This window comes from Hypanus sabinus, chromosome 7, assembly GCF_030144855.1.
Source record: "Hypanus sabinus isolate sHypSab1 chromosome 7, sHypSab1.hap1, whole genome shotgun sequence".
Lineage (NCBI taxonomy): Eukaryota > Metazoa > Chordata > Chondrichthyes > Myliobatiformes > Dasyatidae > Hypanus > Hypanus sabinus.
In genome coordinates this window covers 11866649-11938737 of record NC_082712.1, presented here as the reverse complement: position 1 = coordinate 11938737, position 72089 = coordinate 11866649, and the positions used below count along the sequence as shown (strand labels likewise).

The following is a 72089-nucleotide window of genomic DNA, read 5'->3' as shown; positions in this document are numbered from 1 at the left end:
GCTTGACAGCAGACCTTGAAGATGTTGCCCGTCAGAAGGCCGCTCTTGCTCAGAATCACAAATGGAGTGATATTGAAAACCTCCCCAAACCGGACAAACTTGTGTTGGAAACATGGAATGCTATCCCTGACATTTATGTAAACATTAAAATGTATGCGCTTGCAGTCCTGTCGATCTTTGGATCCACATATGTATGTGAGCAGGTGTTCTCCTACATGAACTTCATTAAAAACAAACATCGCGCACGCCTCACAGATGACAGCTTGCGATCCTGTGTAAAGATGAAGGTGACGTCATACAGCCCTGATGTGCAGATGCTGTGCGCTGAGGTCCAGGAGCAGAAATCCCATTAACCAAGAATGATAAGTATTTTAATTGCCTATTATTTTACGTATATTCAATTTTTTTCATTTTTCAGTGAAATAGTACTTTTATTTTCAGGTTGACAGCTGGCTGACATTATTTTTGGTTTGCTGCTGGCGGACAATTTAAGTTCGGCGTTTTTCATAAATACAAGAAGGACTCAAATAGATTGAGTATTTTACTTAAAAGTAACCTGCAACCCAACGTCTTTTTTTCGGAGTTCAAAATGTTTTTGTTGCATGCAGAAATGTAATTTTGTTTTCTCTGCAGGAGTTCATCGATGACATAAATGCAACACATTATAGTTTGTTTATACATAGCATAAAGGCAAAAAAACCGTTGTATGCAGTGTTATTTCATTTTAAATGTCAAACGGGTTTTGTGGCTCCCAGTGTTTTCTTTTCTGTGGGAAACAGGTCCAAATGGCTCTTTCAGTGGTAAGGTTGCCGGCCCCTGCCCTAAGCGCTGGTGAAATATAGATGGGGAATTATGGAACCCCTGTGGTAGGGTAGTCCACGTACACTGCTGTCTCTGAAGGGCAAGTGCAAACTTGACCATGACCAAAACCCATTATTTATGTTTAAAACTGAACCATTGTGCAATTTCATACTGTTTGAACACTATTTCCGGGTTAGTTGCTACAGTTGGGGCTGTTAACCGAGTCACTTTATTTACCTCTCGATAATCAACCTCCAACTACCATCTGGTTCCCTCACGGGCAATATGGGTGAGTTATTTGTGGAGGTTACTGGCCTCAGTACCCCTTGTTGTACCAAACTCTGTATTCCCTTGCCTACATCTTCCTTTGCTTTTTTGGAAACTCATTTTAGTTCGGTGCTTTGGGGTCTGGACCTTGGATGCACACTCTGCCGGCCATCTTTCCACAGTCATGCTTGTGTCTTGCAAATGCCCCTGAGTTCTGTGCAATAATTTACTGCACCATCTGATCATTGCTCATCTCCCCCGGTTTTATCCACATTTCGTCCATTGTGCAGATTCTATCCAATATTCTCCTGCCGGGATCTGTATGTGGTGTATGTTATTCATGACAGTTGGCATCTGCCAAATCATACAATTAACTGGATCAAAACAAAGCCCCACTTTGGCCAAGTAATCAGTCCCCAGTATGTGTTCCCACTCCCTGGGTAATTCCACCAGCACTGTTGAATGTTTCGATGCTATGTCTCCTATCCTTAATTCCAAAGTCACACTCACACGTCCCACTTGTGGATGTCTGAGAATCCAATGAGGATAACTCTACCTTGTATCTCCCAATTTACGTTATTTACATTAGTGGTGTTGACGGTGGTTCGGGATCCTCCAGTGTCCCATAAAAAGGTAACAGGGTGGCCTCCGACCCTACCAATCACTGGAGGTCTTCTGGTTTCATCCCACCTTGCGTCACACCCATGTTGGTGAGGCCTGACACCATCATTCTGGCTCAGGGTACAATTCCCTGGACGGTGGTGTCTCTACCATGTTATTTTGTGGGCTCCATCTTTCTGGCCCCTCCAAGTGCAAACTGCATTGCTCTGCTCTTTCTCATCTCAGGTTTGGACACTCTCTCTCCCACAGTTTCAGAAAGACAGACAGACAGACATACTTTATTGATCCCGAGGAAAATTGGGTTTCGTTACAGTCACACCAACCAAGAACAGTGAAGAAATATAGCAATATAAAACCATAAATAATGAAATAAAAATAAGTTAATTATGCCAAGTGGAAATAGTTCCAGGACCAGCCTGTTGGCTCAGGGTGTCTGACACTCCGAGAGAGGAGGTGTAAAGTTTGATGGCCACAGGCAGGAATGACTTCCTATGACGCTCAGAGTTACATCTCAGTGGAATGAGTCTCTGACTGAACGTACTCCTGTGCCTAACCAGTACATTATGGAGTGGATGGGAGACATTGTCCAAGATGGCATGCAACTTGGACAGCATCTTCTTTTCAGACACCACCGTCAGAGAGTTCAGTTCCACACTCACAACATCACTGGTCTTACGAATGAGTTTGTTGATTCTGTTGGTGTCTTCTACCCACAGCCTGCTCTCTCAGCATACAACAGCAAACATGATAGCACTGGCCACCACAGACTTGTAGAACATCCTCAGCATCGTCCAGCAGATGTTAAAGGACCTCAGTCTCCTCAGGAAATAGAGACGGCTCTGACACTTCTTGTAGACAGTCTTAGTGTTCTTTGACCAGTCCTGTTTATTGTCCATTCGTATCCCCAGGTATTTGTAATCCTCCACTATGTCCACACTGTCCCCTTGAATGGAAGCAGGAGTCATCAGTGCCTTAGCCCTCCTCAGGTCCACCACCAGCTCCCTAGTCTTTTTCACATTAAGCTACAGATGATTCTGCTCACACCACATGACAAAGTTTCCCACTGTAGCCCTGTACTCAGCCTCATCTCCCTTGCTGAATCATCCAACTATGGCAGAGTCATCAGAAAACTTCTGAAGATGGCAAGACTCTGTGTTGTAGTTGAAGTCCAAGGTGTATATGGTGAAGAGAAAGGGAGACAGGACAGTCCCTTGTGGAGCCCCAGTGCTGCTGACCACTCTGTCTGACACACAGTGTTGCAAGTACTGTGGTCTGCCAGTCAGGTAATCAATAATCCATGACACCAGGGAAGCATCCACCTGCATCACTGTCAGCTTCTCACCCAGCAGAGCAGGGCGGATGGTGTTGAACGAACTGGAGAAGTCAAAAAACATGACCCTCACAGTGCTCGCCGGCTTGTCCCCGTGGACGTAGACATGGTTCAGCAGGTAGACGATGGCATCCTCAACTCCTAGTCGGAGCTGAGAGGCGAACTGGAGGGGGTCTAAGTAGGCCGGAGCTGCTCTAGAACAAGTCTCTCCATGATGTGGGAGGTCAATGCCACCCGGTCTGTAGTCATTGGAGCCACTGGGGTGCGGCATCTTCGGTGCAGGAACTAGGCAGGACATCTTCCTCTGGAGACTCAGGCTCAGGTTGAAGACATGGTGAAGTACTCCACATAGCTGGGGGCACAGGCTTTGAGAGCCCTGGGGCTGAAACCATGCGGGCCTGCAGCCTTGCTTGGATGGAGACGTTTCAGCTGTCTTCTCACCTGTTCAGCTGTGAAGCCCACCATGGTGGTTTCAGGTGAGGAGGGGGTGTAGTCATGAGAGCAGGGTGGGGGGCTGTGAGGAGGGGTAGGAGAGGTATAGCATTTGAATATTCCACCAGTTCTCCCTGTTCCATTTCCATTGCCCTTCCTTGCCCCTTGATAGGGTGGCAGGGAAGCCTTCGAGGTGTGTCCCCCACCCTCATTTCTCTAGACAGGTGCCCGACTTTTAACAAGCATCACCTTCCCATTAGGGAGTTCAGATGGTCTCTATATCTCTTTTTCCCTCGCTCTACACATTTTCCTCAGTGACCGTGCCTCAGTATGTGTGGGTTCAGAAGGATCAAACATTTCCAGTGCCTTTTTAGATTCAACGGTATAGTGAGACGCCAGTATCCACAACCGTCTAAATGGCCGCACTCTACTGCTGTTCCTACACTCCTTGGAACACAGTCCATAAATGGGAAACAAATGCAGTGGGATGTTCCCCTCTCCTCCGGTAAAATCTGTCTAGTGCGTTGACTGGGTCCCCTCTGTTAACACCCATAGCAGTCAATATTGCGTTCTTCTGTTCCCCACCATCTCACTGTAGATCCGGCAAAGCCGAGTGAATATTTGGATGGGACACATTATAATCAATCTCCTTTCCTTGAAGTTCTCTCTGATGGTTAATTGCTTGGAAAAGATCTTGAGTATCGTCTCTGAGCACACGTGTCCTGATATCCTCAGCAATATCTTTAAGTTGCTGTACACTGAACAGTGTGGTGTATGTTACAGTCTGAGTTTGATTTGCTGTTCTGCTCCCTCCTCTCTGATAGTAACAAGGGGAGCCAATCGTGCAGACAGTAGCACCGGCTCCCGTTGGGAGGGTGTCGGTGGGAGTTCCTCGGGAAATGTTGTTTTGTAATTATCGTAACTGTACCCAGTAGCTTCTCCAGCTAAATCATGCCAATCACTATGTCCATATTCATGTTCTCCCCGTTGGGAGTGGGTTTGCTCTGAGGTGAGATCAGAGGGAGACTGGCTTTGTTTTCTGGAGTGACTGAGGTGTGATCGGAGAGTTAGGTTGTACTGATGAGAGACTGTGGAGAGATCACAGAGACTGGGTTTGTTCTGAATGAAGATTGGACAGACTGGGTTTGGTCTGAGGAGAGATCAGACAGACTGGGTTTGGTCTGAGGGGATATCGGACAGACTTGGTTTGGTCTGAGGGGAGATCGGACAGACTGGGTTTGGTCTGAGGGGAGATCAGACAGACCGGATTTGGTCTGAGGGAGATCGGACAGACAGGGTTTGGTCTGAGGGGAGATCAGACGGACTGGGATTGGTCTGAGGGGACATCGGACAGACTGGGTTTGGTCTGAGGGGAGATCAGACGGGCTGGGTTTGGTCTGAGGGAGATCAGACAGACTGGGTTTGGTCTGAGGGAAGATAATGATAATGCCCAATTAATTTCACAGCTGAAAAGACTGAACTTGCCTTTTGGGGATGTGGTAAATGAGGAAGTAGCTGGAAATATCTGCTCTTTCATTGTGGTAGGAAGAACAACACAGGACTATCAGTGACTTGGGCAGGATTACGTTACAGATTGTCAGAACTGTCAGATATTCATCAAAAGAACGAGTTCCTTGTGTCACAGACAGAGATGTACCACATCGAGCCGAGATGCACCCAGACAGGGTGCTGTCTATGGCGTTTGATAACTCTGGCCTTGTACTCACTGCAGTTTAGAAGAACGTTGGTGGGGTGCAGGGAATCTCTTTGAAACCTATGCAATACTGAGAGGCTTAGATAGATTTGACATGGATAGGGTGTTTCTGATTGTGGGGAATTCTTGATGATTGAGCTGTGAACAATAACTTTATTAACAGACTGTAAAATAACAAGCCACGGGGGTGGTGGGCACAAAACGAGTGAGACTGAAACTGAACACAACAGGCAACAAGGTTAACTTTACGCAGGTAGAGTGAGGACTGGGAGCAACTATTTGAGGTCAGCTCGTTCGATGAGTGAACAAGGAGTGTGGATGAGAGCTGGGTTGAAATAGGCTGCCGGTGACGATTCTGGAATGATCGGCAGGTGAATCCTATTGGCTGGGTGGAGATGCGAGGTGCCTGAATGTGCAGGCTGGGGTTGTCAATGTGACTGAGCCTGACACTTTGATCTGCCCAAAACTTGTTGGTCACCCAGAGAAACGAGATGTTCAGTACCTCAGTTGGAGGGCTGTCCAGTGGGGAAGCCCCTTGAACAGCCTCGAGGCCACTTAAATGACAGTGGTGGTATAATTGCTAAAGATTGGTGAACACTAATTAATGACCTGAATATAAAGATTTTGTAGCTTCCTTGCTTGTATATATTTTTAATACGTATGAGGGATCTCAAAAGGGTTTTGAAAACCACCTATATGTCTACATGTGTGTGGGGTGTTTCTAATGATTATGTTAACCTGTTGATCTTCTTTGCAATTCAGGGCATTGCAAGAGGGGAGATCAACAGATCGATGTTTCAACCTTACGATTTGAAACGATGCTTATTCAAGCTCACCCAACTCAAGAACCACCAGACCCTCTGCCCACCTCGACAGAGAGAGAGAGAGAGAGAGAGAGAGAGAGAGAGAGAGAGAGAGAGAGAGAGAGAGAGAGAGAGAGAGAGAGAGAGAGAGAGACACGTCTTCCAGGCCACTCCTGGAGACATCAAAAATGGGCAGTCAGCAAGCTCGGGGAGCTGGAAACCACTGCCGTGAAGAACTGCAGTTTGAGTGCAGTCGGAGATCATGGACTCCGACAGGACCCCTGCACCATTGAAAAGGGAAAAAAGAGACTGGAATTTGAGCTCTTTTGCAGACAAGTTCAAAGAAGTCATTCTCTGGCACCATCTAAGTTCCTCTTTCTGGTTGTCACTATTGTAACCAATATTGTAACATGAATGTGTGATCTCTGGTGTGACTAACTTCTGTAATTCACAGGGGAGAGTATGTGGACTGGTCACATCATGACCTGGTATGGAAACCCCAAAGCCCAAGAACCAAAAATCCTACAAAGAGAGCTGGGTACAGCCCCGTCCATCACAGGAGGTGCCCTCCCCACCATTGAACACATCTACAAGGAGCGCTGCCACAAGAAAGCAGCTTCCATCATCAAGGACCCCCAACATCCAGACCATGCTCACCTCTCTCTGCTGCCATCAGGCAAGAGGTACAGAAGCCTCTGGACCCATACCACCAGGTTCAGGGACAGTTATGACCTCTCAACGATCAGGCTCCTGAACCAGAGTGGAATGCTTCACTCACCTCAACTTTGAACTGATTCGACAACTATAGACTCACTTTCAAGGAATCTGTAACTCATGTTCTCAGTATTACTTAACTCATTTTTTTTGCCCAGTTTGTCTTTTTTTGCATATTGTTTGTATGTCTGTCTTTGTTTGTGTGTAGTTTTTCATTGATTCTATTGATTTCTTTGTTCTACTGTGAATGCCTGGAAGAAAATGAATCTCAGGGTAGCGTCTGGCCACATATTCGTACTTCGACAATAAATTCACTTTGAACTTTGAACCTCTAAGGAAGAGATCGATCAGTGAAAGGACCTGTAGACAAAGTTAATGAGCAAATGAGTTGTCTGGCTTGTGACTTGCAAATAACAAAAATACCAATAAAAACCAGGCCGATTACAAATAATCAGAAGGGAACTGAAAATCAGAAGAGAGACAGTAAGAGTTTACAGTATTCTTACTCTTCACAGACATCCATGAAAAAAACAGAAGAAGGAAATTTTGTAAAATGTTAGCCCCCAAAGCCCCCCACCCCCTCTACTCCAAAGCAGCCACAAAGCATCAACCCTTCCCCCTGTCACTTGTTCCAACAGGAAGGAGCAGCCCTCAACAGTGAACAATTAACCTACTAAATGTGTGTCTTTAGACTGTGGGAGGAAACTGGAGGAAACCCCCGCGGTCACGAGGCCAACGCAGAGTGGGAAGCGTTGCTCTGTTGTAAAAAGTGAAACAAAAACATTAGAAAGAGGTGACAGAGGGTCGGAAGGTGTTGAATCATTGTGGATAGAACTAAGGAACTGCAAGGTTCAAAACGGCCTGATGGCAGTTGTATACAGACGCCCAAACAAAGGTAAGGACATGGCCTACAAATTACACTGGGAGTTAGAAAATGAATGCCAAAAGGGCAATGTTACAATAGTTATGAGGGAGTTTAATACGCTAATAGAGTGAGAAAATCAGGTTGGTGCTGGATTCCAGGAGGAGGGATTTCCAGGGTGCCTACGAGATGGCTTTTTACATCAGCTTGTCGCTGAGCCCACCAGAGGATCATCTATTCTGGATTAGGTATTGTGCAATGAACCAGAATTGATTGAGAGCTTAAGGTAGAAGAACCCTAAGGTACAAGTGATCATAATATAATCAAATTCACCCTGAAATTTGAGAAGAGGTGGAAGCCAGATGTATCAGTATTCCAGTGGAGCAAAGGGGATTACAGAGTAAAGAGATGGTCAGATTTGATCGGAAGGAGCTTAAGAAGGAAATTAGGAGAGCCAGAAGGGGCCATCAGAAGGCCTTAGCGGGAAGGATTAAGGAAAACCCCAAGGCATTCTACAAGTATGTGGAGAGCAAGAGGATAAGACGTGAAAGAAAAGGACCTATCAAGTGTGACAGTGGGGAATTGTGTATGGATCCAGAGGAAATAGCAGAAATACTTAATGAATACTTCAGTGTTTACTATGGAAAAGGATCTTAGTGATTGTAGTGGTGACATGCAGCAGACTGAAAAGCTTGAGCATGTAGATATTAAGAAAGAGGATGTGCTGGAGCTTTTGGAAAGCATCAAGTTGGATAAGTCGCTGGGACCAGACAAAATGTACCCCAGGCTACTGTGGGAGGCAAGGGAAGTGATTGCTGAGCCTCTGGCGATGATCTTTCAATCATAAATGAGGATGGGAGAGCTTCTAGAGGATTGGAGGGTTGCAGATGTAGTTCCTTTATTCAAGAAAGCGAGCAGAGATACCACAGGAAATTATAGACCAGTGAGTCTTGGATCAGTGGTTGGTAAGCTGATGGAGAAGATCCTGAGAGGCAGTATTTATGAACATTTTTATAAGTGACCTGGATGAGGAAGTGGAGGGGAGGGTTAGTAAATTTGCTGATGACTCAAAGGTTGGGGGTGTTGTGGATAGTATGGAGGGCTGTCAGATGTTACAGTGGGACATTGATAGGATGCAAAACTGGGCTGAAAATGGCAGATGGAATTCAACCCAGATAAGTGTGAGGTGGTTCATTTTGGTAGGTCAAACATGATTGCAGAATTTAGTATTAATGGTAAGACTCTTGGCAGTGTGGAGGATCAGAGGGATCTTGGGGTCCGAGTCCATAGGAAGCTCAAAGCAGCTGCGCAGGCCGACTCTGTTGTTAAGAAGGCGTATGGTGTATTGGCCTTCATCAGTCATGGAAGTGAATTTAGGAGCCGAGAGGTAATTTTGCAGCTATATAGGACCCTGGTCAGACCCCACTTGGAGTACTGTGCTCAGTTCTGGCCGCCTCACTACAGGAAGGATGTGTGTACCATAGAAATGCTGCAGAGGAGATTTACAAGATTCTAACCTGGATTGGGGAGCATGCCTTATGAGAATAGGTTGAGTGAACTCAGCCTTTTCTCCTTGGAGCAACGGAGGATGAGAGGTGACCTGATAGAGGTGTACAAGATGATGAGAGGCATTGATCATGTGGATAGTCAGAGGCTGTTTCCCAGGGCTGAAATGGTCGCCACAAGAGGACACAGGTTTAAGGTGCTGGGGAGTAGGTACCACGGAGATGTCAGGGGTAAGTTTTTTGCTCAGAGAGTGGTGAGTGTGTGGAATGGGCTGCCAGCAACTGTGGTGGAGGCTGATAGGATAGGGTATTTGAAGAGGCTTTTAGATAGGTACAAGGAGCTTAGTAAAATAGAGGGCTATAGGTAAGCCTAGTCATTTCTAAGGTAGGGATATGTTCGGCACAACTTTGTGGGCTGAAGGGCCTGTATTGTGCTGTAGGTTTTCTATGTTTCTATGTTTCTACAATTAGAAAATAAGACCATAAGACATCGGAACAGAATTAGGCCATTCTGCCCATTGCGTCTGCTCCATCATTCAATCATGGTTGATACTTCTTGTTCCCTCTTCAGCACTTCTACCCAGCCTTCACCCAGTAATCTTTCATGTCAAGGCGAATGAAGAACCCACCAATCACCGCCTTAAATACATCCAACATCCTGGTCAGCACAGCTATCTGTGGTTATAAATAACACAAATTCATGATCCTCTGGCTGAAGAAATTTCTCTGCACATCTGCTTTAGATGGACACACATCTATCCTGAGGCTGTGCCCTCTTGTCCTAGACTCCCCCACCATGGGAAACATCCTTTCCACATCTACTCTGTCTAGGGCTTTCAACATTTTAAAGGTTTCGGTGAGATTCCCCTCATCCTTTTTAAATTCCAGCGAATACAAGCCCAGAGTCATCAAATGTTCCTCATATGATAACCACTTCATTCCAAGAATCATCCTTGTGAACCTCCTCTGATGAGTCTCCAATGCCTGCACATCTTTTCTTAGATAGGGAGCCCAGAACTATTCATAATACTCAAGGAGAGGCCTCACCAGTGCCTTATAAAGCCTCAGCATCACATCCCTGCTCTTGTATTTTAGACCTTTTGAAATGAATGCTAACATTGCATTTGCCTTCCTCACCACTGTCTCTACCTGCAGGTTAACCTTTAGGGTGTTCTGCACAATGACTCCCAAGTCTCTTTGCATCTCAGATTTTTGAATTTTCTCTCTGTTTAGAAAATAGTCTGCACATTTATTTCTTTTACCATGCCCATACATTTACCAACATTGTATTTCATTTGCCAATTTCTTGCCAGTTTTCCTAACCTGTCTAAATCCTTCTGCAGCCTTCCTGTTTCCTCAGCACTATCTGTCCCTACACCAATCTTCATATCATCTGCAAATTTGGCAACACAGCTACTATTCCATCATCTAAATCATTTATATACAGCATAAAAGGAAGCAGTCCCAAATCCGACCCCTGTGGAACACCACTAGTCACTGGTAGCCAACAAATAAAGAATCTTTAATTTCCACTCTCTTCCTCCTACCAATCAGCCAATGCTCTAAACATGTCAATAGCTTCCCTGTAATACCATGGCTCTTAACCTGGTAAGCAGTCTCACGAGTGACACCTTGTCAAAGGCCTTCTGAAAACCCAAATATACAACATCTACTGCATCCACTTTATCTATCCTACATCTAATCTCCTCAAAGAATTCCAAAAGATTTGTCAGGCAAGATTTTCCCTGAAGGAAACCATGCTGACTTTGTCCTATCTTGTCCTGTGTCACCAAGTACTCCATAAACTCATCCATAACAATTGACTCCAACATCTTCCCAACCACTGAGGTGACGATAAATTGTCTATTGTTTCCTTTCTGCTGACTCCCTCCTTTCTTAAAGAGTGGAGTGACATTTGCAATTTTACAGTCTTCCAGAAGCATGCCAGAAATATCATTACAAATGCCTCTGCAATCTTTACCATTACCTTTCAGAACCCTTGAGTGCAGTTCATCTGGTCCACGTGACTTATGTATCTTTAGGTCTCTCAGCTTTTTGAGCATCTTCTCCCTGATAATAGTAATTGCACTCACTTCTCTTCCCTCACACTATCCAACACCTGGCTCAATGCTAGTGTCTTCCAAAATACTCATTTAGTTCACCTGCCATCTCCTTACTATCTCTCTGGCCTCATTTTCTAGTGGTCCTGTATCTACTCTCATCTCTCTTTTATGTTTTGTGTACTTGAAAACAGCTTTTTCTATCCACCTTGATACTGTTTGCTAGCTTGCTTTATATTTCATCTTTAACCCCTGATGACTTTTTTAGGTATTTAAAAGCTTCCCAATCCTCTATCTTCCTGCTCATTTTTGCTTTCTTGTATAAGATAACACTTAATTTATCCCAAAGGAAATTATTGTTGCAAGGTTGCTCAGTCAGAAATATAATCTTAAAATACAAAATGTAAGCATTGGGATATTAAAAAATACAAAATGTGCATTAAAAATTAACAGCGGAAAATACAGATGAACAATGCAACCATATACTAATATAGTTAAGGAGCTGGATTTGTAGAGACTTAGAGCCAGAGGGAGAAAGGATCTCCTGTGGCATTCAGTGATTCACCTCGGTGGAATCACTCTGTTACTAAAGGACCTCCTTTCTTTGTCCCATATGTCATGGAGGGGTGAGAAGGATTGTCCATAATGCTCCGTAGCTTCAGCATAATCATCGTCTCAGACAGCCACCAGGGGATCCAGTTCCACCCCCAGAACAGAACCAGCCTTCCTGGCAAGCTTATCAATCTTCTAAGCATCAGCTGCTCTCACCCTGCTGCCCCAGCGACCACAATGCAGAGTAGAATGCTGGCCACCACTGAGTTCTAGAAGATCTGCAGCAGAGTACTGTAGACGTTGAATGACTGGAGCCTCCTCGGGAAGTATAGTCGGCTCTGTCCCTTCTTGTACTGAGCTACTGTAGTTTTAGTCCAGTCCAGTTTATTGTCCATGTGAGTTCCCAGGAATCTGTAGTCTTGGACGACCTCCACACCTGTTCCCCTGATGGAGATGGGAATGCAGGGTGCTTTCACCTTCCTAAACTCCACCACCAACTCGTTTGTCTTGGTGATGTTGAGCTGCAGGTGATCCAGCCCACACCACTCAACAAAGTTGTCCACCATTCCTCTGTACTCAGCCTCTTGCCCTCTCTTTTGCTTTTACATTCGCTTTGACTTCCCTGGTCAACCACAATTGTATATTTTGCCATTTGAGATTTGCTTTGTTTTTGGAATGCATCTACCCTGCACCTTCCTCACTTTGCACTGAAACTCATGTCATTGTTGCTCTGCTGTCATCCCTGCCAGCTTCTCCTTCCAATTTACTTTGGCTAACTTCTCTCTCATACCACAATAATTTCCTTTACACCACTGAAATACTGCTACATCAGACTTTACTTTCTCCCTCTCAGATTTCAAGATGAACTCTCAATCATATTGTGATCACTGTTTCCTCAGGGTTCTTTTACCTTAAGCTCCCTAATCACCTCCAGTTCATTAAATAACACCCAATCCAGTAGAGCTGATTCTCTAGTCGGCTCAATGACAAACTGCTCTAAAAAGCCATCACTCAGGTATTCAACAAACTCACTCTCTTGAGATCCATTACCAAACAGATTTTCCCGATTGACCTGCATGTTAAAATCTCCCATGACTATCATAAAATGGCCTTTTGACATGCTTTTTCTTTCTTCTTTTGTAATCTGTATTCCAAATTCCAACTACTGTTTGGAGGCCTGTATTTAACTGCCATCAGGGTCCTTTTACCTTTGCAGTTTCATAACTAAAGCCACAAGGACTCAATGTCTTCTGAACCAATGTCACATCTTACAACCATATAACCATATAACAATTACAGCATAGAAACAGGCCATCTCAGCCTGTCTAGTCCTTGCTGAATGTTACTCTCACCTTGTCCCATTGACCTGCACTCAGCCCATAACCCTCCATTCCTTTCCTGTCCATATACCTGTCCCATTGTACTTTAAATGACAATATTGAACCTGCCTCTACCTCTTCTACTGGAAGCTCACACAGCTACCACTCAATGAATAAAGAAGTTCCTCCTCGTGTTACCCCTAAACGTTTGCCCACTAACTCTCAGCTCATGTCCTCTTGTTTGAGTCTCCCCTACTCTCAATGGAAAAAGCCTATCCACGTCAACTCTATCTATCCCTCTCATAATTTTAAATACCTCTGTCAAGACCCCCCTCAATCTTCTATGCTCCAAAGAATAAAGACCTAACTTGTTCAACCTTTCTCTGTATCTTAGGTGCTGAAACCCAGGCAACATTCTAGTAAATCTTCTTTGTACTTTCTCTATTTTGTTGACATCTTTCCTATAATTTGGTGACCAGAACTGTACACAGTACTCCAAATTTGGCCTTACCAATGCCTTGTACAATTTTAACATTACATCCCAACTCCTATACTCAATGCTCTGATTTATAAAGGCCAGCATATCAAAAGCTTTCTTCACCACCCTATCCACATGAGATTCCACCTTCAGGGAACTATGCACCATTATTCCTGGATCACTCTATTCTACTGCATTCTTCAATGCCCTACCATTTACCATGTATGTCCTATTTTGACCTGTCCTACAAAAATGTAGAACCTCACACTTATCAGCATTAAACACCATCTGCCATCTTTCAGCCTTCTCTTCTAATTAGCCTAAATCTATCTGCAAGCTTTGAAAACCTACTTCATTATCCACAACACCACCTATCTTAGTATCATCTGCATACTTACTAATCCAATTTACCACCCCATCATCCAGATCATTAATGTAGATGACAAACAACATTGGACCCTGTACAGATCGCTGAGGCACACCACTAGTCACCGGCCTCCAACCTGACAAACAGTTATCCACCACTACTCTCTGGCATCTCCCATCCAGCCACTGTTGAATCCACTTTACTACTTCAATATTAATACCGACTGATTGAACCTTCCTAACTAACTTTCCGTGTGGAATCTTGTCAAAGGCCTTACTGAAGTCCATATAGACAACATCCACTGCTTTACCCTCGTCAACTTTCTTAGTAACCTCTTCAAAAAATTCAATAAGATTTGTCAAACATGACCTTCCACGCACAAATCCATGTTGACTGTTCCTAATCAGACCCTGTCTATCCAGAAAATTATATATACCATCTCTAAGAATATTTTCCATTAATTTACCCACCACTGACATCAAACTTACAGGCCTATAATTGCTAGGTTTACTCTTAGAATCCTTTTGAAACAATGGAACAACATGAGCAATACACCATTCCTCCAGCGCCAAACCCATTTCTAAAGACATGTGAAATATTTCTGTCAGAGCCACTGCAATTTCTACACGAACCTCCCTGAAGGTCCTAGGGAAACATCCTGTCAGGACCTGGAGATTTATCCAATTTTATATTCCTTAAAAACACCAGTACTTCCTCCTCTTTAATCATCATTGTTTCCATAACTCCCCTACTTGTTTCCCTTACCTTACACAATTCAATATCCTTCTCCTTAGTGAATACCGATGAAAAGAAATTGTTCAATTTCGCACACTAGCTGTCCACTGATTCTCTAAGGGACCAATTTTATCCCTCACTATCCTTTTGCTATTAATATAAGTGTAGAAACTTTTTGGATTTATTTTCACCTTATTGTCAAAGCAACCTCGTACCTTCTTTTAGCTGTTCTGATTTGTTTCTTCAGATTCTTTTTACATTCTTTATATTCCTCAAGCACCTCATTTACTCCATGCTGCCTATATTTATTGTAGATATCTCTCTTTTTCCAAAGTTTTCAATATCCCTTAAAAACCATGGCTCTCTCAAACTTTTAACCTAACAAGAACATAAAGATTCTGTACCCTCAGAATTTCACCTTAAATAACCTCCATTTCTCTATTACATCCTTCCCATAAAAATTGTCCCAATCCACTCTTTCTAAATCCTTTTGCATCTCCTCAAAGTTAGCCTTTCTCCAATCAAAAATCTCAACCCTGGGTCCAGTCCTAACCTTCTCCATAATTATATTGAAACTAATGGCATTTTGATCACTGGACCTGAAGTGCTCCCCTACACATACCTCCATCACCTGACCTATCTCATTCCCGAACAGGAGATCCAACACTGCCCCTTCTCTAGTTGGTACTGCTAGGACTAAACTGTCCTGCACACATTTTACAAACTCCAAACCATCCAGCCCTTTTACAGAATGGGCTTCCCAGTCTATGTGTGGAAAATCAAAAGCTCCCACAATCACAACCTCATGCTTACTATAAATATCTGCTATCTCCATACAAATTTGCTCCTCCAATTCTTGCTCCCCATTAGGTGGTCTATAATACACCCCTATGAGTGTTACTACACCTTTCCCATTCCTCAATTCCACCTAAATAGTCTCCTGAGATGAGCCCTCTAATCCATCCTGCCAGAGCACTGCTGTAATATTTTCTCTGACATGCAATGCAACACCTCCCCCTCTTGTCCCTCCGATTCTATCACACCTGAAGCATGAAATTCAGGAATATTTAGTTGCCAATCACACTCCTACTGCAACCATGTTTCACTAATATGTACAACATCATATTTCCAGGTATCAATCCATGCTCTAAGCTCATCCAACTTTCTTACAATGCTCCTAGCATTAAAATAAATACATTTAAGAAATTGTCCACCTCCTCCTCTCTGTTTATCTCTTAAAGTACAATGAACTTTACTGTCTCCTTTTTCTTGCTCTCCCATACATCTGTTCCTACACTTTGGTTCCCCTCCCGCCTCATATCTAGTTTTAATCCACTGGAGCCTCTCTAACAAACCTACCTGCAAGAATATTTGTTACCCTCCAGTTCAGATGTAAACCATCCTGCTGGATCAGTTTCCACCTTCTCTGGAAGACTTCCCAATATCTATAAATCTGAAGCCCTCCCTCTTGCACCATGTCTTCAGCCACGTGTTGATCTGTGCTATCTTACTATTTCTAAACCCGCCTGCACGTGGCACTGGTAGGAATCCTGAGATTGCTATCCTGGAGGTCCTGTCCTTTAACTTGGTGCCTAACTCCCTTGTCACGTAGCCCGTGATGGGTTAAAGAACCAGCAGAAATAGGAAACACTGTGGAGTCTGGTACTGCTACAAACCAATGCTATTTATTAGTAACTACACAATACAGAGATATAAATGCAGATATATCAAACGGGTTAACAATGATTATATATTTTATATTATATTTATATTATATTATATTTTTATCACAGCTTTTCTGCACTGCGAGAGTCACTGATCAATTTCCCCGAATTGACCCTCCAGAAACCCACCTTCCTGTAGGCACAACAAGCTCATCCAGTGTCCAAAACCGTGTGTGTCCGACACCAGCAGCTGACCTGGTATTTATTTCAGCATGCTGAACACCAGCTGTCCATCAAACTGCTCTGCCCTTCTCTCTCTGTCAGAACGTACAAGCAGCCACTGTCCTTGTGGAAATGAAAACAAACTGCCGAGAAACCATAACATCAATCTTCCGAGCACTCTTCACTTCTCTCTCTCTTAATAACAAGGTCTCTGTGTTGGACACCTCTCTCTATCTCTTTCTTTTTAAGAGCATAGTTCATAGGGTCAATTCAGGACCCAGTCACACCCTAAAGTCACCTTTCAGGACTTCCTCACTCTTCCTATCCACATCATTGGTCCCTACATGGACCACAACATCCAGCTGCTCACCCTCCCTCTTGAGAATACTGAGAACTCATTCCGAGATATCGCGGACCATGGCACTCGGGAGGCAACAGACCATCCAGGATTCTCAATCTCTCCCACAGAACCTCTTATCTGTCCCCCTAATTATCATATCCCCTATCACTGCAGCTCTCCTCTTTTCTCTCCTTGCCTTCTGAGCTGAGGGTCCAGTCTCGGTGCCAGAGATGCAACCACTGCAACTTGTCCCTGGTCGGTCATCTCCACCATTTGTATCCAAAATGGTACACTTATTATTGAGGGGAACAGCCACAGGGGTGCTCTACTCATTCTGTCTAACCTTCCCTCTCCTGACAGTTACCCAGCTTCCTGTCTCCTGACTCGGAGGAGTGACGATCTCCCTGTAACTCCTGTTTACTTCTGCCTCTGCCTCCCAAATGATCCGAAGTTCATTCAGCTCCAGCTCCAGTTCCCTAATCTTTCTACTGATTTGATGCCATTCTTTACCAGTAGAGTCACACCACCCCCTCTGCCTACCTTCATATCCCTCTGACACAACATGTAACTTTGGACATTCAGCTTCCAACTGCAATCATCATTCAGTCATGATTCAGTGATGGACACAACATCATACCTGACAATCTGTAATTGTGCAACAAGATCATCCACCTCATTTCTTATTCTCAGTACATTGTGATATAACACTTTGAGTACTGTATTTGCTTTTCAGACAGGTGGGGCTCATCAGCCTTGGACGGCAGCCTGCCGAGGACAAGGAAAACTCTGATTTTAGGCCTTCATTACTTGTGGCCGTACCCATCTATGGGAAAGGCTTCGGGAGTAAACCCTGAGGAAGAAATCCGTAGCCAGGGTCCTTAAAGCAGTTTGATGTTGTTTACAACTTCACTCTGGCAACCCCAGGGATGACACTGGTGCCAGGCTGTATCGGTGTTTGCCCTTCCCTTGGACTCCATCAGTGACGTGGAGATGGGGAACCCGCTGCATGGGAAACAGCTGATTCTTCAAATCTTCCCACCCAGGCTTACACCCCGGAGAAGACACAGTCCACCAGAGGCACAAACCCATCATCCCCTGGGATTGACGGCTGCCTATTGTATTTGCTACCCTTTTTGATTCTGCACCCCTAATGCACTGACACTCACCCTGATGGCTGCCTGCCCTTCCTGACAGTCTGACTGCATGCAATCTTTGCTTTTTTACCATTGTGGTAAACTATGTTATACCTGTCTGGACACGCCCCTCTGCTGACTGCTCCTGTGGCTCCTCCCACAGACCCTTGTATAAAGGATATTGGAGGCACTGCTCCTCCCTCAGTCTCCGAGATGTCGTGGTCATGTTTTCAGCTAATAAAAGCCTATCTTTTGCCTCCCGTCTCCGAGAGTTATTGATGTTGCATCAACCATCCATCCTATCCTGAGTCCCTGAACTCCAGTTCCTATCCCCCTGCCAAATTAGTTTAAACTCTCCCCTACAGCTCTAACAAACATGCCCGTGAGAATATTGATTTCCCTTGAGTTCAGGTGAAACCCGTCACTTTTGAAGTGTCATACCTCCCCCAGAAGAGATCCCAATAACCCAAAACCAAAGCCCTGCCCCCTGCCCCAGCTTCTCAGCCACACATTGATCTACCAAATCATCCTGTTTCTACCATCACTGCCGCGTGGCACAGGCAGCAATCCAGAGATTACTACCCTGGAGGTCCCGCTTCTCAGCTTTCTACCGAGCTGTCTAAATTTTCTCTTTGCTTTTCTTTCCGATGTCATTGGTACCAATATGTATCAAAATGTCTGGCTGCTCTCCCTCCCTCTACATAAAGCTGTGGACGCAATCCGTGATGCCCCTGACTCTGGCATCTGGGAGGCAACATAGCATCTGGGTGTCCTGTTCACATCCACAGAATCTTCTGTTTGTTCCTCTGAATATCGGAAGCAGTTTTGGGCCCCTGATCTAAGAAAGGATGTGCTGAAACTGGAGAGGGTTCAAAGGAGGTTCATGAAAATGATTCCAGGATTAAATGGCTTGTCACATTCAGAGTGTTTAATGTCTCTGGGCCTGTATTCACCAGATTTCATTAGAATGAGGAGTGACCTCATTGAAACCTATCGAATGGTGAAAGGCCTCGGTAGAGTAGATGTGGAGAGGATGTTTCCTATGGTGGAGAGTCTAAGACCAGAGGACACAGCCTCAGAATAGAGGGGCATCCTTTTAGAACAGAGATGAGGAGGAAATTCTTTAGCCAGAGAGTGGTGAATCTGTAGAGTTTGTTGCCGTAGGCAGCTATGGAGGCTGAGTCATTATGTATATTTAAGAGGGGTGTTGTTCCCCCTCTCCAAGCATCTGATGAACCCAAAGGAATGGCAGAGACTGGTACAGTTTGGCACCAGTTGCATCGAGGAGTTGCCAGTCAGTGTTGAACTTAATGTAGATCTGCCTGATGGACTCCAGCTCCAGAATTTCATCTTGGGGGTTTACTCCCGAAGCCTTCCTCATGAGTGAGTACAGTCACAAAGGGTGTGATGCACCATCAATAACTCACACTGAGATGAAAGGCGAGATATCGGCTTTTATTGACTGGAAGAAGGAACCAGGAGTGAGTGTCCATCATACCATGTCCTGGAGACTGAGGCCGAGTGTCAGGCTGCAGATCGCCTTTATACAGGGGCCTGTGGGAGGAGCCACAGGAGCAGTCAGCAGGGGGCGTGTCCAGACAGGCACATAGTTCACCACAGGGTGGAGATTTGAGATCAGAGTTTTCCCTCTCCTAGATGAGCTGCCAACCACGGCTGACAAGCCCCATCTGCCCAAAGCAACTGGTTTTAAAGTGTCTGTAACCCACATATGCCCCTTCACCTGTCATTAGAAACGGTTCCTCTGGGTTTAGTAGCTGAGCCACACGTGAAGGGCAGGAGCTGGAGTTCGTTGTCAGAGGCCATTTGAGGCAGACGCCATTGGGAGCATTTAATAGGTAGTGGGAGCTTGTCCGTATTACCACTCTCAGCTATAACAACAGTAACCCTTTACAACGGGTAGTCAAAACTGCCTTACGCATTGCTGGCAGCAGCCTACCCAGCATCAAACTCATATATACACAGAAATGTGCCAATAAAGACCAGGTAACACCATGAATGATCTCACACCCACCCACCCCTCGCTCATGGACTGTTTGTCCCACTCCCATCAGCACCACACTGGGAAAACCAGACTCTAAAACAGTTACTTTCCCCAAGCAGCAAGTCTGATCAACCCCTCCCCTCTCCACACCCCCACCACCACCTCTTCATTATTTCCTGACATCTCCTTATGTACACACACTCCTATGCCTCGTGTCACTTTATGGACACACAACCGATCTGTGTATAGAAACTATCTTATGCGTTTATACTTATTTTGTGTATTTTTTGTATTATTGTGTTCTTTATCTCAGTGTTTTTTCGTGTTGCTTTGAACCCAGTGTGACAGTTATTTCATTCTCCTTTACACTTGTCTACTGGAAATGATATGAAACAATTTGAATGTTGAATGTTGAATCCGGGGTTCCTGCGGTGCATTTTGTTTCCAGCATCTGCAGTCTCCTGTGCCCCCGTGATGATGGTCACACTGCCTTCGGTGAAACCCTGGACACTAACTCCGCCTGTGTCCAGTTATCTGCAGGACCTCTTCCTCCTGGTCAGTTCTCCCCCTCCAGTCCTTTGCTTTATGGTTTCTTTCCCATTGACCTCACCCACTAATTTCAATTGCCAGATCCATGTATCTTATCCCTGTTCACTCTAGGAATTGGACTGTAAGGTCAGAAGATATAGGAGCAGAATTAGGTCATTCGGTCCATTGAGTCTGTTCCCCCATTCCATTATGTCTGATTTAGTTTCCCCCTCAACCCCATGTTCCTGCCCTCTCTCTGTAACCTTTGATACACTTCCTAATGAAGAAACTATCAGACTCCGTTTCAAATATACGCAGTGACTTGGCTTCCCACAGTCGTCTGTGGCAATGAATTTCACAGAATCACGACTGTCTGGCTGAAGAATGTCTGATACCAGAGGGTGTGTGATTCAGCTGGGAGGGGGTAAGTTCAAAGGGGGTGTGGGGACAAATGTATCTTTACAGAGAGAGTGGTGGGTGTGCAGAACGCACTGCCGGGGTTGGGGGGGCGGGGGGGAGACAGATTCTGTAGAGGCGTTTAAGAGACTCTTGGACTGATGCATGAATTGTGGTTTGGGATATAGACTTGGTGTAGCAGAAGCAGTTAGTTTAGTTAAGCATTCAATTACGAGTTTAAGTAGTTTGTGGACCAAAATGTCTTTTCCCGTGCTATCCTGTTCTATGACTTTCTATCCAGCCTCCTGCAGAATTCTCTGGAAATTCTACAGTTCCGTGCAAAAGTCTTAGACACCTATATATAGCTGGGGTGCCAAAGACTTCTGCAGTTCTGTATTTGTCAACGTGGAGCGGAGAGAGAGTTTGTAAATCTGGTGGAAGCAAAAGCTGTTGGGAATGGTGAGGATGAAGTGTGGGACGGGGGCAGAGAAGGAGTGCTGGGGCAGGGGATGGTGTGGGTGCAGACACCCCCAGACCTGAGACGCCAAGATCATCTGATTCCAAACAACTGTTTTACCGATCACTACACGATGTCTCTCTGGTGTTTCCCGCTCCCTTCCCCTTTTCCCAGCCATGATTGCCCCCTCCCTGTCCCCTTTCCCACTCTCAGTCCACAATCGAGACCCCTATCAGCATCAGGTTTATCATCACTCACAAATGCCACAGAACAGAGAACATTGAAGACTACAGTGAAGGAACAGGCCATTCGGCCCATAATGTTCACTGAACCAACTAAAAAGTAAATCAACCCCCCCCCCCCACCACCATCTCTCCACCTTCCTCACACCCATGCACCTACCCAAACGTCTCTTAAAAGCCTCCAATGTATTTGCCTTCACCACCCTACCAGGGAGGGCATTCCAGGCACCCATCACCCTCTGAGTAAAAAACTTACCCCTCACGGCCCCCTTGAGCCTACCCCCCTTTCACCTTCAATGCCCTCTGGTATTGGACACTTCAACCCTCATCTTAACCCTAATGTCGGCAGATCAAGCAGCATCTAGTGACAAGAGCCCAGAGTCAACGTTTCGAGCCGAGTCCCTTCTTCAGGATCGAAATGAAAGGGTCTCAGCCTGAAACATCGACTGTTCACTCCCCTCCTGCCCGACCTGCTGAGTGCCTCCAGCATTTTGTGTGTGTTGCTCTGGACTTGCAGAATCTGGTGTTTGCAAATTACTGCAGGACTGTGCAAAAGTCTTTGGCACCAAGCTATATATATGTAAGTGCCTAAGACTTTCCCACAGCATCGTACTCGCATAAAATTTGCTTCCAGTAAATGCGAAGAGTTTGTAACTACCGTCATGAGAAAGTGCACTGTGTTTGAAATGACTTCCTGCCAGCTACTAACTTCGACAGTGGCTGAGAATGTTTTTTTGAGGAAGTGAAGCAGCAAATCGAGCAGCTTCTGTATTTCAGCGAGAGAATGAAGAAAGAACTGAAGTGTGAGAGGACTCCACACTGAAGCGCTGGAAATGCTCTCTCTCCGGGTTTGTCTCTGCACCGTCCTGTTGTCCGTCTCAGTCCGGGGATACAGTAGGTGTTTTCCATTGTCCCCTGTCTCCCCGTTGTCTCTCTCCTAAAGGCTCGTTTTACTTTGTGGCGCAGCGCGATCTATTTGGACGTTGGTTCTGCCCGTGGAGGGTTGGCGTTCGGACCCTGTCCTTCCCTGAGTGCTAGGCTGGACTGCCTTCTGGTGACGATGAACCCCAGTACTATTGGGAAGAGACGTCCAAGTTTGATCCCAGTTAAAGGCCGGGCACAATTCCAAGCCTGGGTGGTGATGAATTTGGAGCGAAGCTGTAGTGTGGTGGTTAGCGTGATGCTTTACATTCCCTGTGACCCAGGTTCAATTCTCGCCGCTGTCTGTACGTTCTTCAGTTCTCAATGCTATTTGCTTATTTTTATTGTTTTCACGATCTTTCCCCTTTGCACATTGGCTGTTCGACGGCCTTCAGAATCAGAATCAAGCTTAATATCACCGACATATGTTGTGAAACTTGTTGACTTTGTGGCGGCAGTACGATGCAATTCCTAATAACAGAGAAAAACTGAATCACAGTAAGTGTATATATGTGTATAAAGTAGTTAAATAATAGCACCAAAACAGAAATAAAAAAGTAATGAGGTAGTATTCAGGGTTCATTGTTCATTCAGAAATCGGATGGCAGAGGGAAGAAGCTGTTCCTGAATCACTGAATGTGTGTCTTCAGGCTCCTGTACCTCCTGCCTGGTGGTAGCAACGAGAACAGGGCATGTCCTGGGTGATGGGGGTCCTTAATGATGGATGCTGCCTTTCTGAGGCACCACTCCTCGAAGATGTGTTGGAAACTACGGAGGCTCGAGCCCATGATGGCGCCCAGTTACTTTACAACTCTCTGCAGATTCCTTCCATCTTATGCTGTAGCCCCCCACCCCCCATCCCAGGCGGCGATGCAGCCAGTCAGAATGCTCCCCACCGTACATCTGTAGAGACTATTACATGACATACCAAATCTCCTCAAACTCCTGGTGAAATATAACCGCTGTCGTACCTTCTTTGTAATCACATCGACATGTTGGGACCAGGTTCGGTCCTCCGATGTTTTGAAACACACTGGAATTTGAAACTGCTCACTCTCTCCACTTCTGATCCCTTGATGAGGATTGGTTTGTGTTCCCTCGTCTTACCCTTCTGAAGTCCACGGTCAGCTCTTTGGTCTTACTGACGTTGAGTGCAAGTTCGTTGCTGCGACACCACTCCACTAATCGGCATATCTCACTCCTGTACGCCCTCTCATCACTACCCGAGATTCTACCAACAATGATTGTATTGTCAGCAAATTTATAGATGGTGATTGAGCCACACAGACATGGGTGTAGAGAGACTTGAGCAGTGGCGAAGCACAAATCCTTGAGGCGCACCAGTTGATTGTCAGTGAGATGGAGATGTTATTAGCAATCTGCACAGATTGTGACATTCCGGTTAGGAATTCGAGGATCCAGTTGAAGAGGGAAGTACTGAGGCCCAGGTTCTGTAACTTATCTATCAGGACTGTAGCAATGACGGGTTCTTTTGGGTTTCTTTGTTCTGTGGCTGCCTGTCAGGAGACAAATCTCAAAGTTATATAATCTATATATGCATTGAACGCTGAACTCCCTGTGACCTCATGGGTTTCCTCCAGGTGCTCTGGTTTTCTCCCACAATCTACTGGTTGGTGGGTTAACTGGTCTTTGTGAATTGTCCCGTGATTAGGCTCGGGTTGTTAGGCATCACGGCTCAAAAGGCCGGAGGGGGCCTATTCTGCATTGAGTCTCAGTAAATGAATATACTTGGGAGGGGAGCCAGCGGGTGGTGGTGTTCACATCCACCCGATACCCTGATGTGGAGAGGTGGAGGCTGCTGGAATAGCAGGGCGAGTAACTGCGTTGCGTGTTGTAGACGGCGCACACCGCGGCCACTGTGCGCTGGCGGTGGAAGGAGGGAGTACTGACTGGGTGCTCATGTGGTTACTGTTGTCCTGGGTTGTGTGATGTTGTAGTTGTACAAGATGTTGGTGAAGACATATTGAGTACAGAGTTGGGATGTTATATTGACGTTGAAGAAGAATAACATAATAATTTATAATACTAAAGAACACAGTAAGTATTAGTACATTAGACAGCTTATATACGTGGATTGATTGTATATACATAAAGTTCCATATGAATGACAACTTTATCATTTCCTGTCAGTCACCTGAAGTACAGACACTCCTGAGGCTGGAGTCACTTTATGGACATAAAGTCTATCTGTCAATCTATATATCAACCTATGTATAGAAACTATCATATGTACAGTGTTTATATTTATTGTGTTATTATTATTGTGCTCTTTACTTTATTATATTTTTGTGCTGCATTGGATCCAGAGTAACAATGGTTTTGTTCTGCTTCACACTTGTGGCCATCTATTGAATACCAAAAGGATGCAGAGAACACTGGACAGTCCAGCACAGTACAGACCCTTCAGCTCTCAATGTTGCTCCAATCTTTTATCCTGCTCCAAGATCAATCTAACCCTTCCCTCCCACGTAACCCTCCATTTCTCTTTTATCAATGTGTCTATCTAAGTGTCCATAATGTCTCAGCCTCTACTACCACCTGGATGTTCCACACACCCACCACACTCTGTCAAAAACTTATTCCCTATACTTTCTGCCAGTCAACTTAATATTAGACCCTCTCATATTAGTCAGTTCTGCTCTGGGAATGTAAGTAACTCTGTCTTGGTCGACATGGTCATAGTTGGATCCCCATCTCAACCTCCCAATGAAGCCTTGTTGTTTATAGAGTCATAGAGAAGTACAGCACTGAAACAGGCCCTTTGGCCCATTTGGGCCATGCTGAAACCATTTAATCTGCCAACTCCCATAGACCTGCACCGGGACCATAACCCTCCATATTCTTTCAGTGTACCTGTCCAAACTTCTCTTAAATGTTGAAATTGAGCTCTATGCACCACTTATACTGTCAGCTCATTCCAGTCTCACCACCCTCTGAGTTCCTCTTAAAATTTTCACCTTTCACCCTCTACCCGTGACCTCTGTTTGTAGTCCCACCCATCCTCAGTGGAAAAAGCCTGCTTGCATTTACCCTGTCTGTAAAGGATGCAAGATCTCCAGGCGTGCGGTTAGATCTGGGGAAGCTAAACATTGATGTTTGCAAAACTGTCACAGATTCCACTGAAATGCATTGAAACGAGAGGTTTTACTGCTTGATGGCATTGAGCGCTGGTTGTAGCCCTTTTAAAAGGCCATTCTGCCCATTGACCTCAGGCTGGCTCCATGCAAAAGCACAAACAGAAAAGATTTGGCAGATGCTGGAAATCCAGAGCCACATAAAATGCTGGAGAAACAGCAGGTCAGGCAGAATCTATGGAGGGGAATAAACTGTTGAGGTTTGGGCCAAGACCTTTCATCAAGTTCCATCCAAGTCGCTGGCTCTGTAACAGCGTAACACTATCCACTATTACTGTAGCAACTCGAAATTTTAGAAGGATTTATTATCCCTCTTCACTCCATTCTCCTGCCTTCTGCATGTAACCTTTGATGCCTTTAGAAGTCAAAAACCTATTAACCTCTGCATTAAATACACCCAATGACAGCCTCCACAAACTTCTGTGGCAATAAATTCCACAGATTCAACCCCTTCTGGCTAAAGACATCCCTCCTCATCTCCATTCTAAAGGTACGTCCCTCTAAGCTGAAGCTGTGCCCTGTGGAGTAACACACAGGAAATGCTGGAGGAATTCAGCAGATCAGGCATCAACTACTGAGAGGAATATACAGTCATCGATTTGGGCTGGAAAGGACGGGGGCAGTCCACAATATCCTGAAATGGGAGGGTGAGCAGCCAGAGGTCGTGGTACATATTGGTACCAACGACAAAGACAGAAAAAGGGTGGAGGTCCTAAAGACAGAATACAGGGAGATCGGAAGGGAGCTGGGAAGCAGGACCTCAAAGATAGTAATCTCGGGATTGCTGCCTGTGCCACACGACAGTGAGTTTAGGAATAGAATGAGATGGAGGATCGATGTGTGGCTGAAGGATTTTTGGATCTTTGGGACCTGTTCTGGGGCAGGCATGACGTGTACAAAGAGCACGGGTTGCACTTGAATCTGAGGGGGACCAATATCCTGGTGGGGAAGTTTCTTAAAGCTTTTGGGGAGGGTTTCAACTAGAATTGCAGGGGGTTGGGAACCGAAGTGAAGCGGCAGAGGATGGGGAGGTTGGAGCACAAGTAGAGACAGTAGTGAGTTTGTGAGGAGGGATGGGCAGATGTTAGAGCAAAGATGCACTCAGTCTTTTGGTTTGAGATGTGTCTATTTTCATGCAATGAGTATCATAAACAATGCCGATTAACTTAGAGTTTGGATCAATATATTGACGTTGTGGCCCTTACAGAGACTTGGATGCCTCAGGAATAGGAATGGCTGCTGAGTATGCCAGGCTTTGGATGTTTCCAAAAGAACAGAGAGGGAGGCAAAAGAGGTGGGGGCATGACATTGCTAATTAGGGATAGTGTCATGGCTGCAGAAAAGGAGGAAGTCATGGAGGGATGGTCTACGGAGTTAGTGTGGGTGGAGGTCACAAACAGAAAGGGGCAATAACTCTACTGGGTGTTTTTTTCCTTGATTTGTGGATCCAGAAATGGCTTGACCACAGGAGGCAAAGGGTGACGTAGATGGTCCATGTTCTGCATGGAGGTCGGTGGACTGTGGAGTTCCGCCAGGATCTGTACTGGCTCCCGTCCTCGTTGTAATTTTTAAGTGACCTGTATGAAGAAGTAGAAGGATGGGTTAGAAAGTTTGCTGATGACACAAAGGTTGGAGGTGTTGTGGATAGTGTGAAGTGCTTTCAGAGGCTACAGTGGGAAATTGATAGGATGCAGAACTGGGCTGAGAAGAGGCATAAAGACTTCAACCTGGATAAGTGGGAAGTGGTTCATTTTGGTAGGTCAAATATGATGGCAGAATATACTATTAATGGTAATTCTTGGCAGTGTGGAGGATCAAAGAGATCATTGGGTCCGAGTTCATTGGACACTCAAAGCTGCTGTGCAGGTTGATAGTGTTGTTAAGAAGGTATATGGTGTGTTGGCATTTATCAGATGTGGGATTGAGTTCAAGAGCCATGAGGTAATGTTACAGCGTTATAAGACCCTGGTCAGACCCTACTTGGAGTACTGTGCTTAGTTCTGGTCACTTCACTACAGGAAGAATGTGGATAGTATAGAGAGTGGGCAGAGGAGATTTACCAGGATGGTGCCTGGATTGGAGGGTGTACCTTATGAGAATACGTTGAGTGAACTTGGCCTTTTCTCCTTGGAGTGACCGAGGATGAGAAGTGACCTGATAGAGGTGTATAAGATGACGAGGGGCTTTGAACTTGTAGATACCCAGAGGCTTTTGCCCAGGGCTGAAATGGCTAAAACAAGGGGATATAGTTTGAAGGTGCTTGGAAATAGGTACCGAGGTGATGTCAGGAGTAAGTTTTTCACACAGAGAGTGGTGAGTGCGAGGAATGCACTGTTGGTGGCGGTGATGAAAGTGTACAACAGGGTCTTTTAAGAGCCTCTTAGGTAGGTACATGGAGCTTAGAATAATAGAGGACTATGCACTAGGGAAATTCCAGGCATTGTCTAGAGTAGGTTTCAATGGTCGGTACAACATTGTGGTATGAAGAGCCTGTAATGCTCTGTAAATTTCTATGTTCTGTGTTCTAAGACAATATACAAAGGTGAGGGGAGTGGGAGGAGTACAAGATGGTGGTGAGAGGTGAGACCAGGTGAGATAGAAGGAGGGGAACGGAGGTGATAGGCAGGTGAGGAGAAGAGGAGTGACAAGAGAGTAACCAGAATGGGAATGATATCAGAGAGAAGAGAGAAGGGAGGAGTAATTACTGGAACTTGGAGAAATCGATGCTGATGCTGTCAGGATGGAGGCCCCCCCCCCCCCGCCGATGGAATCTCAGATGTTCTTCCACCAAATGACTATAGGAAAGATGCTCTTCACATCCACTCTAACTCGGTCTATCAATATTCGAACCGGCTATAAGAACAATCTCCTCCACATCCACTCTCTCTTGGCCTATCAATATTCAAACCGACTACAGGAACAATCCTCTCCATATCCACTCCATCTTGGCCTATCAATATTCAATAGGTTGCAATGAGATCCCCCTCAATGACCATAACCTCTTGATTCTTATTCTCGGTGTCCTTTCCCCTCCTCCACCCAGGCAAAAGTCAATAAGTTATGTTACAACTTTATAAAACTCTAGCTAGGCCACATCTGGAGTATTGTGTACAGTTCTGGTCACCCACTGTAGGAGGCATGTTGAGGCTTTGGAGAGGGTACAGATGAGGTTCACCAGGATGATGCCTGGTTTAGAGGGCGTTTACTGTAATGAGAAGTTCGATAAACTTGGGTTGTTTTCTCTGGAGCGACAGAGTCTGAGGGGAGATTTGATAGAGTTTGTAAGATTATGAGAGGCACAGAGAGAGCAGACAGAGAGTATCTTCCTCCCAGGGTTGAAATGTCTAATACCAAAGGCCTGCGTTGAAGGTGAAAGGGGTTTAGAGGGGATCTGAGGGGTAAATGTTTCACACAGACAGTGCCGGGTGACTGGAATGCTCTGCCTGGGGAGGTGTTACAGGCAGATACATGAGGCGCTTTTAAGAGACATTTAGATCAGCACATGAACAGACTTTGGATATTGAAACGGATGTTGTGCAGGCAGAGGGTTTAGTTTAGTTGGTCACTAATTTAATTGGTTTAGCACAACATTGTGGGCCGTAGGGCCTGTGACTGTGCTCTACTGCTCTGTGTTCTATGTTCTCGTGTTAAATACAGTAAATCTATGATCATCTGCTACTGAGAAATCCCGGTTGTTCCCTCCCTGGCTCACCAGGTGCCTGAGGTTCACGGAGCCATTCTGTTTCCCATTATCAGGTAATAAAAATGAACTTCTGACATCACGATCTACCACAACGTGAGTAACACACAAAATGCTGGAGGATCTCAGCAGCTCAGGCAGCTTCTATGGAGGGGAATAACAGTCAATATTTTGGCCTGGGGCCCTTCACCAGGACTGGAAAGGAAGGTGAAAGATGCCAGAATCTGATGGTGAGGGGAGAGGGACTGGCTGGGTTGTTATTACACAGGGCCAGTATGAACTCAATGGGCTGAATGTCCTCCTGAATGCTGCAACTGTTCCGTCACTCCGAGTTAATTCCAAGAGCTCTCCTCTCCGTAACTGGTGCCCCCGATTCTCCAATCACTTCCCCACCTGAAAATGAAGTGGCAGGATTGTAAAAGCCATCGGCCCCAGGGAACAGACGACAATGACAAACCCCCGAAACCCTGACTCGACCCCAGCCTGTAACGCTCTATATTTCAATAAGAATCTGAGGTGAACTGGTTTGTCACCAGGGACACTGGCAAATTTCTACAGAGATACCTGGGGAGCGTTCTAACTGGCTGCATCACCGTCTGGTCTGGTGGGGCCACTGCTCAGGATCAGAAAGACCAGCAGAAACTTACAAACTCAGTCAGCTCCATCGTGAGCACTGGTGTCCCCAGCACCCAGGACACCTTCAAAATGCAACGCCTCAAAAAGGCGGCATCCATCATTACGGACCCAGCACCCAGGACATGCCCTCTTCTCATTGCCACCATCAGGGAGGAGGAACAGGAGCTTGAAGACACACACTCACCGATTCAGGATCAGTTTCTTCCCCTCCGCCAGTTAGAACACTCAGCAGGTATATCTGTAGAAATTTGCCAGAGTACAGGAGCCTGAAGACACACACTCACCGACTCAGGAACAGCTTCTTCCCCTCCACCATCAGATTTCTGAATGGTCAATGAATCCATGAGCTCTTCCTCAGTATTTTTTTCACTCTTTTTGCCCAACTTGTTTATTTCTTTTCCTTATTTTATATGCAATTTATAGATTTTATTATTATACATTGCCTTGAACTGCTGCTCAAAACAACAAATTTCATGACATATGCCAGTGATGCAATCTCGTTGTCTATTCTATTGTTTCTATATTAAATCTGATTCTGATTCTGACGTAACCCCCACTCCGGTCTCTACAGCACCAACCGCAGCGTGTAGCCCACTCCTGAGTATCCATTATTGCACATATAAACCCCCCAGTCTGGACCCTCCTATGGATCACAGCCTGTTCCCAGTCCTGACTATCCATTACTGATCATTTAGTTGTCAGGCCCTGCTGGTGTATCTGGAAGATCGCTGAAAGCCTGTGTCGATCAACTGTTGGGAAAGATGAAGGATATCTTCAATCCCTCACTGCTGCAGTCAGAGGCCCCCACCTGCTTCAAAAGGGTGACATCAGACCGGTCGGTGCCCAGGCAGAGCAGGGTGAGCTGCCTTAACAACCATCACCCAGTGGCACTCACATCTACTGCCATGAAATGTCTCGAGAGGTTGGTCTTGGCTGGAATCCACTCCTGCCTCAGGAAGAGCCTGGGCCCATGGCAATTTGCCCGTCACCACAACAGGTCCACAGTGGATGCAATCTCACTGGCTTCTCACGTGGCCTTGGCTCACCCGGACAACAGCAAAACCTTTGCACTGCTTATCGAATTGAACTTTTATATATATTTATTGTAAATAATAGTTTTCATTTTATGCTTTGCACTGTACAGCTGTGGCAAAACAACAAATTTCACGACAGATGCCGGTGATATTAAAGCTGATTCTGATTCCCCTCCCCCATGTCAGGGCCCAGTCTGTAACCCACTCCCCTGGTTTGATGGTCGTCAGGCCCACTGACATCTGAAGATCCACTCGTGACTGTAGTGAAACTCCAGGTCTGTTTCTCAGATTTTCACCCACATTCCCCACCTTCCCCACTCTTGACCTGATTCCACCTGCCAGACGCATCTCCCCCAGTGGGTCCCATTCTCATCTCAGAGTATCAGGCTGGAGAGTGAGTCCTTGGTGGCCCTCCCTCAAACAACTGATTACAATCACCTCTCTCCATCTGAATCTCCTTTCCTTCCCTCTTCTCCATCTTTCACCACCTACCACATCTCCCATCCCCCTTCCCCTCCCTACCCAGCACAACCTGCCCTTAACCTTGTACCCCACCTCAATCCTCAATCACCTCAGACTCTTATCTCACCCTCCTCAGTCCATCTCTCACAGTATTCTGTCTCACCCCTTCGCAATCCTCAATCGCCTCAGACTCCTGTCTCACCCCTCTCAACTCCTCTATCAGTCCCGATGCAAACCAACATCTTTAACATCCTTTCACACCCACAGATGCAGCTACACCAGCTGAATTCCTTCAGCAGATTGTTTGTTGTTCAAATCTCTCTATCTCCCTCACTTACATGCACACACTCTCTCTCCCTCTCTCACTCACTCCCTCTCTCTTTCATCCACTGTCTCTCAATTACTCCCTCTCTCTCTCATCCACTGTCTCTCAATTACTCCCTCTCTCTCTCACACACACTCTCTCTCTCTCTCTCTCTCATTCACTCACTCACTCACTCACTCACTCACTCACATACACTCTCACTATCTCTCTCTCTGCAGACGATTCGATATATGGTTGGTCAATGTCCGGCGCTGATGTGGTCTCTGCGGAGGAAGGGGCTCCCGCTGTGTTACCGTGTACTTTCACCCACCCACCTCCTGGTGTCGCACTGAACGGCTCCGTGATCTGGTACAGAGGGGAACCAGGTGCTAAAAAACTGGTGTTTAACTGCACATATCCCGGTTCTGGCCGCTCCTGGTGCGATACAACGACACAGGAGGCTGGAGGAGGGCGGTTCGGATTCGTGGGGAACCTCAGTCGGAGAGATGCCTCGATAATGGTGGAGCGACTGAACCGGAGTGACGGTGGTCGGTATTGGTGCCGGGTGGAGCTCAATGTTGGCAAGTTTCGAACGGTGCTTCTAACAAATCTGTCTGTGGGAGGTGAGGATCGATGTTTAAGCATTGAGTTGTAAATCTACACTAATCATTTCACATTTTATCTCCCTGAAAACTTATTTTATTCATAATTTGCAAGTACATTTTGCAGGATAATCATGTCAAATAGATGTGATTGTCATGTGCACTAGCACATAGAACAACAGCACCATACAGACCCTTTAGCCCACAATGTTGTGCTGACCCTTAAACCTGCTCCAAGATCAATCTAACCCTTGCCTCCCACATAGCCCTCCACTTCTATAACATCCATGTACCTGTCTGAGAGTCTCCGTGTCTCTCTACCTCCCTCTCTCTCACGCACACACACTTACTCTTTTTGTCTCCCTCTCTCCCTCCCCCTCTCTCCCCGGTCCGTGACGCTGCTGCCATTTCAGTCAGCAATGAAGGGCCTCCATCTCTGACAGCATTCAGGGCTTCCTTCATCGTGTCAGTAGCTTCCTCTCGGTTTTCACTGCTGTCAGTCATACAATTCCCGAGTGGGACTCAGGAATACCGTCACACTCAGATGTCGAAGGATTCTCCATTGCTGTTTCCATAACAATATTGTTTTACCCGTATTACGTACCCCGTAACAGGTTAAAAAGAACCAGCAGAAACAGATACACCTGGAGTCTGAGACTTTCATTATAAACTCTATTTTATTAGTAATTACGGGAATAAAGTAATACAAAACAAAATAAGGTAAACAGGTTAGCAGAGCGATGCACCATTAATAACTCTCGGAGACAGGAGGCGAACGATAGGCTTTTATTAGCTGCAAGAGACCACGATTAGCAGCAAGAGACAACCACACAACATCCTGGAGACTGAGGGAGGAGCAGTGCCTCCAATCGCCTTTATACAGGGGTCTGTGGGAGGAGCCAGAGGAGCAGTCAGCAGAGGGGTGTGTCCAGACAGGTATATGTAGTTCACCACACAGAGTATATGTGTGTATATATATAAGTAAATAAGGATCCCAAGCTTCCCAGCTCAGGAGATTATATGATACAGTCTTATGGTGGTATGGTAAGTAATCAGTTCAGTTCTGGAATTTGATTTGAGTGGAGTTGGAGAGAGAGATGGAGAGTGGGTTTGTCTTCCAAATGCCGTTGCAGATGCCGATCCTCCACGTCGTCCTCCTGCTCCCGAAACTTACAGTCACCAACTTGTGACCACAGAAAAGGGGAATGTTTCCATGGAAACGCTATCAACCCAGTCGAGGGTTAAACACACCGATAGCGTTCCTTTGTCCACACTGTGAGCAGAAACCCCACCCTCGTCATGAGCACACAAAGCTCACCAGTGTCCTCCTTGCCTCTGGCATCGTGTGTCTCCTGTGTGTCTTGTGTGTCTCATTAAAAAGTCAACTCTGACCTCTGACATCCCCCCAATACTTTCCAGGAAAAGTCTCTGGCTGTCTGCTCGATTATGCCTCTTATCATCTTGTTCACCTCTATCAAGTCGCCTCTCATCTTTCTTCACTCCCAAGAGAAAGTCTCCAGCTCGCTCAACCTTTCCTCATTAAACATCCTCTCTGGTCCAGGCAGCATCCTGGTAGATCTCCTTTACATCCTCTCGAAAGCTTCCTCATCCTTCCTGTAATGAGCGGAGTGGAACTGAACTTACTTGCTGCTGCAGGGACGATTTTCATTGCACGTCTGCCTACGTGTCTGCACAGGTGCAGTGAAAATCCAGTTGCCGTAGCAACACAGGCACAGAGCGTTGCATCAGAAAAGCGGCAATCAAGGTCAAGTTTATTGCCATCTGACTGTATACAGATACAGAACGTCAAGGGTGGTAATCTCGGGACTGCTGCCTGTGCCACGAGACAGAGAGGGTAGGAACAGGAAGTTATGGCAGATGAATGCGTGGCTGAAGAGTTGGTGCAGGGGGCAGGGGTTCTGATTTCTGGATCATTGGGATCTCTTCTGGGGAAGGTCTGACCTGTACAAAAAGGATGGGCTGCACCTGAACTGGAAAGGGACCAATATCCTGGCGGGCAGGTTTGCTGGAGCTATTGGGGAGGGTTTAAACTAGTTTGGCAGGGAGTGGGAATCAGAATGTGAGTGCAGAGATTAGGGTAGAAGTACAAGGGCATGATGCTATGTGTTCTGAGTTGGTGAGGAAGGACAGGCAGGGGACAAAACATAAATGTAGCCAGTTAGAGGGGTTGAGATGTGTCTATTTCAATACTAGGAGTATTAGGAATAAAGGGGATGAACTTCGAGCATGGATCAGTACATGGAACTACGATGTTGTGGCCGTTACTGAAACTTGGCTGGAGGAAGGGCAGGATTGGCTGATGCAGGTACCAGGGTTTAGGTGTTTTAAAAGGAACAGGACGGCAGGTAGAAAGTGGGGGGGGGGGGGGTGGGTCGCATTACTGGTCAGGGACAGTATCACGGCTATAGAGGGGAGGACGCTGCAGAGGGAGTGTCCATTGAGTCGGTGTGGGTGGAAATCAGAAATAGGAAGGGATCAATCACTGTGCTGGGAGTAGTCTATAGGCCCCCAAATGGCCTTTGGGACAATGAGGAGCAGATAAGCAGGCAGATTTCAGAATGGTGCAGGAAATACAGGGTTGTAGTTATGGGTGATTTCAACTTCCCTCATATTGTGGGAATATGTGCGTTGTGCGTCGAGCGCGCACTTTAAAAGGCAGGACATCTTTTCAGAGCGGGCAGCGGAGTCTGTGGAAGCAGAGTCTTGGGCTTTGGCTAAGTGGGCTTCGGCGTAAGGGGACTTCGGTAAGCCTGTGTGATTGTTCGCTGAGGGGAAGAAGGTAAGGTCGCTAGGTGCTTTTTAGACTTATTCTATTAATCCAGTTCAGGTATGGGGGAGTGGTGTGCTCCGAATGCAGTATGTGGGAAGTCAGGGTCAACACAGTTGTCCCTGATGACCACACCTGCAAGAGGTGCGTCCAGCTGCAGCTCCTATCAGCCCGAGTTAGGGAGTTGGAGCGGGAGCTGGATGAACTACGGATCATTCGGGAGGCAGAGGCAGAGATAGATAGGAGTTATCAGGAGGTAGTCACACCAAAAAACCAAGAAGTAGGCAGATGGGTGACGGTCCAGAGAGGCAGGGGGAGCAGGCAGAGAGAGCAGAGCACCCATGCGGCCATTCCCACTAACAATAAGTATACCGTACTGGATACTGTTGATGGGGATGACCTACCAGGAATGAGTTGTAGTGGTCCTGCCTCTGGCACAGAGGTTGAACCCTCAACTAGAAAGGGGAGGAGGGAAGAGAAGAGAGCGATAGTTTTAGGGGATTCTATAGTTAGGGGGACAGATAGGAGATTTTGTGGGGCAGATCTGGAGTCTCGGATGGTATGTTGCCTCCCTGGTGCCAGGGTCCGGGACATCTCAGATCGGGTGCAGGCTATTCTTGAGAACGAGGGCATGAACCCAGATGTAGTGGTCCATGTAGGGACCAACGATATAGGTAAGGTGAGTGAGGGGGTCCTGCTTAGAGAGTTCAGGGAGTTAGGAGTGAAGCTGAAAGGCAGGACCTCCAGGGTGACAATCTCGGGATTGCTACCTGTGCCACGTGCGAGTGAGGCGAAGAATAGAATGATTATGCACATTAATACGAGGCTGAGAGCATGGTGCAGGAAGGAAGGGTTCAGGTTTTTGGATAATTGGTCTTTGTTCCAGGGACATTGGGATCTGTTTCGAAGGGACGGTCTACATCTGAACCGGAGGGGTACTAACATTCTTGCAGGAGTGTTTGCCAGTGCTGCTGGGGGGGGGGGAGGTTTAAACTAGATGTGCAGGGGGCAGGGATCCAGATCAAGAGGGTTGGTCAGAAGGAGCATGGGGTTAAATGTGTAGAAGGTTTGGGTGATCTTGAGAAGGTCATCAAAATTCAGGGTGCAATTAGCCCGATGGAAGTTCAAGGAGCTGGGTTAGGTACAGTAGACAGTGTTTTAAACAAAGAGAGGAGGAATGGGCTAAGAATTCTATACTTGAATGCGCGTAGTGTCAGAAATAAGACAGATGAGCTTGAAGCTCGGATGAAAATGGGGAACTACGATATTGTTGGGATAACGGAGACATGGCTGCAAGGGGATCAGGCCTGGGAATTGAGTGTACCAGGGTATACGTGCTAACGTAGAAACAGAAATATGGGAAGAGAGGGTGGGGTGGCCCTGTTGGTGAGGAATGAGATTCAATCCTTAGCAAGAGGTGACTTGGGAACAGGGGAAGTAGAGTCTGTGTGGATTGAGCTGAGGAACAGTAAGGGTAAAAAGACCCTAATGGGTGTTGTGTACAGGCCCCCAAACAGTAGCATGGATATTGGGTACAAGTTGATTAGGGAGTTAACATTGGCATGTGCTAAAGGTAATGCAGTCGTTATGGGAGATTTCAACATGCAGGTGAACTGGGAGAATCAGGTAGGTGCTGGACCCCAGGATAGGGAGTTTGTGGAGTGTCTAAGGGATGTATTTTTGGAACAGCTTGTGCTTGAGCCAACCAGGAACGAGGCTATTTTGGACTTGGTGATGTGTAATGAACAGGAATTGATAAGTGATCTTGAAGTAAAGGAGCCATTAGGATGTAGTGATCATAACATGATAAGTTTTCATCTACAATTTGAGAGGGATAAGGGCAGATCAGAGGTGTCAGTGTTGCAATTAAATAAAGGAGACTACGGAGCCATGAGGGAAGAGCTGGCCAAAGTTAAATGGGCGGATGCCCTGGCAGGAAAGACAGTGGATCAGCAGTGGCAGATATTCTTGGGCATAATACAAAAGATGCAAAAGCAGTTCATTCCAATGAGAAGGAAGGATTCAAAGAGGGGGAAGGGGCCACAGTGGTTGACAAAGGAAGTCAGAGATTGTATTGCATTAAAGAAAAAGAAGTATGACAGGGCTAAGATGAGTGGGAATACAGATGATTGGGAAAGTTTTAAGGAACAGCAGATCTTAACTAAAAAAGCAATACAGAGAGAAAAAATCAGGTATGAGCTCAGTCTAGCCAGGAATATAAAAGGGGATAGCAAAAGCTTTTTTTAGCTATGTGAAGAGAAAGAAGATAGTTAAGAACAATGTTGGCTCCTTGAAGAATGAATTGGGAGAAATTGTTATGGGAAACAGGGAAATGGCAACAGAATTTAATGCGTACTTTAGATCTGTCTTCACCAGGGAGGACACAAGCAATCTCCCAGATGTATGGATGGGCCAGGGTCATAAGATATCAGAGGAATTGAGACAGATTGACATTCGGAAAGAATCTGTGATGAGTAGACTGGTAGGAATGAAGGCTAATAAATCCCCGGGTCCGTTTGGTCTGCATCCAAGGGTTCTAAAAGAGGTGGCTCAGGAAATTGCGGATGCATTGGTAATCATTTTCCAATGTTCCTTAGATTCAGGATCAGTTCCTGAAGGTTGGAGAGTGGCTAGTGTTATCCCACTTTTCAAGAAGGGAGGGAAGGAGAAAATGGAGATCTATCGCCCTGTTAGCATAACGTCAGTCATGGGGAAGATGCTTGAGTCCATTATTAAGGACGAAACAGTGGCACATCTAGATGGCAGAAATAGGATTAGGCTGAGCCAGCATGGATTTACCAAGGGCAAATCATGCTTGACTAATCTGTTGGAGTTTTTTGAGGTTGTAACAAGGATGTTAGATGAGGGTAAGCCAGTGGATGTTGTATACCTAGATTTCAGAAGGCATTCGATAAGGTGCCACATAGGAGATTGGTGAGTAAAATCAGAGCTCATGGCATTGGGGGCAGGGTTTCAACATGGATAGAAAACTGGTTGGCAGATAGAAAGCAAAGGGTATCAGTGAATGGGTGTTTCTCGGACTGACTGGAGGTGACTAGTGGGGTACCACAGGGCTCTGTATTGGGACCACAGCTCTTTACGATTTATGTCAATGATTTAGATGAGGGCATTGAAAACTATATCAGCAAGTTTGCTGACGATACTAAACTGGGTGGCAGTGTGACATGCGAAGAGGACGTTAGGAGAATACAGGGAGACTTGGATAGGCTGGGTGAGTGGGCAGATACTTGGCAGATGTCATTCAATGTGAATAAATGTGAAGTTATCCACTTTGGAATCAGGAACAAGAGGGCAGAGTATTGTCTGAACGGTGTAGAGTTAGGTAAGGGAGAAATGCAAAGAGACCTAGGAGTCTTAGTTCACCAGTCAATGAAGGTGAATGAGCAAGTGCAACAGGCAGTGAAGAGGGCAAATGGAATGTTGGCCTTTGTTACAAGGGGAATTGAATACAAGAGCAAGGATGTCCTTTTGCATTTGTACAGGGCCCTGGTGAGACCACACCTGGAATATTGTGTACAGTTTTGGTCTCCAGGTTTAAGGAAGGACATTCTGGCAGTTGAGGAAGTGCAGCGTAGATTCACTAGGTTGATTCCTGGGATGGCAGGGCTGTCTTACGCAGAAAGATTGGAGAGATTGGGCTTGTACACGCTGGAATTGAGGAGATTGAGAGGGGATCGGATTGAAACGTTTAAGATAATTAAAGGATTTGATAGGATTGAGGCAGGAAATATGTTCCAGATGTTGGGAGAGACCAGTACCAGAGGGCATGGATTGAGAATAAGAGGTCAGTTATTTAAAACAGAGTTGAGGAAGAGCTTCTTCTCCCAGAGAGTTGTGGAGGTGTGGAATGCACTGCCTCGGAAGACGGTGGAGGCCAATTCTCTGGATGCTTTCAAGAAGGAGCTAGATAGATATCTGATGGATAGGGGAATCAAGGGATATGGGGACAAGGCAGGGACTGGGTATTGATAGTGAATGATCAGCCATGATCTCAGAATGGCGGTGCAGACTCGAGGGGCCGAATGATCTGCTTCTGCACCTATTGTCTATTGTCTATTGTCTATTGACTGGCACCTCCTGACTGCAAGATGGATAGATGGGGCTAAATTTGTCAGGTGTGTTCAAGAAGGATTCCTGACAGAGTATGTGGACCGGCCGATGAGAGGAGAGGCTTAACTGGATCTGGTTCTGGGTAATGAACCTGGTCAGGTGACAGACCTCTTGGTGGGGGAGCATTTTGGTGAGAGTGACCACAACTCCCTTAGCTTCAGCAGAGCTATGGAAAAGGATAAAAACAGACAAAATGGGAAAGTGCTTAACTGGGTAAGGGCTAATAATGAAGGGATGGTGTAGGAACTAGCGAGAGTAAATTGGAAACAGATGTTCAAGGGTGAAAGCACAGAAGTAATGTGGGAGAAGTTTAGGGACCAGTTGTGCTGGGTTCAGGATAGGTTTGTCCCACTGAGACAAGGAAAAAATGGTAGGAAAAGGGAACCGTGGCTGACAAAACACGTGAGGCAACTCGTCTAGAGGAAGAAGGAAGCATATGTTAGATATAAGAAGCAGGAAGCAGGAGGGACTCATGAGAAATATAGGGTAGCCTGGAAGGAGCTTAGGAAAGGACATGGGAGAGCTCGAAGGGGGCATGAGAGGACCTAGGCATGTAGGATTAAGGAGAACCCCAAAGTGTTCTATGCATATGTGAAGAACAGAAGGGTGACAAGAATGAAGGTGGGACCCCTAAAGGATAAAGCAGGCAACATGTGCCTGGACGCGGAGGAGGTTGGGGAGGTCCTAAATGAATACTTTGCTTCAGTATTCACAAGTGAAAAGGACCTTGATCAGGATGAGATCGAAGTAGAGTGGGCCTGTGTGCTGGACAATGTGGAGATTAAGGAAGAAGAAGTATTGGATCTTCTTAAAAACATCAAGATTGATTAGTCCCCAGGGCTGGATGTGATATACCCCAGGTTGCTGAAGGAAGTGAGAGAAGAGATCACAGGAGCATTAGCTATGATCTTTGAATGCTCTTGGCTGCAGGGGAGGTGACGGAGGATTGGAGAATGGCAAATGTAATTCCCTTGTTTAAGAAAGGTAATAGGGATCCACCTAGGGCAACCAACATACTCTTTACCTAAATTAGTGCAATCCTTTGAACAATATAGTCAATTATCAGGATACAAGATCAACATAGATAAAACCCAATTACTTTCATATAACTATAGCCCACTAAGAGAAATTGAAAGTCGATATCCCTGGACATGGCACACAGAGTCTTTCAAATATTTGTACATCATTATGCCAAAAGATTTGGCAAAATTATCAGAATGTAATCATCAGCCTTTAAATAAAAAAAAGTAAGGAAGATGTGGCAAGATGGAACCAGATTCCTTTTTTCAGTTGAAGTTCAAGGATTGAGTCTATTAAAATTAATATACTGCCCAGACTGTTATATCTCTTTAAGACCCTACCAATAGAGATGAATCAAAATCAATTCAATGAACAAGATGTTATCAAGGTATATTTGGCAGAGTAAAAGGCCTAGAGTTAGTCTCAAAACTTTGCAATTAGCAAAGGAAAAGAGGGGATGGGGCCCACCTTCTCTTAAAGATTATTATTTTGCAGCACTGTTGACAGCTGTGATATGTTGGTATAACCCATCGTATGACACTCAATGGAAAAACCATTGAGGAGCGGGCACTTCTGATCCCCATACAAGCAATTTTGGCTGATAACACCCTGCAAAGGTACATAAATACTATTGATAACCCATGGGTGAAATTGATTCTTCAAATATGGAATATAATCTAGAGGATGATATTGCAATTCTTAAATGGTGTGCATATGACTCGGATTTTACACCAAATAAATTGGATGCTAGATTTAAGGGCTGGACAGCTAAAGGAATAACAGTTCTTTGCAACATAATAAAAGAAGGAACACTGTTCAGTTTTGAAATGCTTAAAGAGAAACAGAAAAAACAAGATTTTTATCAGTATTTACAGATGTGACAATATGTTAATAAGATGCTTAAAAATATAACCAAGGCAAGTACATGCTTGATAGAGCTATTTAGAAAAACATATAATTCAGATAATAGTAGTCGAATCATTTCAAGCATGCATAAGGGGTTGTCAAATCTTAAAATACATTCGACTTCATACATTAAAACAAAATGGGAGAAGGAAGGAGGGATAATTATATCTGAGGAAGAATGGACAATATGGAGATATCAATGGAAGTGTTCCAGTTCACAGAAATGGAGGGAGTTTGGATGGAAAAACTTGATAAGATATTTTATTACACCCTCTCAGAAATCCCATTATGATAGTAACCTCCCTGTTTGCTGGAGAAATTGTGGAAATCAAAATGCAAATCATATTTTTTGGGACTGCCCTGTTATCAAAGACTATTGGAGGGGGATACACAATGCCCTTCAAGACACCTTTAAATGTGAAATATCCTTAGAGAGTAAAGATCATATATTTTGGATATATACCTCAAGAATGGTTGAAAAGAGATAAACGTTTAATGAATATACCGTTGGTGGCTGGTAAAAAGACTCTTCCTAGGAAATGGTTATCACAGGAGAGCCCAACTTTAAATGCATGGATGGAAATTACAATGGACATTTACAAAATGGAGAAGATAACAGCATCTGTTAATCATAAGCTGGAACAATTTGATTCATACTGGGAAAAATGGTTTAACTACATAATGCCTCATAGGCCTGATTTTATTCTCACAAATCAATCCGTGTACATACATCTACTGATGCTTCTGGACACATCATCAGTGATGTTCCTGGAATCATCGGGTGTTTCAGGTTTTTCAACATCATACACCCTCCTCCAGGTGACCCAGCCGGGGCTGATCAGACCCCAGCTTGTGTCCAGATGGCTAGCTACACATGACTCCATGGCTCCACTCTCTTGAGCCACAGCCACCTTGAGGTCCTCTCTGCCGCATCGGTGGTACTGTGGATGGCTGTCCACTTCCTCTCTCCCTCGATGCCCAAATTGCCATCGGCTCTGGCTAAGGAATGGGCTGCAAATCCCCTACAACCAACTTCCACTGGGAGACACCTTGCTCTCCATCCAGCCTGCTGGCAGTTGCTGACCAGTCCTGCATACTTAGATAGCTTCCTTTCAAAGGCCTCTTCCAAGTGATCTTCCCATGGGACTGTCAGCTCCAGCATCACCACCAGCTTCGTAGGCTCAGACACAAGGACAATGTCAGGTCACAGGGTGGTGGCAGCAATATGGTTGGGGAAATTCAGCTGCCTTTCGAGGTCCACCAACAGCTGCCAGTCTCTTGCAGAGGTCAGGATACCTGCAGATGTTCTTTTGGCGGCTATTGGCTGCTCTCCAGCTCTTACAAAGGCAATGGTCTGCTTGGAGGGTCAGGACCGCTTTGCCCACTCCACTCCTGTGCTGATGGCTTCAGTGATGGTCTTCATGCCTCCATCGGTACCGTCCCTCACCTAGTGCTCTTGTGCAGCTGCTGAGGATGTGCTCCAGGGTTCCTCGCTTGGAACACAGTGAGCACACTGATGGCTCTGCTTTGCCCCATGTGTGCAGGTTTGATGGGCTTGGAAGCACATCGTACACCGCCTGGATGAAAAATTGGATGCAGTGTGGCTCGGCTTTCCAAAGCTCATGAATATGTTGTAAAAAAAGATCACTCCCTAGTTATACATGGTTTTTTTCCTTTTGCTTGTTTTTTCTTTCCTCTCTTTTCTATAAGGGTATACCTCAGATAAATACTATGTGATTTGTGATATATATGATTATATGATATATATGCACAATGTCTGAAATACATCTTATGGAAATGTTTGTTTGATGATGAACTTCAATAAAAAAATTACAAAAAAATGGTAATAGGGAGAATCCTGGGAACTATAGACTGGTGAGTCTTATGTCAGTGGTCTGAAAACTATTGGAAAGGATTCTTAAGGATAGGATCTACGAGTATTTGGAGAAGTACAGTCTACTCAAGGATAGTGAACATGGCTTTGTGAAGGGAAGGTTGTGCCTCACAAGCCTGATTGAGTTTTTTGAAGAGGTAACAAAAGGAATTGATCAGGGTAGGGCAGTAGATGTGGTCTACATGGATTTTAACAAGGCATTTGACAAGGTCCCCCATGAGAGACTCATCAAGAAAGTCATGAGGCATGGGATCAGTGGAACCTTGGCTGTTTGGATAAAAAATTGGCTTACAAGAAGAAAGCAGAGGGTAGTAGTGGAAGGAAAGTATTCTGCCTGGAGGTCGGTGATAGAGTTCGATCCGGATAAGTGTGAGTTGATGCATTTTGGAAGGACAAACCAGAAGACTGAGTACAGGATTAATGGTCAGTTAATTAAGAATGCGGATGAACAAAGGGACCTTGGGGTTCAAATCCATACATCCCTCAAGGTCGCTGCGCAGGTTGATAGGGTAGTTAAGAAGGCCTATGGGATGCTAGGCTTCATTAATAGGAGGACTGAGTTCAAGAGTAGAGAGGTCATGTTGCAACTCTACAAATCTCTGGTGAGACCACACTTAGAGTATTGTGTTCAGTTCTGGTTACCTCATTATAGGAAGGATGTGGAAGCTATGGAGAGGGTGCAGAGGAGATTTACCAGGATGTTGCCTGGATTGGAACACAAGTCTTATGAGGCAATGTTAGCAGAGCTGGGACTTTTCTCTTTGGAGCTTAGAAGGATGAGAGGGGACTTGATAGAGGTCTAAAGATCATGAGAGGCATAGATAGAGTGGATAGTCAGTACCTGTTTCCCAGGGCACCAATAGCAAACACCAGAGGGCATATGTACAAAGTTAATGGAGGGAAGTTTAGGGGAGACATTGGGGTAAGTTTTTTTTTATTAGAGGGTAGTGGGTGCCTGGAATGACTTGCCAGGGATGGTGGAGGAGGCTAAAACATTTGGGGTATTTAAGAGCCTCTTGGACATGCACATTGATAAAAGAAAAATAGAAGGTTACGGGGTAGTGTGGGTTTAGTACTTTTTTAAAGGAATATATGGGTCGGCACAACATCCAGGGCTGAAGGGCCTGTACTGTGTTGTAGTATTCTAGTGTTCTAGTGAAACCACCTTCTTCCGGATCAAGGTGCACTCACAAAACATAAGAAAGTTGAACATTTTCAGTACATTAAGTATTACACTGGAGAGGATTCACTGTAGAATTCTCTGTCAAACACACCAGCTCAGGTTGTTGAACACTTTCAGTAAGGTAAGTATCACACTGGAGTGGATTCAGTGTAGAAGAGATTCAAGTACAGATGAAGATCATGTTCATTGTCATCTGACTGTACATCTCCACAACAAAATGTAACAGCGTTCCTCTGGAGCACAATGCACCCAGAAAACATCTACGGTATCACATCACACACAGCTCATAATGCAAAATATTCCCACAGCTAAGTTAATAAGTTAATGACTAATGCCATTACACTGGACTGACTGGTGTTGTTATACTGTATTGATCAGTATTATTACTCTGTATTGATTAGGCTGTAACAGTATAGTGACTAGTGTTGTTATACAATACTGACTGGTGTTGTTTCATTGTGGTGATTGTGTTGTCACACTGTACTAATTAGTGTTGTTATACTGCAGTGACTAGTGTTTTTACACTGTACTGAGTAGTGTTATAATTCTGTAGTGACTAGTGCTATGACACTGTTATGCCTAGTGTTATGCTGTTGTGACTAGAGATGTTACTCTGCAGTGAGTAGTGTTATTACACTTTAGTGAATAGAGTGGTCACACTACAGTGACTAGTGTTGTTACAATGTAGTGACTGATGTTCTTACACAGTACTGGTTAATGTTGTTATACTTCAGTCATTAGCATTATTGCACAGTAGTGACTAGTGTTGTTACACTGCACTGATTAGTGTATTCACACTATAGTGATTAGTATTGTTGCACTGTACTGACTAGAGTTGTTACACTGTACTGATTAGTGTTATCACACTGTACTGATTAGTGTTGTTACACTGAAGTGACGTCGTACAGTGACTGTACCTACTGGTGGTGTTACACTGTAATGGCTAGTGTTGTTACACTGTACTGATTGGTGTTATACTGTACTGATCAGTGTTGTTACACTGTACTGATTGGTGTTGTTACAGCGTATTGATCTGTGCTGTTTCACTGTAATGGCCAGTGTTTCACTGTACTGATTGGTGTTGTTAGACTGTACTGATTGGTGTTGTTAGACTGTACTGATTGGTCTTGTTACACTCCACTGATTAGTGATGGTGTCAATTGGTTCAACAACTGAATGTCTGAAGGGAATTAGCTGTTCCTGAACGTGGTGGTGTGAGATTTAGGCTTCTCTGCCTCCAGTCCGATGGGGCTGTTTTATATTCGAAAGAGTTTCCCTAGTTTGAACAGTTTGCAATGAGTGAGACACATGTGGGGGTCTTTTCCTTTGGGTGGTCACGGAGGGGAGTATTTATTGCTTTGTTGGCTGGAAATTTTGTCAGTGGTTAAACATGTTTGGTGGGGGTTAACTGATATATTCAGGCACCTGTCCTTCCCTCAGCTCCCGGCGAGAGTGTTCCAGTGCTGAACGGGACTGAAGGAGCTTCGGCCACGTTACCCTGTGTGTTCACACGGCCCCCGCAGAACCTCACCGCACACACGGTGACGTGGATGAGGAAGGATCCCTACCGACACATCGTCACCTTCAGGCATTATGAAAACGGATCGTGGGCAGTGGAAAACGGAGTGACGCGGTACAAGCTCGTCGGGGACCCAGAGCTGGGAAACGCCTCGACCAGGATAAAGCAGCTGAGAGTGGAGGACAGTCACAGCTACCTGTGTCTGGCTGAGTTCAGGAAAAGCCAGCATGATTATTATCATTGGCCTCGCGGAGACCGCGTCAAACCCCCATATATGCATGTGATCCAGAGTGAGATCCAGCTGCAGGTCACCCCAGGTAAGAAACCACTGACACATTCTGCAGGGTATGGGGAGGGTGGGGGGAAGCCTGCTACCATTATCCTTTCTCTAATCAATCCCCACCCCCGAGTTTATCTGTCTGTCCCCGAGTGAGATCTGACTGTAGATCAGACCCGGAAAAGAACCCGTCGCCACATTCAAGTTCAAGTTTAATTGTCAATCAGCCACACGTGCATACAGCAAAACAAAACAGTGTTCCTCCAGGACAAAGTGTAAAGCAGAGTAGCAACAGCACACAGTACACATCGTTACGAGGCAGAAAAGCATACAGTCACAAAAAGACATAATATTGCCCAAGTTCCTGAGTGGTCTGGCTTGGAGCTGGATGGTAGATTGGATATTGTCCTGGTCCAGCTTGTCTCTCACTAAGTGAACACTGGGGGCAGCACTGAGCAAAAGAGGAAGGCAGCACCGATGGGAGGGGCCTGTCCCCAACCCACGACGGACTCCAGCACGTCCACAGAGGCCTCTGCTCTCTCCCACACCATCTCGGCATCTTCTGCAGTGTTCAGGGATGGGTCGGAACCTCCAGCATCCATTGTATTCTGTGTCCAGACTCCAGGGATGAATGTTATATCGGCCACTCCCAGCCTCAGCTGGTGATGAGTTCCATTTCCCCACCACAACTCCATCTCAGACGGTCCTTCACACAGGGCGGCCCCCAGAACTTCAATGGACCCCCTGGCGGGGCCTTGCCTGAGCTTGGGAGGAATGAGTGGAGTTCTAACGGAGGATCAGGAAGCTTCCCAGAGAAGATGCACACTCAACGTTTCAGGAAGAGCTTCTTCCTTTCTGCCGTCGGATTTCTGAATGGACAATCAGAAAAGTGAGGACCAGCTCACTTTCTTCCCTATTTTTCCCTCTTTTGTGTTACTTATTTAATTTAAAATTATACATGTAGGTATATATTTCTTATTGAAATTTACAGTTTTTAATTAATATGTATTGCAATGTATAACAGGGTGTCAGGGTGAAGATACGTCTTTACCAAGGGAGGTGTAAGTCACTCCTTCCCTCCACTCATCTTCACTTTACCCTTGGGAGAGGTGTAGCCCCTGCTTCGCCCCCGATCAGGGTCACGTGAACCCATGGGATCAGGTGGTGGATGGTCATACAAGCAGCTGGTGCAGATCACAAATTCTGGTTATGTGACCACTGACACCAGGCAGACAATCTCTGAAGAGTATTGATAATGGCTGGGCTCACCCATCCCGGACAGACACTGCTCAGAAGAAGGTGATGGAAACCACCTCTGCAGAAAAATTGCCAAGAACAATCATGGTCATAAACAGGAAAAAATCTGCCGTTGCTGGAACTCCAGAGCAACACACACAAAATACTGGAGGAACTCAGCAGGCCGGGCAGCGTCTATGGGGAAAGGATCAAAGGTTCATTTTATTGTCAAAGTTTGCATGTAGAATACAACTCTGATATTCACCTTCTCCAGATAACCATGATATCCAGACAAACCATGGGATTTGTTACATGAAAAGACATCAACCCCACCAGACGAAAGAGAAAAGAAAAATCTCTCAAACCTCAAACCCTCCCCGCCTCCCTCCCTCGCAGAAAAGCCAAACAGATCACCCACCTGGAAGACAATCGTCAGAAGATCAAAAGCCCCAAGACCCCAACCCCCTCCCTCTCAAAAAATATAGGGCCGACAACACCAAACCCAACACCCTCTCCCCACACAGATCACCCACACAGAGAAGCCAACAAGAACATCAGACACCAATCCGTAAATGCTCCCTCACACAAAAAACAATACATAATCCCTCTAGAATCCCAACCCACCAATCAGCAACAGGAACATCAATCCCTAACCCCTCCCTCACACAAAGAACAATCCATCAACCCTCTAGAACCCCAACCCACCAATCAGCAACAAGAAAGAAAACAGAAACTGAAGGAGAGCAAAATAAACTACAGCCCAACAGCCACATCAATCTCAGAATTTCAAACATTCCTCCCACCAGAATTGAGTAAACAGTCGATGTTTTGTGCTGAGACTCTGCATCGGAACTCATGAAAGGGCCTGTTCTGCACGGTGTGAGTCCTGATGAAGGGGTCAGCCTGAAACTTCAGCTGTTTACTCTTCTCCAGAGATGCTGCCTGGCCTGTTGAGTTCCTCCACCATTTTGTGTGTGTTCATCATGGTTAAGAGACTGTGATTGCCCACATCACACAACACAGCACATACCGATGATGATGATCGCAATGTACTGCTGCACAAAACACAAGCCGGTGAAATTATCCTAATCCCGATTGCGATTCTGCAGAATGTCAGGGGGAGGAGGCAGACAGGACACGATCACAGGGCTCAACCTGTCACATTGATCCATAAGAAGATAAGAAATAAGAGCAGAATTTGGCCATCCGGCCCATCGATCTTGCCCCGCCATTCAATAAGATCATGGCTGATCTGTCTGTAAACTCAGCTCCATCTCCCTACCTTTCCCCCCAAACCCTTAATTCCCTTATTATGTAAAAACCTATCTAAGTGTTTCTTAAATATATTTAGTGAAGAAGCCTCAAATACTTCACTGGGCAGAGAATTCCACAGATTCACCACTCTCTGGGAAAAACAGTTTCTCCTCATCCCCATCCTAAATCTTCTCTCCGAATGTTGAGGCAATGCCCCCTAGTTCTAGTCTCACCTACCAATGGAAACAACTTTCCTGCTTCTATCATATCTATCCCTTTCAAAATTTTGTATGTTTCTCAATTCGCCTCTCATTCTTCTGAACTCCAGAGAGTATAGTCTCGGGCGACTGAATCTCTCCTCACAGGTTAACCCCTTCATCAAGGCAGAAGCCAGCACCCCACCGTGGATTCTGTCTGCACTTCTCACCATCTCTGTGAAACAGAATGCAAAATCAGAGACCCTCCCATCCACCCTGGACATTCTCTCTTCGGCCCTCTCCCACTGGGCAGAAGATACAACAGCCTGGATGCACGGACCACCAGGCTGAAGGACAGCTTTTATCCTACAGTTATAACTACGGAGTGGTCCCCCAGTACGATAAGATGGACTCTCCACCTCATTATTTATTTGTTTATTCATTTAGAGATACAGCACGGAACAGGCCCTTCCGACCCAACGAGCCACACCACCCAGAAACCCACCTATTGAACCCACGACGATTTACAATGACCAATTAACCGATGAGCCGGTCTGTCCTTAGACTGTGGGAGGAAACCGGAGCACCCGGAGGACACAGCTTCAGGATAGAACAATGTCCCTTTAGAACAGAGTTGGGGGGAAATTATTCAGCCAGACGGTGGTGAATCTGAGGAACTTGTTGCCACAAATGACAGTGAAGGTCAAATCGTGGTCTTTAAGTGGAGGTTGAGAACTTCTTGATTAGAAAGGACATCAAATTTTATGGGAGATGGCAGTAGAATGGAGTTGAGAAGAATAACAGACAGACAGACATACTTTGTTGATCCCGAGGGAAATTGGGTTTTGTTACAGCCGCACCAACCAAGAATAGTGTAGAAATATAGCAATATAAAATCATATATAATTAAATAATAATAAGTTAATCATGCCAAGTGGAAATAATTCCAGGACCAGCCTATTGGCTCAGGGTGTCTGACACTCCAAGGGAGGAGTTGTAAAATTTGATGGCCACCGGTAGGAATGACTTCCTATGACGCTCAGTGTTGCATCTCGGTGGAATGAGTCTCTGGCTGAATGTACTCCTGTGCCTAACCAGTACATTATGGAGTGGATGGGAGTCATTGTCCAAGATGGCATACAACTTGGACAGCATCCTCTTTTCAGACACCACCGTCAGAGAGTCCAGTTCCACCCCCACAACATCACTGGCCTTACGAATGAGTTTGTTGATTCTGTTGGTGTTTGCTACCCTCAGCCTGCTGCCCCAGCACACAACAGCAAACATGATAACAAACTGGACATGATGGAATGGCGGATAAATCTCGATGGACCGAATGGCCCAGACCTGCTCCTGTACCTTATGATCTATGGGCTCACTACAGGTTAAAACTTTTTGTACAAATGTTTAATTCTTGTCACTCTGATCTCTACATTCTTATTAATACCCTTTTTTTATTCCTTCACACACAAGTTATCATCTTTAGTAAAAATCTGCTGAATGATAAATTCATCTGCACAGCGACAGATTTTAATCAGTCCACATTATTGGTCTCTCCCCCATTGCCCGAGTCTGGATTGACCTCTCTCACTTTCTCTTCAGGGACAGGCGCTTCTGAAACCATGCTGATGTTGTGTAGCCCACTCGGACTGAAAACTCTCGCCCTTTTAGTGATGGGTGCCGTTCTCTACTGTGACAAACTCAGGTACCGTATGTACTAATGCTGAAGGCTCTTGCCGTGACGTGACTGAAATCCGATTCTCTCAGACAGTCGGTGGACGTTGGGAACTGGCTCAAATACTTGAGTCGACCCAGTCAATACTTGTCGTTTGCTGTTTGTGGGAGCACCGTAGAAAATACTCGTTGCATCATAAGAGAGACTCCTTCAGAAGAGTTTGTAGACTATTTAGCATTCTGAGATTCCTTTCGGATTAAACGTACCCGCTAAACAGCCACCAAATGATAGACAAATTTATGGATATGTAGGAGCAAATGAGAGAAAACCTGCAGATGCTGTAAATTAAAGCAATACACACAAAATGCTGGAGGAACTCAGCAGGCCAGGCAGCATCTATGGAAAAAGTACAATTGACGTTTCGGGCAGAGACCCTTTGGCAGAACTAGAGGAAAGGGTTAGGGCAACTGGCGCCCTTTGTTAGAAAGAATGTGAGCTCTTCCCATGTGCACGTCGGTTTCCCCGGGTGCTCTGGCTTCCTCCCATGGTCCAAAGATGTTCCAGTTATCAGATTAGTTGTTCATTGAGAACCGTCCTGTGATTAGGCTGAGATTACATCCCTGAGTTTCTGGGTGTCGCAACTTGGTGGGCCGTTGTATCTGTAAATAACAAAATGATAAAAAATAGATTGAGCTAAGAGAAGGCTGACAGGTTGGCATAACACCGAGGGCCGAAGGGCCTGTACTGTGCTGGAATGTTCTACATTCTAATTACAAATCTAATGTTGATGTGCACAAAAGGACACTCTGGAACCCAGAAGAAACAACAATACGGGAAAGTTTCGACTCTAGCCATCCCAAGTGCACTTGGGATCAGGTAGTGTAGTCAACCCAGGGTGAATTTGGTCTCTTGGTCTACACAAGACTAGTCCATGAGGCGAAATCCCTCAGAGATTTTGCACTCGACTGAATTTCTGTAGCCATCTCCCTCCACAATAATCCAGTTTAAACTGTTAGTGTATCAACTTCAAACATATTAACACTGAAAAGTATTCAAATGATTTCCATGTCTCTAATATCATTGATAATCAGTTTCCTCCTTAAATTACAGCCTCGATCTGTTACTGTCCCCAACACGTTTCATTTACTTAGTTCCTATGATTTTTGTATCCACTTCCCTCTCTTCCAGGTTCATCCCAAGAAATCTGATATTCAAATACCTGTATCCTAGAAATTGAGTCACAGACAGGATTAAATTCACTCTGCCATTCATAGAGGATTTTACTTTAGAATGGATATTCTGAGGGATTTCCAGAGCCAGAGGATGCTGAATCTGTGGAATTTACAGCCATAAATGCCTGTGGGAATACTTAAAACAGAGATTGATGGGTTCCTGAATAGTAAGGGTGTCAAAGATGATGGGATGAGGACAGGAGAATGGGGTTGTTAGGGATAATAAATCAACCACGATGGGATAGCAGAGCAGAATAGAAGGGCTGGATTTGAAAAGTCTGACGCTATTTCATATGCTCTTACGGTCTGAATCTAAGTACTACACTATTTTATCAATATTATCCTATAGCCGAAGACCATCTTCCTGTCAACAACATGACCTATGTTGTTATGTCACCGTAAAGTTTCCAACTGAATAAATGTTTGGGCTCATCTCCAGTTTTGTTATCAAACACTGATACTGACGACAAAATTTATTCTGTGAGAATACCCATTCACGTCTCGAGCCAAATCCTTTCCAAGGTTATAAGTGAATTGGGGGAGGGAGTTGGATGTGGTGTCATTGTATGATCTAGATTCGTGTTAACCGTTTCGTTCTGTCCACAGAAAGCGACGAGACTGATCCACCGCAGGAGACTGAGAAGACCGGTTTTCCAACCACAAGGTGCAGACGCAACGAGATCCAACGAGAACACCATGTTCCACGTGAAGAAATGTTATTTGTCTTTAATTGGCCTCTTCCTAGATTCACTCTACAACCTGTTTCAGAATTCTGGACTGAACATGCCAAATATGTAGAACCGGAGAACGATCGTAGATAGAGGCCGAATTAAGGCGGTGGTAAATGCTGCACAGACAGCAATCACTATTGGGCTTAAGACAGTGAGAGGGGCGTGTGGCCAATTGGTTAAGGCTTTGGGCTCGCGATCTGAAGGTCATCAGTTCGAGCCCCAGCCATGGCAGCATGCAACGCACTTAGCCCCACACTGCTCCTGCACGTTTATAGCCCAGTGGCAGTGGTTGGTGTAGTATGGACAGGAGAAGACAGTGAGTAGGTGTGAGGTAGACCTGCACTGGTCATCTTTTCTGAGTCTCAGTCTGGAAATTATCCTTGAGGGAATCTTAAACAAGGTCTCCCAAGTCATTTTGCTCCGCTGTATTTTTTTGTATTTTCTCTATTTTCACCCCATTTAAAAAAATAGTTAGCCTTTCATTTATTCTGCCAATGTGTATGACCATACACTTACCGACAATGCATTCCATCTCCACTTGTTTCCCCATTCTCCTAATCTGTCTGGGTCCTTCTGTAGTTGCTCCACTTCCTCAAACCCACCTTGCCTTCCACATATCTTCGTATCATCAGCAAAGTCTGCATCAAAGCCAACAATACTATCATCCAAGTCATTAACATATAATGTAATGGGCTCTGTGCAATATCACGAGTTACCGTCAGCCAACCAGAAAAGGCTCCCTTCATGCCTGAGGATCTCAGTGGGCTAGGCAGCATCTATGGAACAGAGTACGCAGTCGATGTTTCGGGACCCTTCATACCCTGATCTCTTTTATCCATGTTAGGATATTCGATGTAATACCATGGGCGAGTAGTTTGTTACACAGCTCCATGTGTGGCATCTTGTCAAAGGACTTCCAAAAATCCAAGTACACAAGATGAATTAATTTTCCGTTGTCTATCCTGCTCATACTTTCTCCAAAAAAATTCAAATATACTTGTCAGGCAAGATTTTACCTTGAGGAAACTGCTGACTACATGCTATGCTATCATGTGGCCTATAAATTCCTTTCTTCTGCTCTTCTCCTTTTTGAAGAGTGGAGTGATATTTGCAATTTTCCAGTCTTCCGGAATCATTCCAGAACCTGGTGTTTCTTGTGGGATCATTACTAATGACTCAAAGATCTCTTCGGCCACCCCTTTCAAAACTCTGGTGTGTACACCATGTGGTTCAGATGACTTTTCTACCTTCAGACCTTTCGGTTCCCAAGAACCTTCTCATTAACAATGGTAACTTCACATTCTTCATGACCCCTGAAACCTGGTCCACTCTCCTGTCCTATCATATTCCTTCTTCTTCGGCTCTTGACCTTCCCCAGCCATCTGGCTTCACCTCTCAGCTTCCTGCTGGCCCTCCCCTACCCCCACCTTTACACTCTAGCACCTTCCCCCCTTCCTTCTCAGTCCTGAAGAATGCTCATGACATTTTGCCATACTAGTTGGCTTCCTTTCTGATTGGATTTGTACTTGTGGTTTCATTGGAATTGTTCTTCTGGAGTGTAAATTTGCCTCAAACCACTATTGCTTCATCGCTGATAATAAATTTTGTCCTGTAAAATGTTTTCCAGTATTTCCCGTTCCACTAATGAACGATTCACAAACACAGCGGCTGAGCTTAGAATGTGGATCAGTGCTGAGATGTTGTGCCCATTAAAGATACTTCGATGGCTCGGGGCAGGAATGGCTACTTCGAATGCCAGGCTTTAGATGTTTCCGAAAGGACAGGGAAGGAGGAAAAAGAGATGAAGCCATGACACTGCTGATCGGAGATAGTGGCACGGCTGCAGAGAAGGAGGAAGTCATGGAGGGTGTCACAATGTGGGGGCAAGGGTGCTGGGGAAGGACCCAAATGCAGGACAAACACATTTTGTCGGGTTAACTAAATAGAGTTTATTACTACTTACAAGGAGAGCCGTGACGCAAGGATAGAACAGAGAGAAATCAAGGAGAGCAAAGTGGAACTGGGAATAGGTGTAATGAACAAAGACTCTGGCCCTGGACTAGGCTGGGACTCAGGGTCTGGGCTAGGACTTGGAGCTGGGACATCGCAGCCAGATCTCGGATCGCGGACCTTGGAGCCAGGACGTGATACTTAAACACAGGACATAGAACACTGAGCGGGGTCTGCTCCTTAGACACAAGACATGGAGCCGGAACTCTTGTTCAGGAGGATTTAAACTAATGTGGCAGGGGGATGGGAACAAGTGCAGAGAGACAGAGAGGAGTAAAGTGAGGGTTGAAGCAAAAAGTAGTAAGGTGAAAAGTAAACGTGGCAGACAGGCAAATCCAGGGCAAAAATTAAAAAGGGCCACTTTTCAACATAATTGTATAAGGGCTAAGAATGTGGTAAAAACAAGCCTGAAGGCTTTGTGTGTCAATGCGAGGAGCATTCGTAACAAAGTGGATGAATTGAATGTGCAGATAGTTATTCATGAATATGATATAGTTGGGATCACAGAGACATAGCTCCAGGGTGAACAAGGGATGCGGGATGGTTTTCTGAACCAACATGTTGAGGAACCAACTAGAGACTAGGCCATTCTAGACTGGGCATTGAGCAATGAGGAAGGGTTAGTTAGCAATCTTGTCGTGCGAGACTCCTTGGGTAAGAGAAAAAGCAGCACGTCTGAGCACTGGGAGAAACTCAGAGTCCAGCAGAGGAGGACAAAGGGCTTAATTAGGAAAAGGGAAAAAAGATTATGAGTGAAAGCTGGCAGGGAACATAAAAACTGACTATAAAATCTTTTATTGATATGCGAAAAGAAAAAGATTGGTTAAGACAAATATAGGTCCCTTACAGTCAGAAACAGTCATGGGGAACAAGGACATGGCAGACCAATTGAATAACTACTTTGGTTCTGTCTTCAATAAGGAGGACATAAATAATCTTCCGGAAATAGTAGGGGGCCGAGGGTCTAGTGAGATGGAGGAACTGAGGGAAATACATGTTAGTAGGGAAGTGGTGTTAGGTAAATTGAAGGGATTAAAGGCAGATAAGTCTCTCGGGCCAGATGGTCTTTATCCCAGAGTACTTAAGGAAGTAGCCCAAGAAATAACAGATGCATTACTGATAATTTTTCAAAACCCTTTAGATTCTGGATTAGTTCCAGAGGATTGGAGGGTGGCTAATGTAACCCCACTTTTTAAAAAAGGAGGGAGAGAGAAACTGGGGAATTATAGACCGGTTAGCCTGACATCGGTGTGGGGGGAAAATGCTAGAGTTGGTTATGAAAGATGTGATAACAGCACATTTGGAAAGCAGTGAAATCATCAGACAAAGTCAGCACAGATTTGTGAAAGGTAAATCTTATAGAACCTTTTGAGGATGTAACTAGTAGAGTGGATGGGGAGAACCAGTGGATGTGGTATATTTGGATTTTCAAAAGGCTTTTGACAAGGTCCCACACAGGAGATTAGTGTGCAAACTTAAAGCACACAGTATTGGCGGTATGGCATTGATGTGGATAGAGTATTGGTTGGCAGACAGGAAGCAAACTGTGAGAATAAACAGGACCTTTTCAGAATGGCAGGCAGTGACTAGTGGGGTACCACAAGGCTCAGTGCTGGGACCCCAGTTGTTTACAATATATATTAATGATTTAGACAAGGGAATTAAATGCAGCATCTCCAAGTTTGCAGATGACATGAAGTTGGGTGGCAGTGTTACTTGTGAGCAGGATGCAGGGTGACTTGGATAGGTTAGGTGAGTGGGCAAATTCATGGCAGATGCAATTTAATGTGGATAAATGTGCAGTTATCCACTTTGGTGGCAAGAACAGGAAAACAGATTATTATCTGAATGGTGGCCGATTAGGAAAAGGGGAGGTGCAACGAGACCTGGGTGTCATTGTACACCAGTCATTGAAGGTGGGCATGCAGGTACAGCAGGTGGTGAAAAAGGCAAATGGTATGTTGGCATTCATAGCAAGAGGATTCTACTACAGGAGCAGTGGGGTTCTACTGTAGTTGTACAAGGCCTTGGTGAGACCACACCTGGAGTATTGTGAGCAGTTTTGGTCCCCTAATCTGAGGAAAGACATTCTTGCCATAGAGGGAGTACAGAGGAGGTTCACCAGATTGATTCCTGGGATGGCAGGACTTTCATATGAAGAAAGACTGGATCGACTAGGCTTATACTCACTGGAATTTAGAAGATTGAGAGGGGATCTTATTGAAACATATAATATTCTAAAGGGATTGGACAGGCTAGATGCAGGAAGATTGTTCCTGATGTTGGGGAAGTCCAGAACGAGGGGTCACAGCTTGTGGATAAAGGGGAAGCATTTTAGGACCAAGATGAGGAAAAACTTCTTCATACAGAGAGTGGTGAATCTGCAGAATTCTCTGCCACAGGAAACCGCTGAGGCCAGTTCATTGGCTATATTTAAGAGGGAGTTAGATACGCCCTTGTGGCTAAAGGGATCCAGGGGTATTGAGAGAAAGCAGGTACAGGGTTCTGAGTTGGATGATCAGCCATGATCATACTGAATGGCGGTGCAGGCTCGAAGGGCCGAATGGCCTACTCCTGCACCTATTTTCTCTGTTTCTTATTCACGGGACAGACTCAGACACAGGATAGAAAGCATTGAGCATGGAATCCTCCTTAGGCACTGGACAGAGTCGGGACTCTTCTTGACACAGGGCCAGGACCCCTTTGAAACACAGGACATGGATACGGAGACAACACAGCGATAGACGGTACTAAAACTGGGCACGTTTGCCCCAAGCAGCGGTGAGCTCTTGACTCACCCTGGCGGGTTAACCTTGCCGGACCTGCTCGGGATTGCTGGTACTTCCTTCAGGAGGAGACGTGGCTTGCTCCGGCTGGATGACTTTGACTCACACCAGCTTCGTTAACACTCACTCGCTGAACGGCTGAAGCCGGAAACTTATAAACTGCCGGTTCGGTCGCGAGTAAATTGCCTTTAATCACCAAGCCCAAGGGACACGGGAAAACCAGGAATTAAAGGAAAACAAGGATCCAACGGTCGGATCGTAACACAAACAAGGTAAATTTAAAGTGAACCCAATCCGGACCCTGACAGTATCCACCCCCCCCCCCCCCCCAATGGGAGCCTCCAGGCGACCAACAGGTTTGCCCGGATTATCAATGACCCGGGTGGTGAAGAGGGTTTTGGTCGGCGGGCAAAACAGAACAACACCTTGCCCTTATATAACTGACGTATTTACCCCGTGGCTAAAGTGATAACTGGGACTTTGAGTCACTGTCTTGAATTGCACTCTGTGCGGGATTCTGGCTGACGAGAGTTTGAAAAAACAGTGTTTGTGTCTGCTGGGTCCATGTTCGGCGAGAGCGCTCTGTCACAATGTAGGAGCAAGGCTGCTGGGGAAGGACCCTGATGCACCATCAATAACTCTCGGAGACTGGAAGTGAACGATAGGCTTCTATTAGCAGCAAGAGGGAGCACGACATCTCGGAGACTGAGGGAGGAGCAGTGCCCCAATCGCCTTTATACAGGGGTCTGAGGGAGGAGCCACAGGAGCAGTCAGCAGAGGGGCGTGTCCAGATAGGTATGCATAGTTTATCACATTCACTCCCAACCTTTGTTTTAAAAGAGAGTCCCCACGGGGCGAAGTTTCTTACAAGTATATTTACAGGTCAAGTCTATCAGGCGGTCGAGTCTGTCGCTGCGATCTACGGAGCACCGGTGGTGATTGCACCGGAGATGGTGGTTTTGCTGGCTCTGGCCTGACTTGAGGTGCCAGCCCGTTAGGCATCAGTAATCCCTCATGCGTGTGCGTTGCAGCCGGTATGGGAGTGTCGTGAGGAGTCTGTGTAGGGCTTGGGGTGCACGGTCTCTCGTGGGTACGGGGTTCATAGTCACCGTGGAGTGTTCGGGGTAGGGGTCTGGTGCTCCTGTGGGCGCCAGGTCGCGGACAGAGACCATGTCCTCCCGCCCATCAGGTAAGACCATGTAGGCATACTGGGGGTTCGCATGAAGTAGGTGAACCCTCTCGACCATCGGGGAGTACTTATTGCTCCTCACATGTTTCCAGAGCAGCACTGGCCCTGGGGACATCGGCCAAGCCGGTAGGGTGGTCCCAGTGGCAGACTTCCTGGGAAAAGAAAAGAGTCGCTCATGAGGGGTGGCATTGGTGGACGTGCATAACAGGGAGCGGATGGAGTGGAGCGCCTCGGGGAGGACCTCCTGCCATTGAGAGACCGGCAATCCCTTTGACCTAAGGGCTAAGAGTGTGGCCTTCCACACCGTGGCATTTTCCCTCTCCACCTGTCCATTCCCCAGGGGATTATAGCTTGTGGTCCTACCAGTAGCAATACCCCTAGCCAGCAGGTAATGGTGCAGCTCGTCACTTATAAACGAGGACCCTCTATCACTGTGGATATAACAGGGATATCCGAACAGAGTGAAGAACCGGTGCAGGGCTTTTATGACGGACGTGGCAGAGGTATCAGGGCAGGGGATGGCAAAGGGGAACCCCGAGTACTCGTCGATAATATTAAGAAAGTAGACATTGCAGTCGGTGGAGGGAAGGGGGCCCTTAAAGTCAACACTCAGTCGCTCAAAGGGGCGGGTGGCCTTGATAAATTGTGCCTTTTCAGGATGGTAGAAGTGCGGTTTGCACTCAGCGCAGACTTGGCCGTCCCTGGTCATCATCTTGATTTCCTCAAGGGAGTAAGGGAGGTTCCCGGACTACACGAAATGCTAATGTTGGGTTACCTTCGGGTGGCAAAGATCTGCATGGAGGGCGTATAGCCGGTCGAGCTGCGCGCTGGCACATGTGCACTGACCTGATCCCTGTAACGAAGGCGTCTCTTACCAGCAGCTCCGCATGCTGTTCCACCATCAATCCCCTGCAGTCGCAGGCCCGCAAGAGTGTCTGTAGGGCCTGGACAAACTCAGCGCTCGACTCACGGGCCTGCTACCGCCGCATCGCTGAGCAATGTCTTGCATAGACGGTGTTCACCGGCTGCCGGTATTGCCTTTTGAGGGCATCCACCGCACCCCGGTAGTCCGTTTTGTCTCTGATCATGGAGTAGACCCTCATCGTGGCAGGATCGGTCACGTGAATCTCCTCCAGGTACGATTGGAAGCTTGATAGCCAGAGTTCAAAAGTGTCGCCACCTTCCTGGGATGAGGGTCGAGATCCCAATCTGTCTGGTCATAAAATGCTCTCCATGTTTTAAAATTGCTGCTAATAAAATTGATGCACCATCAATAACTCTCGGAGACTGGAAGTGAACGATAGGCTTTTATTAGCAGTAAAAGGGAGCACGACATCTCGGAGTCTGAGGAAGGAGCAGTGCCCCAATCGCCTCTATACAGGGGTCTGTGGGAGAAGCCACAGGAGCAGTCAGCAGAGGGGCGTGTCCAGACAGGTATACATAGCTTACCACAGACCCAAATGCAGCGCACAAACAAAGAATGTTTGCGCGCTCGCGATGTAGATTACAAGTTTTATCGATGCACAATAGAAAGCATTGGATATATAATGCCTTGCTGTGGCAATTACTCTGCACGAAACCATAGGAATCCGTAGACACAGCTCAGCACATCTCAGGAACCAGCTTCCCCTCTGCGGACTTCGGCTCGGTAAAGGGCCAGCAGAACCAAACAGCCCGAATACCCCGGAGGTCCTCTCATCTGTCCTCTCCAGATGCCAGAGCCTGAAATCACCGACCACCAGGCTCAAGGTCAGCTTCGATGGGACATCTCAATGGACCTATTGTGAAATAAGCCTCTTGCCCTGACAACAGTTGAACAGTACAGCACATAAGCGGGCCAATCGGTCCATCTAGTCTATGCTGAACAATTGTGCTGCCTAGTCCCATGGAAATTCAGTGGTACCACAGCCCTTCACACCCCTCACATCCGCATAAGGGGGTGAAATTGACCCCGCATCCGCTACTTACGCTGGCAGTCCATCCACGTTCTCACCACATACTGAGTAAAAAACATTCCCACAAATTCACTCTGAACATTTCACCCTTCACCCGGTATCCTGACGTCTAGTTCTGATCGCGCTCGTCCTCCGGGGGAAAGGCCTCCTTGCATTTACCCTGTCCATAACACTTGGAATTTCACAGATCCTGCAAATCAAAAGCAGCATGCACAAAATGCAGGAGGAACACAGCAGGACAGGCATCGTCCGTGACAATGAACAAACCGTCGGCATTTCGGGACGGGAATGGAAGGCGGAAGGCTCCAGAATGAACATGTGGATTGAGGGGAAGAAGGATAGCTGGAAAGTAATAGGTGAAGCGAGGTGGGTGGGAAAGACAAAGGGCAGGAGAGGAAGATACCTGACAGGAGAGGAGAGTGAACCATAAGAGACAGGGAAGGAGAAAGGGCACCAGGGGTAGGTGATAGATAAGTTGAGAAGAAGTAAGAGTTCCGACTGGGGAATAGAACAGGGGTGGGGGGAATTTTTGTACCAGAAGGAGAAATCAATATTCATGCCTTTAGGTTGGAGACTTCCCAGATGGAATATAATGTGTTGCTCCTCATCTTGAGGGTGGCTTCATTGTGACAGAAAAAGAGGCCATAGACTGAGATGTCAGAACAGGTTGGAAATCAGATTTCAAATGTTGTGTCACTTGGAGGTTCTGCTTTTGGCGGATGGATGGACCTGTTCTATTCCTCTCATAGCTTTGTATCGCTCTATCAAATGTCCTCTTATTCTCCTGCACTTCAGAGAATAAGGTCCTAACGTACTTAACTTTTCCCTGTCGCTCGGGTCCCCAAGACCAACACATTTTTGGGCAATCTTTCAAACTTATTGATATCTTGGCTGCAGGATGGTGACCAGAAATGCACAAATACACTTACATCTGATACAACTTGAACATAACATGCGAATTCTTGTACTCAATACTTTGATTTATGAGGACCAACGTGCCAAAATCTCTTTGGTCTTCAGGGTATATCAATGTGACCTGTTACGCCTGTAGCCCCCTCCTTTGTGAGAATCACAAGATCACTGTTGGGTTGGGTAAAGGGACCCAGGAAAGGGGAAAAGAGACGTGCAGGCTGGCTCGTTTCCCCGGCGATGTAAAGCTACGGGACATGGTCATTGTCTCTTGGTGACCAATTTGTGGATTGAGCTACTATACGATGTGAACGCCCTCAGGCATAGTGGGCTGGTTGAGGGAGGGAGTGCACACCCCCAACCTGATTGACATCGGAGACCCCGTGAGGAAGTATAAAAGAGGGTCTGGGGAACAACCCCTTCAGACGCACCAGAAGAAACGTTAAGCGACCACGTAACAGCAGGAAGTCATCTGAAGGAAGCCACGTGCGTTCGATTCCGTGGCTGGAACCACGGAAAACAGCTTTCAGCTAACAACGGGGAAGCCCGCTCCCCTGACTCAACGGATTGGCATCTTAAAAGACCTGGGGCAAGTTTAAACCGCATCACTTTTAAACCCAATAACGCTGCAGCTTGAACGAACTGATAGTGACTGTTACCTTTCCATCGGACAATACATTAACCCCTAGACAACAATAGAGCTATTACTTATTGGCTATTATTATACCCGCGCTTAGATTTAGTATTGACGATGTATATTATCTGTATGTTTGCATTAATCTTATTTTTGTGCCCTTTATCAATAAGTACTTTTAAAAATAGTACCAGCAGACTTCAACGGACCTCTCTATCTTTGCTGATAAGTGAACCAGTTACGGGAATTCGTAACAAAAGTTGGGGTTCTCGTCTCGAGATTTGACACCAAATTGGGAGGCCAGTGAATCGGGATTGTAAGTCCAAAACTTGGATCTGGTTACGCGGGTAGCCAGACGGGAAACCAGCAAAGATGGACGTGGGTGAACTTATAGAAAACCCGACTCTGGAGGCGCTGGAGGTGGCCTCCAAATCGGACTTGATAAAATTGGCGAAGGAGTTAAACCTCGTAGGGATGAGGTTGTCCATGAAAAAGCGGGAGGTGCGAAGGGCAGTAACTCAGTGTTATATTGGGAAGAATGTGTTTGTAGCTGAGGTATTGGAAAATATCCCTGAAGAGGCACCCGCTAGTGGGACGGCTCAGTTAGAGTTGGAGAAATTAAAGTTGGAACATGCAATTAAGTTAAAGCAGCTGGAGGCAGCTGAGAGAGTGAAAGAGGGAGAGCAAGAGAGGGAAAGGGCCGAGAGAGAGAGAGAGAGAGAGAGAGAGAGAGAGAGAGAGAGAGAGAGAGAGAGAGAGAGAGAGAGAGAGAGCGAACGAAATGAGGTTAATACAGCTGGAAGCAGGTGAAAAAGAGAAACAGAAGAAACATGACTTGGAGATGGAGAAGTTACAGCAGGAGCCACGAGTTCCGGGGTCAGACCGAGAGGAGCGGTTCAATGTTAGTCAAGAGTCGAGGCTAGTACCTCCGTTCGAGGAGATGGATGTGGATAGTTATTTCTTGCTTTTTGAAAAGGTGGCCGTGAATCAGAAGTGGCCCAGAGGTCAGTGGGTGGCGTTGTTACAAAGTGTGTTAAAGGGGAAGGCACAGCGGGCAGATACGGCGTTGGCCATGGAGGAGGAGAGTAATGACAAAGTAAAGGCGGCCATTCTCCGGAGTTATGAGCTAGTAGCTGAGGCGTTTAGACAAAAGTTTAGAAATTTAAGGAAAGGGTGGAATCAGTCGTATACCGAGTTTGCCTATGAGAAGGATGTGCTCTTGGACCGGTGGTGCACCGCTGAGAGAGTGGAAGAGGATTATGGGCGTCTCAGGGAGTTAATTCTGATTGAGGAATTTAAAGGTTGTGTTTCGGAGGATATCCGGACGTATTTGAATGAGAAGCCGAATAAGTCCATCTCAGAATTCGCTAGGTTCACAGATGAATATGCCCTAACCCACAAGACAAAGTTTTCCTCGACTAAAAGTTACCCGAGAGCCCGTGGGAACGGTAGGGAAAGCCCGCCGGCTAAGGGAGAAACTCATCTGGGAGCTAGCGGTAAAATTGAGGAGGACAGGCCAGAAGCCAGGAGGTTTCCTGGCTTGACCTGTTTTAATTGTGGAAAGGTGGGTCACATTGCATCTAGATGCCCCGCTCCGAGGAAGGAGCCAAGAAAAGGGAAAGCAGCCATACCTATAGGCTGTATTGCGTCGATCAGCAAATCGACGAGAGGGCCCCCGGTAGAGGGGGTACAGGAGGGGCGTGAGACGTTTAGTTCAAAAGGAACAGTGTCTGTGAAAGAGTGAGGCACCCCAGTTCCAGTACGGATCTGGAGAGACACGGGGGCTGAGCTGTCATTGATTAGCAGTAAGGTGCTAGATTTTGGTCCTCAGGCGGGAGAGGTAGCCCTGAGAGGCATAGGAAAATGGAGCGACGTGGTGCCATTGCATAGGGTCATTCTGAATTGTGAGCTGGTGTCTGGGCCAGTGGAATTGGGGGTACTGCCGGAGTTGCCGGGGGAAGGCGTGGACGTCCTTCTTGGTAACGACTTGGCGGGTGGAAAGGTGGGTGCAGCCTTGAAGCTGACAAACAAGCCTGTGAGGGTTGAGGCCCCGCCCCCAGATTCCAAGATCTATCCCGCATGCGCGGTCACTCGCAGCATGGCGAAAAAGGCAGCCGAGACAGAGAGCAGTTTAAGTCCGGCCAGTGTCGATTTGGCCGAGACGTTTTTGCCGACTCTGTACCAACGAGGGTCAGAGGAAGGCAAACCGGAGAGTAGGGAGGAAAGAGAGAGAAAAAACGGGGGGAGGTAGACCTACCCTTGGCAAGAAGAGAGTTTGTACGGGAACAGGAAGGTGACGAGGAGCTGGTAGCATTGAGAGAGTCAGTTCTTTCTGAGATTGAGACAGAGCCCAAGGGTTACTACCTGAAAGAGGGTGTGTTGATGAGAAAATGGAGGCCCCCAGCGGTGCCGGTCGATGAGGACTGGGCGGTGGTACATCAGGTAGTAGTCCCGAAAGTGTATCGGGACGAAATTTTGAACTTAGCTCATAAGGGACCCTTGGGTGGGCTTTTGGGAATAACGAAGACAGTGGATCGGGTTATCAGAGAGTTCTATTGGCCAAATCTGAGAAAATATATTACTAAGTATTGTAAAAGGTGTCATACATGTCAGGTGGTGGGTAAGCCGAACCAAGTTATCCCTAAGGCACCCCTCCGACCCATCCCCGCGTGTGAGGAGCCTTTCTCCCGAGTCATTGTGGATTTTGTGGGTCCTTTACCTAAAACTGCGAGTGGGCGGCAGTATATCATAACCCTGATGTGTGCCGCTACGCGATTTCCAGAGGCTGTGCCTCTGGGTAATATTAGGACTTCCGTGGTGGTGAAGGCTCTCATTAAATTCTTTACCACTGTGGGGCTGCCTAAGGAGATACAGTCGGATCAGGGGAGTACATTCACGTCCAGAGCATTTCGGCAGATGATGACCCAGCTGGGGGTCAAACAAATTTTAGCCTCTGCATACCATCCGGAATCCCAAGGAGCGTTGGAAAGATTCCACGCTACACTAAAGACCATGATTAAAACTTTTTGTCAGGAAAACGTTCGGGACTGGGATGATGCTTTACCCCTTCTGTTATTTGCCGTAAGGGATACAGTTCAGGGTTCTCTGGGGTTCAGTCCGTTTGAGCTTGTTTTCGGTCACCGGCCCAGGGGCCCTCTAACCCTCCTGAGAGAAAAGTGGTCCAGCCCGACCGTTCAAGTCAGTGTGATCGACTATGTTCTGAAATTCCGGGAAAGGCTGCATAAAGTATGCGCCTTAGCAAGAGAAAACATTAAAGACTCCCAGGAAAAAAAAATGAGAAAGTGGTATAACCAAGGAACGAGAGAGCAAGAGTTTCACGTGGGCGACAAGGTTTTGGTCCTATTTCCGGTAGTTACCCACCCCCTTCAGGCGAGGTTTCAAGGACCATATACAGTGTATAAGAAAATAGACTCGCTGAATTACGTGATTGATACCCCCGATCGGCGAAAGCCGACCCAGTTAGTTCACGTGAACATGATGAAAGGGTACCATGAAACCACCCCCGCGGTGGTCGGTGCGGTTATGAAAACCGATGAGGTAGAGGGGAGGGGTAAGGACGAACCAGAGCGGTTTGAAAAGGTACGTATAGTACCCACCAGACTGGAGAACTCGGTTATATTAGAAAGCCTTGCGGATAAAGTTAGCCACTTAAAGCTTGAACAGCGGGAGCAGGTAACACAGCTCATTAACCGGCATAAAGACTTATGTCCAGACGTCCCAAGAAGGTGTAGTGGGACGAAACATGATGTGATAGTTACCTCGACACCGCCTATAAAACAGGCCCCTTATCGGATGAATTCCGAAAAGAGCCAGCTAGTAGGAAAGGAGATTGAACATATGCTAGCTGCTGGGATAATCCGCGAATCCTCTTCTGCGTGGCCTTCTCCTTGCGTGGTTGTCCCAAATCCGGACGGTACCATAAGATTCTGTACCGATTACCGAAAGGTAAAAGCTGTCACCCAGACAGACGCTTACCCTATCCCCAGGGTGGATGATTGCATTGATAAACTGGGGAAGGCGAGGTACATCACTAAAATTGACTTGTTAAAGGGGTACTCGTGCGTTCCTTTAACGGACAGGACTCGAGAGATTTCAGCCTTTGTCACCCCATCCGGGTTGTACGAGTACAACATTATGCCGTTTGGGATGAAAAATGCACCAGGGACATTTCAGCGGATGATAGACACTGTGATAAAGGGGCTAAGCCACACCAAGGCTTATCTTGACGATGTGGTAGTTTGGAGTGACACCTGGGGGGGGGGGGCACCTGGAGGCGGTAGAAAATCTGTTTAAAAGAATGTCGGCAGCCCAACTTACGGTAAACCTCGCAAAGAGTGAATTTGGTCATGCCATGATCACATACTTGGGGTATGTGGTGGGAGAGGGGCAGTTGGCTCCTGTGCGGGCGAAGGTACAGGCTATTTCTGAGGTCCCTGTACCCTCCAATAAAAGGGCCCTGAGGAGGTTTTTGGGCTTGGTGGATACTATCGGAAATTCTATAAAACTTTCGCGGATATTGCTCTCCCACTTACAAAACTCCTACGGAAGGAGGACAAATTTGAGTGGGGCCGTTCTTATGAGAATGCTTTTGAAAAGTTAAAAGCCATATTGTGCCATTAACCCTTTTTTTAAAAGCACCCGATTTGTTAGCACCCTTCTCCCTGGCGACGGACGCGAGTGATGAGGCTGCCGGAGCAGTCCTCTTACAGCAAGCAGGGGATGGAGTGGAGCACCCGGTAGCATATTTCTCTCGGAAGCTCAATATACACCAGAAGAATTACTCTACCGTGGAAAAAGAATAGTTGGCCCTTGTTTTGGCGATACAATATTTTGAAGTGTACATTTGTCCAGCGCAAAAACCCGTAGTTGTCTATACCGATCACAACCCATTGGTATTCCTGGCCAATATGAAAAATAAAAACAGGAGGTTATTGAGTTGGAGTCTGATGCTGCAAGAGTTCGATATTAAGATACAGCATATTAAAGGAAGTAATAATGTGCTCGCGGATTGTTTATCTAGATGCTGAATTGAGTGTATAACTGCATTACTCTGTAGAAAAAAAACTTTGGTGTTGTGTTAGATTCTAACACACTGTAAGACTCTGTATTAATTCGTTTTTTTCCGATGGTAAAAAATGCACTGAAGAAAGGGGGTGTTACGTCCGTAGCCCCCTCCTTTGTGAGAATCGCAAGATCACTGTTGGGTTGGGTAAAGGGACCCAGGAAAGGGGAAAAGAGACGTGCAGGCTGGCTCGTTTCCCCGGCGATGTAAAGCTACGGGACATGGTCATTGTCTCTTGGTGACCAATTTGTGGATTGAGCTACTATACGACGTGAACGCCCTCAGGCATAGTGGGCTGGTTGAGGGAGGGAGTGCACACCCCCAACCTGATTGACATCGGAGACCCCGTGAGGAAGTATAAAAGAGGGTCTGGGGAACAACCCCTTCAGACGCACCAGAAGAAACGTTAAGCGACCACGTAACAGCAGGAAGTCATCTGAAGGAAGCCACGTGCGTTCGATTCCGTGGCTGGAACCACGGAAAACAGCTTTCAGCTAACAACGGGGAAGCCCGCTCCCCTGACTAAACGGATAAAAGGCCTGGAGCAAGTTTATACCGCATCACTTTTAAACCCAACAACGCTGCAGCTTGAACGAACTGATAGTGACTGTAACCTTTCCACCGGACAATATATTAACCCCTAGACAACAATAGAGTTATTACTTATTGGTTATTATTATACCCGCGCTTAGATTTAGTATTGACGATGTATATTATCTGTATGTTTGCATTAATCTTATTTTTGTGCCCTTTATCAATAAATACTTTTAAAAATAGATTTCAACGGACCTCTCTATCTTTGCTGGTCAGTGATCCAGTTACGGGAATTCGTAACAGACCCCAGCCAGACTTGACACTAATTACCACCATCCATAAACCCCTCAGCCCTGAGGACGAGCAAAGAATTCCGTCAGAGCTGCCTTCACTTAACGACGTTTGTTGGTATTCAGGATTTTGAGTGGCAACACGCGACAGTATTTTTTGCATCTTTGAACAGTGACCGTTCGTGAGATCAGCAGCTTGAAAAGAGGGAATTTCACTCAGGCTCACTAACGGTTAGAAAAGACTACAACCGCGCTAGTTTATTTGCAGCTGTGACCAAATAATTAATTAGGAAAAGCAAATTAAAGGAAGTCAGGGGCAAGCACAGCAGCGATCGTCGGAGTGGACAGAGTCAGAGTGGTGATCCTGAGGCTTTACCTCTTTGAGGCCTCGGTCAGAAAAAGTGAAAAAGAAATGTTTCCCTCACCCCTTCTTTACATTGGCTCAGCTGGGGCAGTAGTGATTCCAGGCAGGGCAGTTGAATGGTCCTCTTCTCTAATGTGGGAAGGCAGGGTGTCCTTCAGTATAACTGCTAAGTTAAAGGGCAGGACCTCCAAGGTTGTGATCCTAGGATTGGTATTCGTGTCACGGGCTAGTGACACCAGAACTAGATGATTATACAGTTTAACCCGTAGGTAAGGAGTTGATGTAGGATTGAAGGCAAAATATTTTTGGATCACTGGGATCTCTTGGAAGGAAAGTGGACTGGTATAGAAGGGAGGGTTAGCACCTAAACTGGTGTGGAACTAACATCCTAGCCGGAAGGATTGTTAATGGTGCACAGTGGTGTTTAAACTAGAGTTGCAGTAGAATGGAAAATAGTCTGCCAGAACAATTAGTGGAGAGGTTGTGGAAACAGATGATGAAAAACCTCAAAGTCGGGAATCAAAAAGTTCAGCATGGTGTGACTATGTCCTGAGCGGCGTATATTTCAATGCAAGAAGTATCATAATATAGGTGGATGAGTTCAGGCTATGGATCAGATCCTGGAATTATGACATTGTAGCCACGAGAGAAACTTCGTTGCAGGAGGAGCAGAACTGGCACCCGAATATTCAGGGGTTTTGTTGTTTTTTGTTGTTTTAGATGTAACAGAGCAGGAAGGGTTAAAGGAGGAAGCGTGGAGTTACTAGTCAGAGCAAGTGTCGCGGCAGTGGGACGTCAGGATAGACTGGTGAACTCGTCTGGAGAGGCGCTATGGGTGGAACTGAGAGATAAGAAAGTATGACCACGTTAATGGGGCGATATTACAGACCATCTGACAGTCTGTGGGATTTAGATGTAAAGAGATCGCAGACTGTTGCAATAAACATAAGGTTGGTATTGGAGGTGATTTTGCCTTTCCACTTATTGACTGGGGATCCCATGCGATAAAAGGACTAGATGGGATAAAGTTTGTGTTCAAGTAAGTTACCTTCATCAGTAGGTGGAAGTCCCAATGAGAGCATGTGATAGGATCTGCTGTTAGGGAATGAGATAGGGCAGGTGACAGAAGTTTCTGTAGGGGAACACTGCATTTAGCGACCTTAAAGCCATTAGCTTGTTTCAAAGTATATATGCATAAAGATGGGTCTAGTTTGCGGATTGAGATTCTAAATTAGAGTAAGCCCAATTTTGATTGGATCAGAAATTATCTGGCAAGTCTGGATTGGGACAGGGTATTTTTTAGGAAATGTGCATGTGGTAAGTGAGAGGTGGAAGGAGGGCTCAAAAGCGAACTTTTGAGAGCACAAAGCCTGAATGTATCAGTCAGAATAAAAGGTAAAGAGAACACATGTATAGAATCTTGGTTTTGAAGGGATAATGAGACCCGGGTTAAGAGAAAGAAAGAAGGTGCATAGCAGGTAAAGGCAGGAATGTCACGGTCCGGTCCGAAGTCCACATACCAGTTCACGGTCCGGTCCGCAGACTCCGGACTCCGGGTCCTCCGGCTATCCTTTGTTTTGGTTGGACTTAACCATCAGCACCTGATGCTCATCTTGGGGATGGGTATTTCAGTGGCCCTGGGATTGAGTGTGGTTGGGGGGTTGTCTTGTCAAGATTCCCTGGGAGCAAATGGCTGGTGGAATGCTAGAACAGCTACTTGCCAGCTTTAGGCCGCGTTGGAGAACCATGGCTTCTTGGAGTCTTGCTGTCAGTAGTTGGAGCTGTCATTGTGGTTTGGATTCAGCTGTTTCCCGGGCTAGTTGGGTGGCCGTCAGCCTCTCCGAGCTAGGTGGGGATCCGGTTGTTTCTGTAGCCAGCCGAGGTTGATGGCCGTAACTGAGACTTGGAGCATCCCTGATGCAGAGATGGAACTGTCTGTCATTCTTCGATGTTTGTCTCTTCCTGTCTTCACCCTGTGGGGTCAGTCAGGCTGTTCTGCCATTACCCTGTGGGATGATCTGTCTTGTTCTCTCCTCTGTGGGGAAAGTCAGGCCATTCTGCCGTTGCCCTGCCGGATGACCTGTCCTGTCTTGTCCTCTCCTCTGTGGGTTAAGTCAGGCTGTTCTGCTGTTGCCCTGCAGGGGGAATCAGTCTTGCCTTGTCCTTGCCTCCGTCGGGTAAGTCCGGCAGTTCTGCCGTTATCTGATGGGTGGACCTGTCCCACCTTGGTGTGGAGTGAAAGTTGAGTCCTGGCTTGTCGAAGGTCAAGTCCCGGCTCTGTGTCTATGTACTGTCCAATCTCATGATCGTGTCTTGTTAAAGAGGAGTCCCGGCTTGTCGATGGATAAGCCCTGGCTTTATGTTGATGTACGGTTCCTAGTCTGCCTTCAAGACCACAGCCTCAAGCTCCAAGATCCCAGGCCTCCTTACGTCTTCACCTGGTTTGTGGTCCAAGCCCAAGTCAAGACCCAGGTTCTGGGTCCTTGTCCAGTCTCAGGCTTGGAGTCTATGCCCAGGCTCTTTGTTCCCAGTCCCTCGTCCTGGTCCTGCTTCCCTAGCCTAGTCTGCGCCCTGTCCTGTCCTTTAATTTTGTCCCATCCTGTTCCTAGTACTTCAGTGTCTGTGTCCTGCATTTGGGTCCATTCCCAAAGCCCCCCCGTATGACAAGGAAGGAACAATGAGAAGTTTATGGAGTAGAAGTAATGCAAGAGACACATAAGCAAGTAATCAGGGAGGCTAAAAGAAGGCATGACGTTACTCTAGCAGGAACAGAGAAGCAAAATCCTAGGGGTTTCAGCAATATATTAAAAGCAAAAGGATTACAATGTACAAAATATCCTCTGGAGGGCCAGATTGCTAATCAGTCTGTGGAGCAAAAACAAATGGTGGAGATTTTAATTATTTTTTGCATCGGCATTTACTTGAGATGTGGACACAGATTCTATAGAAGTGCAGCAAAACACATTAACTTCATGGGTCCTGTACAGATTGCAGAGTCGGTGTTTGCTATCCTGAGGCAAATCAGGGTGGATAAATCCCCAGAGCCTTACAAGGTATTCCCTCGGACCCTAAGGGATGCAAACGTAGAAATTGCCGGAGACCTAGCAGAGATATTTAAATCATCATTAGTGTCAGGAAAGGTACCAGAGAATTGTAGGATACCTATGTTGTTCCACTGTTTAAAAAAAAGGCTCCAAATATTAACCAGCAGATTGTAGTCCAGTGAGTCTGACATCAGTTGTGGGAAAGCTAAAGGAGGGTATTCTAGGGGGGCCAGACATGTAAGTATTTTGATAGACATGGACTGATTAAGGTTAGTCAGCAGGGGCTTGTGCATGGTAGGTTATGTCTAATCAATTTGGTCGAGTTTTTTGAGGAAGCTACCAAAAAATTTGAAGAAGGCAAGGCAGTGGATGTTGTCTACATTGACTTCAGTAAAACCTTTGACAAAGTCCCACATGGGAGACTGGTCAAAATGGTAGAGATGATGTCCATCCAAGATGATGTAGTAAATTGGATTTGAGACAGATGCCAGAGAGCTGTAGTAGATGGTTCGCTCTCTGACTGGAGGTCTGTAGCTAGTGGAGTGCCGCAGTGTTCAGTGCTGGGCCCTTTGTTGTGTCAGTGATCTGGATGGTATTGTGGTTAACTGGATCAGCAAATTTGTGGATGATACCAAGAACAGGGTTGTAGTGGACAGTGGGGAAAGTTATCAGGGCTTGCAAAAAAAAAGCCTTTGAAAAAAGATTCTGGGAATATTGGTCCATAATTCATTGAAAGTGTCACAGGTATAAAGGCTGTAAATAAGACTTCTGCTACATTGGCCTTCGTACATAAATGTATTGAGTACACGAGATGGAATGTTATGTTGAGGTTGTATAAGTATTTTCTAAAGCCTAATTAGGCATACTGTGTGCAGTTTTGGTCAACTACT

General features: G+C 46.0%; 1 protein-coding gene across 2 annotated transcripts; it reads left to right on the top strand.

Moving 5' to 3' along the window:
- The first annotated feature begins 22333 nt into the window (after positions 1-22333).
- On the top strand, positions 22334-54004 carry LOC132396281 (sialic acid-binding Ig-like lectin 10). Of its 2 annotated transcripts, none has more exons than XM_059973805.1 (5): positions 22334-22438; positions 31996-32379; positions 45721-46116; positions 50366-50468; positions 52277-54004. In XM_059973805.1, the coding sequence occupies exons 1-5, from the start codon at positions 22378-22380 to the stop codon at positions 52290-52292; spliced, it is 960 nt and encodes a 319-aa protein (XP_059829788.1). In that variant the 5' UTR covers positions 22334-22377; the 3' UTR covers positions 52293-54004. The 2 variants fall into 2 exon arrangements, with proteins under 2 accessions (XP_059829788.1, XP_059829787.1); XM_059973804.1 differs by lacking the exon at positions 22334-22438 and adding an exon at positions 22652-22770.
- The last annotated feature ends 18085 nt before the right edge of the window (positions 54005-72089 follow it).

Bases quoted from the DNA above. Each gene is read 5' to 3' on its own strand.
- LOC132396281 (XM_059973804.1), top strand. From the start codon at position 22,686: ATGAATTTGGAGCGAAGCTGTAGTGTGGTGGTTAGCGTGATGCTTTAC. The intron at 32,380-45,720 runs GTGAGGATCGAT...TCCTTCCCTCAG, and splicing joins AACAAATCTGTCTGTGGGAG to CTCCCGGCGAGAGTGTTCCA. The intron at 46,117-50,365 runs GTAAGAAACCAC...CTTTCTCTTCAG, and splicing joins CCAGCTGCAGGTCACCCCAG to GGACAGGCGCTTCTGAAACC.